General features: G+C 41.8%; 1 protein-coding gene and 1 pseudogene across 4 annotated transcripts; one reads left to right on the forward strand and one right to left on the reverse strand.

Moving 5' to 3' along the window:
* Window positions 1-5,939: 5,939 nt before the first annotated feature.
* ZNF595 (zinc finger protein 595) lies at window positions 5,940-53,943 on the forward strand. Of its 4 annotated transcripts, XM_033213350.1 has the most exons (6): window positions 5,940-6,140; window positions 12,005-12,131; window positions 12,619-12,714; window positions 39,539-41,397; window positions 53,396-53,443; window positions 53,584-53,942. In XM_033213350.1, the coding sequence occupies exons 1-6, from the start codon at window positions 6,138-6,140 to the stop codon at window positions 53,779-53,781; spliced, it is 2,331 nt and encodes a 776-aa protein (XP_033069241.1). In that variant the 5' UTR covers window positions 5,940-6,137; the 3' UTR covers window positions 53,782-53,942. The 4 variants fall into 4 exon arrangements, with proteins under 4 accessions (XP_033069241.1, XP_033069242.1, XP_033069244.1 ...); XM_033213351.1 differs by lacking the exons at window positions 53,396-53,443; window positions 53,584-53,942 and adding an exon at window positions 43,660-44,365; XM_033213352.1 differs by lacking the exon at window positions 12,005-12,131 and having other exon boundaries at window positions 5,945-6,140; window positions 12,614-12,714.
* A 6,595-nt stretch (window positions 53,944-60,538) lies between these two features.
* LOC117086260 overlaps window positions 60,539-72,089 on the reverse strand; it is an 18,742-nt pseudogene continuing 7,191 nt past the window's right edge.

The raw sequence follows: 72,089 nt of genomic DNA on the forward strand, positions 1-72,089 counted from the left end.
TAAGTACCGCCCTCAGCAATCCCATCACAGTGCCTTCTCTTCTAATTTCTTGCCAAAAACCTACACAAGTGCCCATGGGTATCCTAGTTTAGTTCTACCCTCAGACACTGAATCTGCAACAGCAACCTGTTCTCTCCACCACCTGTTAATAATCTCAACTGCCTGCATGGACACAGGAATAATTCTGAGTATAGCCCCTCCTAGACCATTATCTTTAACACAAATCAGTCCTTCCACCTACCTTTTACTCTCCCCCACTCATGGATTTTTGGTGGCTCCTTTCTCTTTTCTACATTTTTCCCCACAGCCTCTCTTTTATGTGTACACAGTGTGTCCAGGAACACCCATTAGATACCTAAATCCAGCGTATACTGAAACTCAGATGTCTGGAAGTTCAAGATCATGTCCATAATCCGGCTGTTGCTTTTCTTTAAAAAGCATTTAGCCTACATGTACATTTTTCTTTGCTTCTTTTGAAATATACATATATACAAATTATTTTAACAGCTAAATAAACCTTAACTTTTTTTTTTTTTGACTCAGGATGCTCTTTATCTAGGACCTAAGAACCATTACTTTGTTTTTACTTTTGATTTGGCAAAGGTTTTGGTTTTTTTGTTTTTTGTTTTTTGTTTTTGTTTTTTTTCCATTTTCAGCCTTTTTTTTTTTTTATACTTTAAGTTCTAGGGTACATGTGTATAACGTGCAGGTTTGTTTCAGCCTTTTAAAGAAGACACAGATTTGTTTAGAATAATAAAGCTCATTTTAAGGTCACACAAAAGTTGAGCACAAAGAATAGGATTCAATTCAGCAATACAGAGTAATGAAGAGTACAAGACACTAAGTTTCTCCAACAGAAAACTAATCATCCAAGGCGATTATATTAAAGGTGATAATATCTGGAGCCTAAAATATTTATTATTATTATTATTTTTTTATTATACTTAAGTTCTAGGGTACATGTGCATGACGTTTATATCATGTATAACTCCCCAATGCAATCCCTCCCTCCTCCCCCTCCCATGATAGGCCCCAGTGTGTGATGTTCCCCTTCCCGAGTCCAGTGATCTCATTGTTCAGTTCCCACCTATGAGTGAGAACATGAGGTGTTTGGTTTTCTCTTCTTGTGATAGTTTGCTAAGAATGATGGTTTCCAGCTGCATCCATGTCCCTACAAAGGACGCAAACTCATCCTTTTTTATGGCTGCATAGTATTCCATGGTGTATAGTGCCACATTTCTTAATCCAGTCTGTCACAGATGGACATTTGGGTTGATTCCAAGTCTTTGCTATTGTGAATAGTGCCGCAATAAACAAACGTGTGCATGTGTCTTGTAGTAGAGTAATTTATAATCCTTGGGTATATACCCAGTAGTGGGATGGCTGGGTCATATGGTACATCTAGTTCTAGATCCTTGAGGAATCGCCATACTGTTTTCCATAATGGTTGAACTAGTTTACAATCCCACCAACAGTGTAAAAGTGTTCCTATTTCTCCACATCCTCTCTGGAGCCTAAAATATTTAACGCTGCAAAAACAAGAACAGTTTAGGGTATAAACTGAGCAGTGGAATTTTAGCTATGCCTTGGTTTCTACTTATTACTTAAGAAAGATTAGCATAGTTTTGTGTAGTCTTTAGTAGACAACATGCATCCATGTAAATTAAACAGTATTTTCTACAATTGTGTGACTATAAGGCCACAATATTTATTTTTAATAAACCCCTTAAATAGTAATTTTAATATTAATATTATTAATTTGTTTGAAATATAAAGCATTATAGCTGTATTTATTATAAGTATTAATTTGTTTGAATTAAGTTTATATAACTTTAATATAAGTATTAATTGTTTGAAATATAAAGTATTATAAAATATTGTAATTAAGCTTACAGGTAATTTTAAAAATATATACATTATGACTAGTATATTAAAATTATTTATATGTAGACATTTATATTTAATACCCAAAGAAAGTTTACTACCACATTGCTATAGTAGATATTAACCTGACATGCTTATTAATTGATCCTATAGGTATAATTATAGGTCAACATAATTTTACAGCGTATTCTTTTATTTTACTAAATTAGGAATGCCACTATTCCAGGACAAATAAATGCAGGTGATGTGGCCACCCAAGAATCATAGTACCTCTTTAGTTAGCTATCTTGCAGTCTCTGATATAACTCTACTATGTGAATAGAGTGAATTCCAATTCTTCATCAAAAAATGCTGGTGGAGGTTGTCAGGTGTGTTACAGTATAGATTCCCAATCCAATGGCCAGCAGTTGGGAGAGCAGGAGAGGTGGAAATTCTGCTCAAAATAAGCTCTCTTTCTTCATAATACTTGTGTGTCTCATGCTGAGAGTAGTACTGCACTTCAGGTGTTTAGAGAAGAACTTCCTTGGGGGAATATTTTCTGGTCAATTTGACCAATGTTATATGTAATCTGAATTTGTCTTTAAGATTCTTTCAACCTCTTTTCTTCTCTCAGTACAGTTTTACTCAGACTGAGAGCTGTCTTTCTCTTCAATGCTTTGGGTATCTGTGTCTAAGCCCTATTAGTATCACATGGTGTCTGTGAGTGAGAGGGCTGTCACCGTGAGAACTCCTGGAGCTCCTCTATCTAGATCCATGCTGTGTATCCAGCAATATTCTTTTTGTGTCACTATTATAAAGAGAAACTGAGGCTGAAAAATTGCTCCTGTTCCCCCTATCGCAAAAGTGCAATTCTACCCAGGAGCCCTGCAGGCTCTCCTCCCGCAGCTCAGGGACCCCGCTCTGTAACGCAGCATTGCAGTGCATCTGTGGCAGTTGTGTTCCATGTAAAATGTGAGCTGCCAGCTGTGGGCTGTGCCTCAGTGGTAGATGGCAGGGTTTGGGAGAGGACACAGGCCACCTGGAGAGGGCAAGCAGAATTGCTGCAGCCCAGGGCTTAGGGAGTAGGGATCCATTGCTTTGAAATATAAATAGCCAGCCGGGCACTGTGGCTCACGCCTGTAATCCCAGCATTTTGGGAGGCTGAGGCGGGCGGATCACAAGGTCAGGAGATCGAGACCATCCTGGCTAACATGGAGAAACCCCATCTCTACTAAAAATACAAAAAAATTAGCCAGGTGTGATGGTGGGCACCTGTGGTCCCAGCTACTCGGGAGGCTGAGGCAGGAGAATGGTGTGAACCTGGGAGGAGGAGCTTGTAGTGAGCCGAGATCGCACCACTGCACTCCAGCCTGGGCAACAGAGCAAGACTCTGTCTCAAAAAAAAAAAAAAAAAAAAAATATATATATATATATATATATATAGCCAAGATGATAGTACCCTATCTCACTGTTTCTGTAAGAGATTGAGAGTGACTTAGAGCCACTTAGAGCTGAAGGTAAGGTAGGCTTACCTGCAACAGGCACCTGGCTCTAAGTTGCAAAACTGCCTCGTATCATGATGTTGGAAGTTTATTGTTTCTTTGCATATAACCAACCAGCACACACAGAAGACCTCCCCAATTACCAGGTGAGTTTAGGATGAACTATGTGTGACCAATGGTTTGTACAGAAGGGAGGCAGGAGAATGGGGTCTGGAGGCAGAGAACTTAAGGCCAATTTGTGCTGACTTCCTAAAAGAAAAAAACACCAAGGTCTGGAGGCAGGGACCCTAAGGCCAATTAAGGCAAAATTCCAACAGCTAAACCAAAAGAAAAAATCCCATCTCCCCACACATGAGTAGCAAAGGCTGAAAGACTACTCTCCCTACAACCCTCCCCCTTCCACCACTTCTCAGATGGAAAGGGAAGGTGCCTTGGAGTGGCTGCAGGCCAAGCACCAGCCATCCCTTTATCTGCATAGGGTGCCAATTCACCTAAGCCTTTAATTAGCCATGGACCAAATCCTTCATCCAGATCAGTGGTAGCTGATAGGGACCTCAAAAGGAATAGTTAAAACCCAGAAAACTTCATAACCAGGACCTTGAATCATTTGCTCAAGCCCACACCCACCCTATTCCTTACCTTAATAAATTTCTGCTTTTGATGCTTCCTTCCTGTGTTTTGTTCCTTTGTTACTTTGTGCATTTTGTTCAATTCTTTGTTCAAGTTGCCAAGGACCTCGACAACTCACCGTCTTCCTTCTGGGAACAGAAGTGCAGGTAGATGTGGATGCATGTGATTGGTGCTTAAACTCACACAGTGCCCCCCACCACAGGAGAAAAACACACAGTTACAGCCTGTGTGTCCAAATTAGGTCCAGATTAGGTCCAAAGACAAATAGCAAAACAAGAAGATTGCCTTTAATCTTTTCCCTCCACTTCTAAACTCTGGAGGACAAGGCTGTGAAGAGATCTGAAGACATCGTGCTCTCTCCTCCTGTGGCCCCAACATTCTTTGTTTACTGTCTGGTATTTGAAAGGAAGAGGAAACTTTGATAGAGAAGGCGGTCGGAGGCTGGTTAGGCAGGTAGAAAGAGAGGGTCTGGGGAGAGGAAAAACGCCTTGTAGGACCGCACCTGCACCACCTCTGTAGCTAGCGGGAAGAAATGTGGTTAAGAACTTCCTCTTATGCCAGGATGTTGCTCCAAAGGGACTGTCCCAACTTAGGCACAGGCGCAATAAATCAACCTAAATGTCTTTAACTTGACCCAGCTCATTATAAGGTCATTAACATGACACTAGCATTGTGGTTTTAGCTCCCCCCTCCCGTAAGTTTCACTTAGGCACTCATGGGGAACAACCAAAATGGAGTCACTATGGCCAATCTCAAGCATGCGCAGATGCAACACCCTTAGTGGGGAACTTTACCCATCCCATTTGGGCAGAACCCACAGAAGACATACTTGTTCTTGCCACATAAAAGACCCAGACCTCAGCCTCATTTCTGGCAACCTGCTTTCAGGTCCCCTCTTGCTTCTGAGAGCTTTCCTTTTGCTTAATAAATCCTACTTTGCCTTACTCACTCTCTGGCACCCGTCTGCTTCATTCTTTTTGGTCGTGGCGCAAGAGTCCCGACCTGGCTCAATCAAGGAGACCACCACATCTCCACCAAACAGTAACTGGGAAACCGTGGTCTTCACGTGGATACTCTCAGCTTGCAGCCCCTGGTCTCTCTAGGGGCACTGTCCCACCCACCCTTGAGCCTGAGAAAAGTTGGTAGAGAGGCTCGTCCCTTACTTCCAGCAGAAAAGAAGTGTTCAGGCCCTCACTTCCCTGAAAGAAGAGAGCCCTCATGGCTGCGCTCAATGTGGCAGCCACCTGCCATATGTAGCTACTGGGCACCTGGAATGTGACTGGTTTGAAGCAAAATGTGCTGCAAACATAAAATACACCGTGAGTTTAGAAGAATTAGATCAGAAATATACTTTATTTCTAATTGTATATTGATCACATATTAAAACAATATTTTGGATACAATAGGTTAAAAATTATTACCAACAATTTCACTCTAAAAATTATTTTTGACGTGGCTAATAATGGAAAATTCACAAATAGCTAAGATTTTATATTTTAGAGGATTGCTTCCCTCTTAAAATCTCAGGTGTCCTACTCAAAAGACTAGCGGTCAGAAGGGTTATGAAATCTAAAATATTAAAATAATTGTCATTATATTGCTTCTTTGTGAAAAAGTGTGTGCCTGTGCATGCATGTGTGTGTGTGCGTCCGTATCTACGTGTGCGCGCGTGTGTGTACGTCTGTGTGTCCGTGCGTGCGTGTATTTTATAAGTGGACATAACCTTACAACAAGGTTAAAAAGAGACCCCTGGGCTGCTTCAGGTCAAGCCCGGAGAGAAAGCCCTGCCTGAAAGTGCCTGGAGGCCCCAGCTTGTCACTCTTGCCTCATCAGGGGAGTGTGTGGTCGTGAATTCTGTTACTCAAGGCCCGAGGGCGGGGATTGGAGCCATATCCAATCAGAGTGTCGGAGTGAGAACTGCCCAATCAGGCGCGCAGCCAGAGAGGAGGCGGTGGCTTCCGGGATGTGGCGCGGCCTTTCTCTCTGGCTCCTGCCAGGGCTTGGGTTAGGGCTTCAGCGGTCTGCGTCCTCGGCTCCGGGAGGCCTCGGGGATTGAGCCGCAGCCTCAGCCTCCGTCGCTCTGTGACCTGCGGGTATTGGATGATTTGTAGCTAAAACTCCTGGATCCCCTGAAGTGGGGAAATGGTGAGTGTGCGGGGCGGGGCGTCCTGAGGCTGGGGGAGCCTCATCGGCACCGGCGGGAAATGGCGGCGGCGGGACCGAGTCTGCGAACGGAGTCCCCGCTGCCGCCGCTCAGCCCTCGGTCCTCAGTCCCCTCCGGTGAGGGACCCGCGCTCCTGTCGGTCCCCGCACGGCGGCTCTGCCCAGCCTGCAGCCCTCCTCGTGCAGCTCTGCGCCCGCAGCCCCGCGCCTTCCCCGGGCTGTGGGGTGAGGAGCTCACCGGGAAGACGCCGGCGCGGCGTGCGCGTTGCCCGCGTGGGCGGAGCTGTGGTCCGGGGTCCAGTTTCTTCTTTACCCTTTTCGGAATGAGATGGAGGCTCCGTCAAAACACAGAGTTCATGTGAGCAAACGGGGACTCAGTAATGGGACAGCGCCCCCGTGGCTCGTGGTTTGGGGGCTGCCAGCGGGTCTTGAAGGAAAGGCTTGTGTGAGGTGTGTGAGGAAGGGAAGCAGATCACCCGCCCGCCCCAACTTTCCCACCGGTCCCCTTGCCCTGAGCGCCGCCTCCGCGTGGCTGTTCCTGCGTGGCCTCTTTTAGAATAGGCTGGTGTTGTGTGCACAGCGCTTCACTGAGTTCTGTGAGTGGTTCTGCCACATTATGGAACTTGAGGAGGGTGTGGGCGCCCCTGGTTTGCTGGAGACGTTCAGAAATGAAGACGGGTGTCCAGAGGCAGGGACTGGCGTCTGCAGGGGGGGCAGTTGCGGGAAGAGCGCTGAGCTTGTCGGTCTGCGCTGACTCTGGGTGGGGTCGTTAGTGAGTTGCTGGACAGCCCGTGGGGGTTGGAGCATTGACGGGTGTTGAGGAAACTCCGCAGGTTTTCTGTCAGAAGAAAGACAAGGCTGAGCCTGGGCTGGAGGGAGACGCTGGTGTCTGCGGGAGGCGCGGCCGGGTTTTGCACATGCGCGGTCCTGCTGGGCACTGGCCTGTTCTTCCAGGTCTTCTGGGGAGAGGGGACTGAGAACTAGGAGGAAAGGAGTTCTGAGAAACGTCCCTTCCCTGCACCCTGCTGCCAGCCCCCACCCAATGCTAACCCACTCTTGAACACGCCCACCGGGTATTCGCATGGCCCCACTCCTCCCAGTACAGGGTTCCACCCTCAGGAATTGTGCCCATGGCAGCTTTGCGCCTAGCGTTTTCTGCGAAACACGCAGTGCCCAGAAGTCTCCTGGCTCATCTCAGCCGCAGACACTGGATCTGTAGCAGGAACTTGCTTCTTTCATCCACCCAGCCTTCTGGACCGCCTGATCCTAATCTCTTCTTTCTTTTCTTTTCTTTTCTTTTTTTTTTTTTTTTTTTTTTTGAGACGAAGTCTTGCTCTGTCACCCGGGCTGGAGTGCAGTGGCTGGATCTCAGCTCACTGCCAGCTCCGCCTCCCGGGTTTACGCCATTCTCCTGCCTCAGCCTCCCGTGTAGCTGGGACTACAGGCGCCCGCCACCTCGCCTAGCTAGTTTTTTGTATTTTTTTAGTAGAGATGGGATTTCACCGTGTTAGCCAGGATGGTCTCGATCTTCTGACCTCGTGATCTGCCCGTCTCGGCCTCCCAAAGTGCTGGGATTACAGGCTTGAGCCACCGCGCCCAGCCTCTTCTGTCTGTATAGATACAGGAATCAAAGCGTAGCCCTGCCTCAGCCTGTACCTGTAGTATAAACCAGTGCTTTAGTCAGTCCTGCCCTGCTCTCACCCATGGCTCTTGATAGCTTCTTTCTAGCTTCTGCTTTTTCCTTCCCCACAAATTCTCTACGGTGTGCCCAAGTCCATCCCTCAGGTGCCTATGAGAATTCAGACGTTAGTGAGTTCTAGACCAGGCCTTTAGGCCTGGATATTGTAGAAGCAAACACAAATTAGAAGAGGCTTAATGCTTTCTCTTTAGAATGAGGGAAGAATTTTTGCTCTTCTCCCTTTTCTTAAAGCATTTAGTTTGAGAACTTTTATTTTTAAATATTGTCTCTGCTTCTTTAAAATATATGTAAGTCATTTTTTATCAGTTAAATAGGTCATTTGTCTTTTTTGGCTCCAAATTGTCTTCATCTGGGACCTGGGAACTATTGCTTTGAAATGTAAATAGCAAGAATATACACCCTGTTTCACAGTTTCTGTAGGAGACTAGGAGGCTGCCTTCAGCAGGTACCTAGCCACATTGCAAATCTACATCCTGTCATGAAGATGTGGATGTTTATTTTTTTCTTTAATTATTAGAAAAAATTAGAAAACCCAGATGACCTCTCAAATTACAAGGTGAAATTATAATAAATTGTGTATAACAAATGGTGCTTTCAAGGCTTCTACTTGAGATCTAATTATGGTGACTTTCTGTGTTTGCATTCTCTTAGATTGCTTGTGATGCACATCACATTTTGCTTTAATTATACAACAAAACGTTTTCTTGCGTTTTGATTATTGTGGAGACGTGTTTAGGATTGCAGATGTTTTAGCTTTTAGTTGTATTTTCCACACACTGTCCAGAATTACCAGATGTTGTACACAAAACGTCCAGCAGTCTTCACTTGAGAAAACATTCTTTCTTAAGATTCCAGTCACAACCTAAAATTGTGCGGCAAAGTGTTTCCCAAATCTGCAAACAGAATGGTCTCTGTCTTGGGATCTACAGTCCTTTCTAGAGCAGTTAGACTAAATTTCTACAAAAATTACTTGTCAGGACAGTAATCAGTTATTTCATCTCCTTCAGTGCTCCTGGCATCTTCCATTCTGACTCTGATTTCAGAGATTTGGGGCCCATAAACCCAACCAGAATCACACATACGCATCGATTAAACCTGAGATATTCTACTCCCTCCCACCTCCCCTTGCCCAAATACCCACAAATGTGCATAGCTCACCAGCCCTCCAAGACCTAAATGTGCAGTTCTAGATTCTGAATTTATGTCCTGGGATTTGATAAAAGAACTTTTATCTGAGAAATATAAGTTTTTAAATTCATCAGACCCAGAGATGTGTTAAAATGAGACCACACTCACATACTGTTCCCCTCCTTGAACTATTTGTCTTTTGAAATTGCTTGCTATTGCCGCTAGTGTCTGTAAATTAACCTAATAATGCCATGCTGGACACTATAACCCATACCCTATAGCTTAACTATATATATGACCAGTCACTAACCAATGTTACTTCTATAAACCAATAAGAATTTCTGACACCTTTCTATCAGTCTGCTCTCTGGCTTCCTTTTTGCCTTTAAAAATATGCTTGTAACTGCTTCTAATTGGAGTGTATATTCAGGGCAACTTTATACTCCAGGATTGCAGTCTTCAGCTTTGGCTCCAATAAACTCTGTACTTATGTTTACCCCAATTTTTTCTTTTAGCTCAAAATATTCTTTAGAATGTGTTGAAGGAGGCTTCATGAGAAGGTCTTTCCTCTGATTTTACTCTGCTTCCTGTAACTCAAGAATGCAGCGCACGTTGATCTCACCTAGAATCTGCACATAAAAGCTGGCCTCTGCCTAAGATTCACAAGACAGGGCCAGACTGTGGGTTGAAGACATACAGAAAAGTCACAGAAGGTGTTTTCTGCATCATGAGAGGTCAACTTAGACATCTTAAGCTCCACTTTCAGAGTGGAGCCCTTTGAGTTTTCTGGATCTTGTCCGGTGACCTGCTACAGCTGTATAAGAGGCTTCTGGTGTGAACACAATGCTATGGCAGAATCTGTAAATGTAAACAAGCACCTTAGCAGTGGGAAGTCAAGGCCACTAAATATCCAGAGCCATAATCCCAACTATGCCTCCCTATGTTACTGGAGTAGAGTACTTTTGTCCTTCTCCTGCCTGAGTTAGCTGATCAGGGACAGGGGATATCACATCAGGATCCAGGATCTGCAGCTCCATCAGGGCAGTTCCGTTTTCTGTCAGTCAGCCTGAGTCTCTCCTGCCTGGATCACTATGGGGGCATCAGCCCAGGGTCACTGGGGACACTCTCAGCAGCGTCAGTGAGTATTTGAGACATTTGAGGATGTCCTGTGGAGACTGGGGTCAGTGTTCCATATGGTTATTAGAAAAAGAGATGAAATAGTCATGGTCCCTACCATCAAAGAACTTGCATTCTAGAGTGAATAAATGATTAAATTCAGCATCATGTATTCAGTACAAAGATGAAAACTGTACAGGAGACTTAAGCTTCATTTGGGTTACTTCCCTTTTATATGGTGAGTTTTGATGCCACCACCTGCAGGACTGTTTATGGACAAAAGAGAAGTCATTATTTGTATTGTGTTTGCCTTGCTAAGAATAAATATTTACCTTCAAATATAATTGCTCTGGAAAAACAAAAGGGTTTTGGTTAAATTCCTTGTTATTGTATGTTACAGATGGGGAAGTGGCAAAGTAGATAAAAATTACACAAACTCTGGGAATCAAATTTCTCTTGGACAGGCTTAGAAAAGACAAAACTGAAACTACTTAGTGGCCTAGAGAGCAGAAGCCTAGGGCCCATTTTCTGTCCCAACTCTGCCCAGATCCACCATCTACTGAACCTTGTCCAGGTCTGACCCCACACTGCAATGCCTCACAGAACTGCTTAGAGGAGATGAGAGTTTGGGGTAGCTATTCGTACTGCCTCTCCAGAGCTGGTGCTCCCAACTTCCTGAAACCCAAAAGCAGATAAATGAGGAAAAGCAATGTACTTTGGGGCCTTAAATTATTTTATAAAAAATTAAAACCAGTATTTCTAGAGACATCCCATCCAGCAACCTGCTCTCCATCTTTGCAGTTTCAGTGGATTTTTCACAAGTCTCATAGTAACTACAAACACAAAATAAAAAATTCCTGAATTGTACTTAAAACTTTCTTCTGTGTCTGTCCCATTTATCTACATGGAGCTATTATTCTATGTATATTTTAAACATCACCGATAGGAAAACAGAAGAAAAAAACAAAATGTTGGGACACTGCATTTAAATCCTGGGAAGTATGACACACTTTGTACCCACCTCGCAGGATGCTATGAGAATTAGCACATATAATATGAGCTTCCCAGCACAGTGCCCTGTGACATACTCCTGAGCACATAGTACATGCTCCATAAATATTGCATTAATGCATGTGGATGTGCTGTTTTTCAAATGCAGGCTTACTCAGACATTGCAACCATCTCCAGCCTCTGTCACCTTTAAAGGGCTTGCAGAGAATGCCATCTTTCAGGATGATGATTGCTGGTCTTGTCTTCAGATGAAAAGTATTTGTGTTGTGATAAGGGTGTTAGGGTAAGGGACTCTGCTGTGTCTGCTTTCTCTAGCTGAGTGGTACTGTAATGGGTCTAGGGGGAGACTTGCTGTAAAAAGCTAATTTGTGGACCCATTTCAAACCTGCAGAATTGTGTTACTTACAGTGAGGCCTAGAATACCAAATCTATATGCACATTGAAGCTTGAGAGGCAATGTTTAACTAAGTGACCCTCAGCCCAGTCTTCCAGTAGAATCACATGGCAGTTTGAAGAGAAACAGTCACCTGTTCCCTCCCCACAGATCCTGTTGTCTTGTGTGACATTAACAGCGAGGCCAGGGTCAAGCGTGAGGGCTTCCCGATACTTTAATGAGACGTGAGTTCACCTTTTGTTCCAGGAGGTCATAGGACCTGCTTTGCTTGGTTTTGGTAGGGACAGGTGAGTGTAACCTATATTTCCACTGCAGCAACAAAAATTGCTGGCATGCCCTCCTTTTTCTTCAGAGTTATAGAATACTTTAGATAACATTACTGTGTTAAAAGTCATTTTATCAGATAATTCCAGTCAGTCCCGTAAGTCACAACAAGTTCTCTTATTTCACTTATGGTCAAATTAAGAACTCTGTCACATGATAAATATGTGTTTTCAGGAACTCTTAACATTCAGGGATGTGGCCATAGAATTCTCCCCTGAAGAGTGGAAATGCCTGGATCCTGCCCAGCAGAATTTGTATAGAGATGTGATGTTGGAGAACTACAGAAACCTGGTCTCCCTGGGTGAGGATAACTTTTAATACGTAATTCCTAATACTTTCTCAGAGTTTCATTTTCTTTCTTTGTAGAATGTCTCTTGGGAGCTTCTGCTTTGCATTATTTAATTTTCAGTTCCTTTCTACAAGAAAAAAATTGGGAATTTGCTGGTGTAAAAAAAAAATCTTTAGGATGTTTCATCATTGCATAAACCTTCTCTTTTCTTGAGCTGATTTGTGTTCTTCACTCTAGGATAGTAGTAATTCTAGAAATTCAGTGATGTAAAATACTGTTTTCCACATCTTAAAATCCAATTTGCACCACTTATCTTTGATGCAGTAGTACTGGGTAGTGGAACTTAGAACCCACAAATTTAAAATATTTAAGTATTCTAAAGATTCTGTCAGGAAACAATTTTTGGATTAAATTTCTTTATTCTACCTAGCATAGTAATAGATTGGTCATTGGAGTATCCCCAGCAATAGTCATGTTAATTTTTTTTTTAATAAAACAGGTTTTGTGATCTCCAACCCAGACCTGGTCACCTGTCTGGAGCAAATAAAAGAGCCCTACAATTTGAAGATACATGAGACAGCAGCCAAACCCCCAGGTAGGTGAGAGTGAATGAAGGAGAGGACACAGGCAAGGAGGCCAAAGGTCAGGAAGGAAGCCAGGCCTTCAAATGTAGTTTGGGAAACTCTGTGCCAATGAAAATAATTTCTGAGAAGGCTACCTTTTTTCTCTTATTCACAAGTAGAGTCATCTTCTGTCCCATGCTCTTAAACCTTCTAAGAATTTCCTTTTTTTCTTCAGTGATCTCCATTCAAGTTTACGGGGAGAGCCAGTGTCCACTTTATCGCTTATAAGGGGCTGCATGATCTGACTGCTGTTCCATTGCTTTTAGAGATATAGGAGTATTTGTATTATTGAGGACCTCTATGTTAAAGTATTTTTTCAAGTATTATTTTTGCATCAGGCCTAAAATATGTAAGGTGAGTAGTGGACATAATGGGATTTGATTTAGAAATCCCAGGAACACGAAGGACAGATGTTGCATCTTTTCCGCTTAGTGATTTTTAATCCTGTAGAAGTTGCAAATGTAATTCTACTAAAACTCTTACTCAGAAGTTTATCAGAACAATAAGCATTTTTCCAAACATGAAAAAAATGTTATTTTACTTCAAAATATTATTTAGTATAAACTGAAATTTGTGACTTAAACTCTATATATTCAAATTTTCAAATTATAATACAGTTTAAAGCACAGGTTTTCAAACTCTTGGCTTCCCTGGGCCACTTTGAAAGAAGATTTGTTTTGGGCCACACTTAAAATTATAAAATACACAAACGATAATGATAGCTGATGAGCTAAGAAACAAGAAATAGGTTTGTGAATATTTTTTGTGATACCGCAAAAAGTCCTCAACTCAAAGGATTGGATACCATTGGTTTAAAGTATCTACTCACCTTCTAGATTTCTTTCTTTTTTTTTTTTTAAGACGGAGTCTTGCTCTGTCACCAAGGCTGGAGTGCAGTGACATGACCTCAGCTCAGTGCAACCTCTGCCGCCCTGCAACCTCCACCTCCTGGGTTCAAACGATTCTTTTGCCTCAGTCTCCTGAGTAACTGGGATTACGGGTGCCTGCCAAGGGGTTTCACCATGTTGGCCAGGCTGGTTTTGAACTCCTGACCTCAAGTGATCCACCCACCTTGGCCTTCCAAAGTGCTAGAATTACAGGCGTGAGCCACCACGCCTGGCCCAACTTCTAGATTTCTTAAATGCACTATGTCATCAACCAGCTTAGAACATTCCTAAGTGTATGTTAAGCTCTCATTTGTTACCTCATTTCTTAATAAACTATTATCTTATAATTTTGTGTTATTTAGTAGGAAGCCTCCTGGGATTCTGTCATTGAACTATAATCCATCTATGTGTAGAACTATGTGTCACACACATACACATACCTATGTAAGTCATATATGTGTATAGGAAATTCTCACTTAACATTGTTGATAGGTTCTTGGAAACTAAGTGAAGCAACATATTGTTTAAGAAAACTAATTTTACCAGAGTTTAAGTGATAAAAACAAGTTATGTTTAAATGGCATATAGCAACATTGTTTCATTTAAAGATGCAGTTTTCAAGAACCTATTTTGAACACTAAATGAGGACTTAGATACATCTGGGTTTGTGTGATACGGATTTTTCTGATAAAATTGTATAACTGTATTTAATTTGTACAATGTAATGATTCGATATGCATATACATTTTGAAACAAAATATTGTCAAGTTGATGAACACATCTATTACCTCACATAGATAACCATTTTTTTGGTCATAAGAATACTTAAGGTCTACTGTTGTAGCAAATTATAAGCATACATTACAGTATTACTGTAAAGACAATGGTGTTTTGCTAATCTAATGCTAATATACATAATATACATTAGATTTCTTAGAGTTACTCAACTTATAACTAAAAATTTGTACTCTTTGAACAGCATCTCCTCATATTCGCACCCTCAGGCACTAACAACCACCACTCTATTCTCTGTTCCTGTGAGTTTACATGTTTAGATTCCCCCCCATCTAACTGAGAACATGCGGTTTCCTTGTGTTTGGCTTATTTCACTTAGCATAATGTCTTCAAGGTCTATCAATGTTGTAAATGGCTAGATTTCGTTCTCTTTTATGGCTGAATAGTATTCTACTGTGTGTGTATATATAAATGTTTTTGACTATTTTAAACAAAACTAAAATGAACATGGGGCTGAAGATATTTCTTTGAGGTACTAATTTTATTTCCTTTGGTAGTATCCCCAGAGGTGTGTGTATTCATACTTCCATTTTTATTTTTTACTGATATTTATGATGACTTTATCAATTTGTATCTCACTAACAGCATACAGGATTTCCCTTGTATGTATGTCTTCTTTGTGGGAAAAATAAAACAACTAACCTTTTGCCTATTTTTGAATAGGTTATCATCATTATTGTTTTGCTTTGAATTGCAGACGTTTCTTACACATTTTGGGTATTAACTATCAGATATATGGCTTGCAAATGTTTTTCTATTTTGTAGGATTTTTTAAAATGTCATTTTTTTCCTTTACTGTACAGAAGCTGTTCACTTTGATGCAGTCCCACTCTTTTGTATTTTCTTCTGTTGCTGTGCTTTTGATGACATACCAAATTACCAAGACCAGTATCAACAAGGTTTTTCCATATGTTTTATTCAGGAGTTTTAAGCTTTTATGTCTTGCATTTAAGTCTTTTATTTTGAGTTAATATTGGGGTGTGGTATAAGAAAATGTTATTTATGGTATAATCTAATTTTATTCTTTTGCTTGTGGATATCTAATTTTTTCGGTACCGTGTATTGACAAGACTATACTTTCTGCATTGTATCTTTTTGGTGGCCTTGTCAAAGGTTAGCGGACCTTGTATGCATGGATGTGTTTCTGGGCTCCCTGTTGTGTTGCACTGGTGTTTGTATCTGTTTCTATGCACATGCCATACTCTTTTGATTACTGTGACCTTTAAGTAAAGTTTGAAATTAGAAAGTATGATGCCGCCAGCTTTGTTCTTTCTCAAGATTGCTCAGGGTATTTTAAGTTATTTAAGATTACTCTTACATTTTACAGTTGTGTTTTCTATTACTGTGAAAAATGCCGCTAAAATTTTGATAGGGATCACATTGAATCTACAGGTCACTTCCTTGACAATATTAGTTATCCTAATGGAATATGTTTTCATTTATTTGTACCTACTTCAATTTCTGTCATCAATATCTTAACTGTATTAGTGTATACATTTTTGTCTCATCCTTTACTTTTTTAATTTATTTTATGTATGTACTTATTTTTTGAGACGGAGTCTCACTGTGTCACCCAGGCTGGAGTGCAGTGGCATTAGCTCACTGCAACCCCTGCCTCTCAGGTTCAAGGGATTCTCCTGCCTCAGCCTCTCGAGTAGCTGGGATTACAGGCACGCGCCATCATGCCTGGCTAATTTTTTTGTATTTTTAGTGGAGATAGGGTTTTGCCATGCTGGCCAGGCAGGTCTAGAACTCCTGGTCTCAAGTGTTCTCCCCACCTCGGCATCCCAGTGTGCTGGGATTACAGGTGTGAGCCACTGTGCTCAGCCCCTTTGCATTTATTTTGATTTAAGTTCCTTATTTTTATACTATTGCAATTGGAAACTTTTTCCTTTTTTTTGGAAAGTTTGTTGTTACTATATGGAAATGCGACAGATATTTGTTTGTAGGGTCAGGTGCAGTGCTTCATTTCTGTAATCCCTGCACACTTTCAGAGGTTAGAGGCCAAGGAAGGTGGATCACTTGAGCACAGGAGTTTGAGATAAGCCCGGGCAACAGAGTGAGACCCTATCTCAAACAAACAAAAAAAACCCCACAAGTATTTTTATGTTGATTATGTATCCTGATACCTTAATGAATGCATTTATTAGTTCGGTTTTTGTTGTTTTACTCTAGGGTTTTGTATATATGCATGATCATATTATCTACAAACAGTAACATTTTTACTTTTGTTCCAAGCTGGAAAGCTTTGTTATTTTCCTTGTCTAATTGTTCTGATACAAACTTTCAGTAATATATTAAGGTACAAGCTGTGGCCCTGGAGGCATGCTTGCAGATCTTGGCCTCAGCTTTGGTCCCTGAAACAGCCCCATGTCTGTACATTTGAAGGATCTAACAACTCTTACAGTTTCTATAAACTATCTTTGGCAAGTAAAGATCTCCTTTTATTGGGTCCCCAGGCTGATGAGATGACCTCTGGGGTTGCTAAGAAGAAAGGTCGTAGCTGGGTCACAAGGGTGCTGCTGAGTCTCTTGTTTGAATGGCATATAGCAGCATTGTTTCATTTAAAGATGCAGTTTTCAAGAACCTACTTTGAACATTAAGTGAGGACCTACCATGCATCTGTTTTGAGTGATATGGGGTCTGCCTTTGATGGTTGTGTTACCAGAGATTTGGACAGTCATGGATTCTTTCTGGGCCATGGAAAGATTAAATATCCTTGAGGACATTAATCTATATGGCAGGCAGTAGGGTAGGGTGTGAAGTTTGTCTGCATGTGATGGGCGAAATGCCATGTGTGTGAATGGGATTGGCTTCTACTAACTCCCTGGGAGCAGTTTTCACAAGTCTCTGTGTGGGTCTGAGTGTGTACAACTGGCCATGGACTGTGGCTGTGAGCGCTAGAACTGAGTCACAGGGCTGCTCCAGGGACCACAGCTGAGGCCAAGATCTGCAGGCCTGCCTCCAGGGCCATGGCTGGGTGTGTTTCCCTGCAGGTCTCTTGACAGGAAGGACCACTTTTGGATTATAACTGAAGGAGTTTGAAAGAGGTTGCAGAACTGCTTCATAATCTTCAGTAAGACCAAGCTCGGTGCCCCATTTCCTTGTCTGTAGCCATGTCTGTGGGCCCTTGAGTTGGCCACCTGGGTGAGGGCCTGCTTTTCCCAAATAACCCTTTTTGATCTTTGGCACCACTGAGGTTTCACAACCCTAACCATAGGCAAGCACCTTTCTACTTCCGTTTTCCAGGAGTTTACTATTTAAAATATCTTGTATATGTGGAATCATACACTGTCACTTTGTTGGTGTCTTATTTCACTTAAAATAATGGCTTTAAGATTTATCCTTATTGTAGCATCTGACGAGATATTTTCATTTGAGGCTAAAGAATATTTCATTGTATGTATAAGCCACATCTTTTTAAATCATTCATCTATTGAAGGCGTTTGAGTTTTTCACTTTTTGGCTTTTGTAAATGATACGGTTTGGATCTGTGTCCCTATTCAAATCTCATGTCAAATTGCATTCCCTAGTGTTGGAGGTGGGCCTGGAGGGAGGTGATTGGATCATAGGGTGGGCTTCTCATGAATGGTTTAGCACCAGCCCCTTTGGTACTGTCTTTGCCATAGTGAGTGACTTCTTCTGAGATCTCGTTTTTCAAAAGCATGTGGCATCTTCCCTCTTGTGCTCTCTTGCTCCTGCTCCCACCATGTGAGATGACTCACTGTCCCTTTTCTTTCTGCCATGATTGGAAGCTTTTCAAGGCCTCTCCTAAAGCAGAAGCTGCTATGCTTGCTGTACAGCCTGCACAACCGTAAGCCAATTAAACCTCTTTTTAAAAATAAATTACTAAGTCTCAGGAATTTTTTTATAGCAGTGCAAGAATAAAATAGTGAATATTACTGCAGTAGACATGAATGTGCAAATACTTCTTTCAGGTATACATTGCATACTTTAAATAGATGCTGAGAAGTGGAATTACTGGGTCATACAATAACTTGCTTTTTAATTTTTGGAGGAACCTCTATACATTTTTCATGTGGCTGCATCATGTTTTTGCCACCAACAGTGTACAAGGGTTTCAATTTCTCTACATTGTTGACAATATATATAATTTTTTGTTTGCTTGATATTGGCCATCCTAATTAATGCACAGTAATACCTCATTGTGGTTTTTCTTTACATTTTTCTAAAGATTAGAACCTTTTTCAATAATTGTTTGTGTATTTCCTCTTTGGAGAAACATTTTCATCTCCTTTCTATTAGTTATGTAACTTCTTGTTTTTTGTTTTTTGGAGTTGTTCTGGATGTTATCTTCTGTCAAATATATATATATATATATATATTGGTTTTTCTGCTGCGTAGGTGGGGACTCTTACTACATATTTAATGTGGAGAGATAAATTTAATGTAGTCCCACTTTTCTGTGCTTTTAAATTTTTTGCTCATGTATTTGATGTTACATGCAAGAAAACATTGCTGAGATCAATGTCATAATCTTTCTTCCTATATTTAACTCATTCAAGACAGTTTTTGTATATGGTTCAGGGGAAGGATCCAACCTCAGTATTTTCATATGGATATAGAGTTTTCCAACACGATTTATTGAAGAGATTGTCTTTTTCTTATTGTGTGGTTATTGCGACCTTGTTGAAGATCATTTGAACATGTACACAATGGTTTGTTTTTGAGTTCTGGCCTCTGTTCCATCATCTGTTTGTCTTCTTGCAAGCACCACACTGTTTTTATTTATTTAGCTTTGTTATCTGTTCTAAAAATAGGAAACATTGTGCCTGTAACTTTGTTCTTGTTTTCTAAGAATGTTTGGGCTATCAGTGGTCCTTTGAAATACCATGTAAAAGTAAGAATTGTAAAAAATACTTCTTCACAAAGTATCATTTTTATTTTCATTAGGATTACATTGAATTTGAGTATCACTGTGTAGTATGGTCATTTAACAACATTAAATCAACTGACATAAATAAAAATATGTTGAAGAGTGTATTAAGTTTCACATATTTTTGAATTTGGCAATTTTGCTTCTGCTTTTGATTTCTAGTTTTATTACAGCTGGTATGAAAGGATGTGTTGTATAATTCAGTGTTGTATAATGAGAACGAGGCTCAATACTCTGATGACCAAACAATCTATCTGTACAACAAACCTCCATGACAGAAGTTTACCTGTATAAGAAACCTGGACATCATATACTCTGATCTTAAAGTTAAAAAGAAAAAAAGTTGTTTTGCATTCTAACAAGCTGTCCATGAAACAACAACTACTCATTTTCTTCTCCACTTAACTCCAACACGCTTTAGTCTTCTTTCTGTTTCTATGAGTTTAACTACTTTAGGTATCTTACATAAATGGAATTATATTGTTACTGTCCTTTTGTGCCTGGGCTTCTTCCACATAAATAAAGCCTTAAAAATGTATCCTTATTGTGGATTTAGCAAAATTTTCTGCTTTAAAGAAGCTGAATAATATTTAATTATTTATATATTTATTTATATATTTGAAATTGTCTTTATTCATTTATTTAAGAAAAGTTGGTTCTTTTCACTTACTTGCTTTTGTAGATAATGCTACCATGAATATGGATGTGTAAATTACTCTTCATTTGATAATATATGCAAGGGATTATTTGTGTGCTCTGTTCTGTTTCACTGGTATTTTAAAATTGAGTTATAAGGTATTTCAATTACTATACTTTATAATAGGTTTTTAAAATCAGGATGTATGGTGCTTCTGATGTTGTTTCTCTTTTTGACAGTTGTTCAGCACTTCTGGTCTCTTTAGTTCTGATATGATTTTAGGATTGCTTCTTTTTTTTTTTTTTTTTTTTTTTTTTTTTGAGATGGAGTCTCACTCTGTGGCCCAGGCTGGAGTGCCGTGGCACAATCTCACAATCTCAGCTCATTACAAGCTCCGCCTCCCGGGTTCATGCCATTCTCCTGCCTCAGCCTCCTGAGTAGCTGGGACTACAGGTACCCGCCACTGCACCCTGCTAGTTTTTTGTATTTTTAGTAGAGACAGGGTTTCACAGTGTTAGCCAGGATGGTCTCAATCTCCTGACCTCATGATCTGCCCGACTCGGCCTCCCAGAGTGCTGAGATTACAGGCGTGAGCCACTGCGACCGACCAGGATTGCTTCTTATGTTAATGCAAAATATGCATAGCTGTCATCCGAAGTATACCACCATTTCCTTCAGCACTCTACATCAGGGGAAACAAAATTCCTCTTTGGACAGTCCCTCAAAAGACAGGAATGTAGACATACATTCCACATTTCTCTTTCTCTCCTGAGGAAGAAGCGTAGAGTTGGCAGTTTCTCCTGGGTTACACCATGCTGTATTGGGAGGAGGTCAGGCTGTGCTGGGCATATGTAATAAAATTTTTCTTCTCTTCTACATGTTTTTGGCATTGTGCTCAACTGAAGTAGTACAAATTCTTAACTATGTTCAGGAATTCTCACAAAGGCAATGTGATCAGCGTGGTGTTAAGTTCATGTATCTATGAAGAAACGAGGACCAGTGGTGTTTGTTTTTACGCTTTTCATTTTAAATTTATATTTTATTTATTATTATAATTTTTGTGAGTACATAGTACCTATATGTATCTATGGGTTACGTGAGTTATTTTGATGAAGGCGTGAAATGCATAAAACTCATATCAGCATAAATGGTTATTCATTGCCTCAAGTATTCTTTGTTTTACGAACAATGTAATAACATTCTTTTAGTTACTTAAAAATGTACAATTTAATTGCTTTTGACTATAGTCACTCTGTTGTACTAGCAACTATTAAATCTTACCCTTTCTAATTATTTTTGTATCCATTAACCTTCCCCACTTCCCCCCAACCCCTCACTATACTTTCCAGCGTCTGGTAACAATCCTTCTGCTCTCTATCTCCGAGAATTAAATCAATTTAGTTTTTAGCTCCAGCAAATGTGTGAGAACATGCAGAGTTTGCCATCATGTGCCTGGCTTATTTCTCTTAACATAATGACCTCTAGTTCTATCCATGTTGTTGCAAATGACAGTATCTTACTCTTTTTTATGATTGAAAAGTACTCCGTTGTGTATTTGTAGCATATTTGCTTTGTCCATTCATCTGTTGATAGACACTTAAACTGCTTCTAAATCTTGGCTAATGTGAACACTGCTGCAGTAAAATGGAGGTGCAAATATCTCTTTGATGTCCTGATTTATGTACATACCTAGGAATGGGATTATTGGATAATATAGTAGCTCTACTTTTCGTTTTTTGAGGAACCTCTAAGCTGTCCTGCATAGTAGTTGGACTAATTTACATTCACATCAAGAGAATAGTAGAGTTTTTTTCTCCACATCCTCACTGGCATTTGTTATTGCCTGACTTTTGGATAAGAGCCATTGTAAGTGGGGCGAGATAATATCTCATTGTCGTTTTGATTTGCATTTTCTGATGATAATGATGTTGAGCACCTCGTCATATACCTTTTTGTTATTTGTATGCTCTCTTTTGAGAAATGTCTATAAACATTCTTTGTACATTCATAATCAGATTATTTGATCTTATCCTATAGAGCTGTTCTGGTTATTCCTTTTTTGATGGGCAGTTTGCAAATATTTTCTCTCATTTTGTGCGTCCTCTCTTTGTTTATTGTTTCATTTGCTGTTTAGAAGCTCTTTATGGTGATTGTTTTGTTTGCTGTTTAGAAGCTCTTTAACTTCTATTTGTTCCATTTGTTCAGTTTTGCATTGGCTCCCTGTGCTTGTGGGGGTATTATTCAAGACATTTTTGCCCAGTTTAATTTCCTGGAGAGTTTCACCAATGTTTTCTTGTAGTGGTTTCATAGTTTGATGCGGGGACCTGCCCACAGACCCTGACCCAAACGACGGATGAATAAAGTACACTGATACACAGATACTCTGTTTTGCCAGTCCAGCTGATGTCCGGGCCGCTTACAGACTCCCCAGAGAGTTCTGTAAACAGTTTTGACTGTGGCCCTGACCAGCTAGTGAGACTCACATTTGTTTAGTAAAGATTAATTGACAAAGGCTTGAGTCAACACTACTAGAGAGTAATTATCGTCGTGGACTTCCCAAGTAGAAAGCAATTAAGCACCCGTGGTAGAAAACTATCTTTAATATTTTTCCCACCAGCTTGATTGAATCCCTACAGTTCAAGGTCTTAGATTTAAGTCTCTAATCCATTTTGATTTAATTTTTTATATGGCCAGAGATAGGGGTCTAGTTTCGTTCTTCTGAATATGAATATTGAGTTTTTATAGCACTTTCCCTGATAAACACCTTTTTTTCTTTTTTTTTTTTTTAAAGACAGAAACTTGCTCTATCACCTAGGCTGGAGTTCAGTGGCACAGTCATGGCTCACTGTAAACTCTGCCTCCCGGGTTCAAGCAATTCTCCCACCTTAGCCTCTGGAGTAGCTGGGACTACAGGCGTGCGCCCCCACATCCGACTAATTTTTGTATTTTTAGTAGAGACGGTTTCATCATGTTGGCCACTCTGGTCTCAAACTCCTGATTCAGGAGTTTGAGAAAGTGATCCACCTGTCTCAGCCATTCAGAGTTCTGGGATTAGGCATGAGTCAGCATGCTAAGCCCCCAATAAATATTCTTGACACCTTTATCAAAAATAAGTTTGCTGTAGAGGTATGGATTTATATCTGTGTTCTGTCTACTGTTTTACTGATCAGCCCCATGCTGTTCTAATTACTGTAGCTCTGTAGTATCATTTATAGTTAAATAGTATGATTCCTCCAGTTTATTTCTCTTACAGAGACTTTGGCTATTCTGAGTCTTTTGTGGTTCTGTCTACATTGTAGAATTGTTTTTCCTATTTCTGTGAAGAATGTCATTGATCTTTTGATAGGGATTGCATTAAATCTGTAGATTGCTTCAGGAAGTATTGATATTTAGAAAGTATTGATTCTTTTTATTCATGAACATAAATATCTTTCCTTTTTCTGTCTTTTTAAATTTCTTGTATTAGTATTTCATAGTATTCATTGTAGAGACCTTTCACTTCTTTGCTTAATTCCTAGATATTTGATTTTAATTTGTAGCTATTGTAAATGGGATTACTCTCTTGATTTCTGTTTCACATCGTTCGCTGTTGGCATGTGGAAACACTACTAATTTTTAAATCCTATATTTTCACTAAATTTATTAGTTCTAATAGTGTTCTAGTTAGGTTTTTTTCAAATATAAAACTACATCATCTGCAAACAAAGATATAATTTGACTTCTTTCTTTCAATTTGGATGCCCTTTTTTTTGTTGTTCTCTTGTCAAATTGCTCTGCCTGGCACTTCCAGTACGATGTTGAATAACAGTGGTGAAAAACATGCATCTTTTTTCAGGTGCAGACACCTTATCGGAATGTGCTTGGGTTTAGGTTCCCAACTTTAGAAGGTAATTCGTCCTCATCCATCCTATTGTCTTTTCCTGGTCCTAGGTTTCAGAACTGTCTGGAAAGACCACAGATGCCTACGGTGGCCATGTCTCTTGGAATGTCTAGGGAATACCAGCTACTGCATCGTCTCCTCATGGTGGACAGCCTGAGGTTTAGGGTAGAGCCTCAGGGGAGCAGCTGAGTGCCCTGATGCTAAGAGCACGCATCTTGTTTACTTTTCATCCAAAAAACCAAATCCTTGTGGCATTAAGATTTTATTTCTCCAAATCCAGTTTCCATGTTTTAGAGACACATTGCCGGTCAGCCAATGGAATGCTGATATTGATGGGAAAGGCAGAAATAATTCCTACCATCTGGATTTTTTCAGGATAGTGAAGGGAGAAAAAGTATCCCCAACAACATTGAATGTTCATTCTAGCAAGGTGATACAAGGACCTGCAAAACAAAAAATGTACTGCAGGCACACAGGCACACCGTGCAGAGGCCCTTGGGAGGGTGGTCATTGAGTATTTCAATGAGCCGGATGGGGGTGGGAGGATCTATATCATAGGATGGCCTAACTTGCCACTTGAGTCAGACATACCATTCCAGCCAGTACTGCCACTCCCTGGGTTTGTCATCTTGAAAAGATTATTTACTTATTTCAGCTTTCATTTTTATTAACTGCACACTGCATTCTATTGGTAGAGCTTGAAAAATAGGAAAATATTGTCAAAGAGGCATAAAAATACGAATTTTAAAAAAATATAGTGATGTATTTTATTTATCAAAAATTCTTACTTTCATTTTTTTTCCCTGACCATGGATAGTAAGTTTCTGAAATCTGTACATTTTGGGAGTTATTTCACACAGAATCTCAGGGCTTAGTTATAAAAATATTACTGGGTGAAAAGAAGTAGGAAAAATTTCTCTTCTTTTATGGCTGCAGAAAAGTGAATACATTTCCACAAGAAATTGTGGTAGATAAATTGGTGATTTATATAGAGATTTGCCAAAACATCAGTTTCTTTTTTCTGCATGGTGGAGAATTTGTGACAGTGGATAAGTCTACTCTGTATCCTGTTACCTGCATGTTTGAGTTTAATGTTAAATTCTATGGACTAGGACTTGACATTCCTGGACATGCTCATAAATGATTGCTTAATTATTTGTTACTATGGAAATAATACCTAAATGACATGTTTACTGTCTGAAATTGATATTTTGCCTTTTCTTGTTGAAGTATGAAATGTAAGTGCCTTCCAATTTCCATTCTGTGAACATCAGCATTGAGTTTGAGGAATTCTGCTGGATTCTTCAAATACTGAGTTCCTTTTGTAGAAAACGAAGGGGATAACCTTGACTGGGAATCAGACCTAAGCCCATTAACTGCAGGGTAAGGCCAATCTTGACACTGTCAAAGGAGGTAATCAATAGCCCAGTTGTTACTTACTGGGGAACATTTCCTGCAGGTGTCCCAGCCTGGCTCAAATTAGACGTGGAAGGAGCCTTTATACTGAGAAGCTGCAGAACCCTGGAAAGCTGAGGATCCACAGGCAGATGCAGTGAGAGTTGGGATGGGAGGTTGTTTGTGATGTCCTCTGAGAGGGTGTAATTGTTATTGTCTTGGGGCTCTTCCTAGATATTGTCAAATAAATTTCAATGAGGTAAGAAGTGACTTTATTCTAAGGAATATTGCATTGGGGAGAGCACCAAGCAAAGACGTGCAAGCATCTCCAAAATGAGGCAGAAAAGGGCTATTTGTCATGTGGAGGAGCAAACAAGATTAGAGAGAAGTGTGAGGGAGAGGGCAGAATGGAGAATGGCAAAATCAGATTCAGGGTGGGAGAATGTTTCACCCTGACATCAACCTGTTCTTGGGAGGGACATGAAGAGGGGTTGTATGCTACCTCAGACTGAAAGTGGAGCAGAGTCCAGGGGCCTGGGTAAAGGAGAGAAACTTAAGTAAAGTTTGGTTAACAAGTATTCTGTTGCGAACACTGAAGACAAAATTATTTGTTTATGAGGGAAAAATGAGAATTTAGAGTCTGTGAATTTGAGATTCCTAAAGAGGGAGCATCATCAAAATCAATGAAAACGTTATTTATTAGCAGTAAGCTTTTTTTCATAGGGCACAAAGGATTGGAGAGACCATAGTTAAAACTACCAAGATTCACTAACCCACCTCCTCTTTTCCCTCACTTTCTTTTGTCCTGTGTATTTTTTCCCTTTGTCTTTTACTGGATTGCATCCAACATGAATAATCTGGTAAAAATAGGTAAAGTGTTTTTGTTAAGTTCTGTGAGTGGTTTTATCAAATCATTTAATTGAGGGAGGGAGTTACGGAAGCCCAGGATTTATAGGCAGTTGCTCTGAAGTATAGATGTGTCCCTGGGGCTTGTGACTGGCATGTGGAGTGGAAGCAGTATTGTGGGACTGAGCCATGAGCCGGTGGGGTCTATACTGACCCTGGTGTTGTCAGAATTGAGTTGTTGGACACCCATTTGGTGAGGGAGGATTGGTTGGTGTTCAGCAAACTCCATATATTTGGTGTTAGAATATCAGATCGGGTACAGTAATTCATGCCTGTAGTCCTAACACTTTGGGAGGCTACAGAGGGCAGATCGCTTGAGCTCAGGGGTTCAACACCAGCCTGGGCAATATGGTGAAATCTTATGTCTACCAAAAATTTTTTTAAAAATTAGCTTGGCAAGGTGGTGCACACCTGTAGTCCCAGCTGGGGCTGAGGCAGGAGGATCACTTGAAGACTGGAATGTTGAGGCTCGCCAGATTTATGATGTATCCTGGAGAATGTTCCATGTGTGTTTGAGAAGAACATAAGTTATACTGTTGGGTGAAATGTTATCTATATATGTCTTTTAGGTGTAGATCTTTAGTGCTATGCAAGTGAATTATTTTCTTTCTGTCTGAATGATGTGTTGTATTAAGTAGGGCAATAAAGTCCCCTAGTATTATCATATTTGTCTGTTTTTCTACATCTGTTAATATATGTTCATATTTTTGAAACAGGTCTCAGTTAATTTAGAAAGTTTATTTTGCCAAGGTCAACGACATGCACACCTGTGACAGGAAGTCCTGGAGACATGTGCCCCAGGTGGTTGGGGAACAACTTAATTTTATACATTTTAAGGAGACATAAGACAGCAGACAATATGTGTAAGAAGTACATTGATCCAGTCTGGAAAGGTGGAACAACTTGAAGCAAAGGTGGGAAGACTGGAAGTGAGGGGGGGCTTCCAGGTTATAGGTAGATAAGAGACAAATGATTGTAGTCTTTTGAGTTTCTGATTAGCCTCTCCAAAGGAGGCAGTCAGATACACATCTGTGTCAGTGGCAGAGAGGTGACTGAATAGAATGGGAGGTAGGTTGGCACTAAGCAGTTCCCAGCTTGACTTTTCCCTTTAGCTTAGTGATTTGGAGGCCCCAAAATTTATTTTCCTTTTACAATATATTTATGTGTTCCTATATTGGGTATGTGTATATTTTTAATTGTTATATTATTTTGGCAAATTAGCCTTTTATTACCGTATAGTAAAGTTCTTTTTGTAGTGACAGATTTTTTTTTTTTCTAAAAATCTCTTTTGTCTGATATGGCCACTCCTACACTCTTTTAGTTATTATTGACATGGAATATTCTTTTTCATCCTTGAACCATTAACGTATGTGTGTCCTTAACTCTAAGTCTCTTGTGTGCAGCATATTGTTGATTTTATGAATCTATTGAGACATTTTGTGAATGCTTTATTTTTTGCTTCAATAACAATATCCTAGAGTTGGTAATTTATAAAGAATAAAAGTTTGCTTAGCGCACAATCCTGGATGCCAAGAAGTCCAAGAGCGTGCCATTCCCATCTGATGAGAATCATACTTCCACATCACAACATGACTAAAGGCTTGAGGATGACAGAAGGTGTGCACCAGAGCTCACTTTGGTAATAGACCCACTCGCATGATGACTAACCCACTGTGGAAATACTGATACCAATCCTTTCATGAGAGTGGAGCGCTCATGACCTAATCACTTCTTAAGGGCCTCATTCTCACAATGGCAGTTAAAGTTTAACGTGAATTTTGGAGAGGACTCTCAAACCATAGCAATGTGTTTTCATTGGATAATTAAATCTTTATATATTTAAAATAATTACTGATTGGTAAGAACTTATTACTGCCATTTTGTTCATTGTTTTCTGACCATTTAGTAGTTTCTGGTTTGTGATTCTTACATGCTGTCTTCCCTTGTGTTTTCTTGAGTTATGTTTTCGTTGTTGGATGCTTTCTTTTTCTTTTGTATGTATGTACTACAGTGTTGTTTTTTGTTTTTTAATTTCCAAGAGACTTACATAAAACATCTCATAGTTATAAAGTCTAATTTAAGATAACAATTTAACTTTCTGTTTTATACAGATAGGGTCTTGCTTTATCCCAGGCTGTAGTGCAATGGTGCATTCACAGCTCAGTGCAGCCTTCACCTCCCCAGGCTCAAGCAATTCTCCCATCACAGCCTCCTGAGTAGCTAGGATTACAAGTACGTGCCCCCATGTCCGGCTAATTTGTCAGTATTTTTTGTAGAGACAGGATTTTGCCATGTTGCTCAGGCTGGTCTTGAACTTCTAGGCTCAAACAATTCACCTGCTTTGGCCTCCCAAAGTGCTGGGATTACCAGCATGAGCCATCAGACCTAGCCACTTGTTTTAAGTAAATAGCTTTCTGAAATCTGTATTTTGTTTTATGTATTTATTTTAGAGACAGGGTCCTGCTATATTGAGCCAGGCTGGTTTTGACCTCCTGGCTGCAAGCAAGAGTTAATTTCTGTGTGTAGAAAAACCAAACAGTTATACTCCCTACAACACATTATTTATGTCATGCTTTACAATTTTTTTATATTGTATACCCATTAACAAATTATCGAGGTTATGTATTTTAATACTTTTTTTGTAACTTTGTACCAGAGTTAAAAGTGACTTATGTACCATAATTACAGTTCTACAGCCGTCTACATTTGACTATATGTATATATATTTTCCAGTAAGATTTATACTTTTATATGTTTTCTTGTTGTAAATTAGGAGTCCATTACAATTTGAAAAATTCTTATTAGCATTTCCTGTAAGGTCAAATGATTACACATTTCCTCAACTTACTTGTTTAATCTGAGAATATCTTGATTGCTATTTCATTTCTAAAGAACAGTTTTGTCAGGTATAGTCTTCTTCGTTGTCAAAGTTTTTTTCTTTTCCTCTCTCCATCTTCACTTTAAATATATGATCTCACTCCTGTCTGGCTTGCATGGTTTCTGCTGAGCAATCTGCTGATAACCTTATAGGGTTCCCTTGTTTGAGAAAAATTTATTTTCTTTTAGGAATTTCTCTTTGTCTTTGAATTTTGGCAGTTTAATTATGTGTTCTGGGCAATTTTTATTAGTTCCTTTTGCTATCGACATTTTAAGCTTCGTAAAACTGAAGGTATTCCTTCTAAGATTGGAAAAACTTAAGACATATATTTAAACAGATTTTTAAGATTTTTCTCTCTTTACCCTGAACATGCTAAAATATGTACATTTTTACAGTTTATTATGCAGTATGTAGCCCAAATGCTTTATTCACTCTTTCATTCTTTTTTTTTTTTAATTAGGAACTTTCAAATGACTTAATTTTAACTTTGCTGATGTTTTTTTTTTCTGTATAACTGTCTGTCTCCCATTAAAAACTTTTTATTATGTTTTGCGTTCTTCAGCTCCAGCATATCCATTTGGTTCTCTTTCTTTGCTATAATTGTAATTTTGTTCATGCATTCTTTAAAAAAAAAAAATTAGTGTTTTTTTTTTCCATCTCATTGAGATTCTTTAAGATAATTATTTTGAATTCTTAGCCATTGTTTAGATCTATGTTTTGTTGTAAGTGGTTACTGGAAAATTTTCAGTTTCCTTTGGTAGTGTTATGTTTACCTGATCCTTTATTATCCATGAAGCCTTGTTTTGAAGTCCTTGCATCTGAAGGAGCGAATACCTCTTTCAGTCATTATAGACTTGTTGGGAGGTAAATACTTCTGTTTGATCTCTGGGCTGATGATATTTCCACTGAGATTGCAATTAAATCCTTTGGAGCCAGGCACATAACTACTACTGTGTCTGCAGTGAAGTTCATGTTTGGCAGACCTGTTATCAGGCCATCAGATTCTATTTTCTGGGAAGACTAGATTTTCTTCAGGAACTTTATCAATATGGCCGGCACTGAGAAAAAAAAAAATCTCCAGTTATATATGCAGATGGGGGTGCTGATACAATAAACGTGAGCAGGTGTGGCTCCTGATGTGTGGTTCTTGCTGGATGTTTCAAAATGCTCTAACCTGGTCATTGGACAGGTTCCTAGATGAGTAGTACTGACCCTTGAACATAGCTGAGAGGGTGTGAAACTCATTCTTAGGGCTGCTTCAGGATACACAGCTGAAACCAAAGTCCTGGGGTTTGTTTCTGGGTTCATGGCATTTCTCCCTCTAGATTCCTGGGTGGGCAGTACTTCTCCCAGACTCTAGGTGACAGAGACTGGAGCTGGGTTATAGAGCTGTTTCCCGATTCACAGTGGGAATAAAGCTAACCAGCATGTCTACAGTGGCACATACAGGTGTGTTTTTTGGCAGGTCCCACGTTAGGAAAAACTGCTCCTGGACTTTGGTTGCATGGACTTGGAGCCAGGTTATGGTGCCACGTCAGGATCCATCATCAGATAAATACTGGCAAACCTACATCCAAGGGCCCAAATGGAAGTTTCTCTCTGTGGGTCCCTGTGTGTTTGGGATTTCTTCCACACCATGACTGACTTGTGCAGCGGGGAGGATTTAGGCTAATTCAGAGATCACAGACAGTACCAACAGACTTTTCAGCTGAGACACAGGACATTATGAATTCTTCTAGGTGTCTTGGCAGATGGTGCTAGTGGCAGAAACAAAACCAAATGTTCTACAGCTAATTCTACAATGAGAATTGGACATATTTTTTGTTCTGTAGCTGGGACTATGATGGGCAAGCATACCCATGCCACTCAAGGGCGTGCCCTCTCAATACAACCTTCCTCAGTCTTGGGTTCTTCTGATTTTATGATACATCTATATTACATTCAATATTTTATAGGTAAAAATTTTCTATTTTTTTAACTCCATTTTACTGGGGAATTTTTTTCATGTAGGTTCTCCTCAATTGTTTTATTTATTTATTTGTTTGTTTGTTTGTTTATTTTTGAGGCGGAGTCTCCCTCTGTTGCCCAGGCTGGAGTGCAGTGGCGCCATCTCACTGCACTCTCTGCCTCCCGAGTTCATGCCATTCTCCTGCCTCAGCCCCCCGAGTAGCTGGGACCACAGGCGACCTCAGATGATCCACTTGCCTCGGCCTCCCAAAGTGCTGGGATTACAGGCATGAGCCACCGCCCCCGGCCAACACTTTCAAGTACACGGTCTAGTGGTGTTAAGTACATTTACTTTATTTTGCAATGGATCTCTATGAATTTTACCTTACAGAAGTAAAATTTAATACCCTATAAACAATAAGCTGCCCTTTTTTTCTCTCTTCAGCTCCTGAAGAACACCATTTTACTTACTCTCTATAATTTTATAATTCTGGGTGTAATTACATAATGTCTGTTTCTGTTTTACTCTCTTATTTTATTTAAGGTAATGTTCTAAGCTTTTGTTTTGTAAGATGTGTCAGAATATCCTTCTGTTTTAAAATGAAATAATATTTAATTGTATGTATATGTCACATTTTAAAAATCTGATACTGATCTCTAAAGGGACATTTGTGTTGTTTCCAGGAATTGTCTTTTGTAAATAACAATGAATGAACATGCACGTGTAAATATCTATTTAAAGTCCTGCTTTATCATGTGGATAACTAATATTTCTAGTACCATTTATTGAAAAGACTGTCTTTTTCCAGCTGTGTGTTCTGGGCATCTTTGTTAAAAATCACTGGGCTGTAGGTTCATGAATTTGTCACTGGGCTCACTGAATACTTTGATCTCTCTGTTTTTATGCCAATATTTTGCTGTCTTGCTTATTATAGCTTTATAGTATATTTTAGAGTCAGGTAGTGCAATATCTCCAGCTTTGGTTTTTTTTTTGTTGTTTGTTTGTTTGTTTTGCTCAGGGTTACTTTGGCTATTTGGGGGTCTTTGGTTGTTCCCTATAAATTTTAAGCTAGTTTTTTTTTTTTCATTTCTTTGAAAAAAGTCATTGGTATTTTGATAGAGATTTTATTGATCCTGTAGGTCACCTTGGGTAGTATAGCCACATTTTTAGTATTATTTCAATTCACGAGCAAAAAAATATTTTTTCAAATTTTTGTGTCTTTTTCAGTTTCTTACTAATGTTTTATAATTTTCAGTTTAGAGTGTTCACCTTTTTAATTAAGTTTACTGCTAGACATCTTTATTTTTTAGTGCGGATGGTGTGGATACAGAAGCAGCATTGGGCAAAATTGAATGTGTCTTTTTTTTTTTTTTTTTTTTGAGACAGAGTTTCACTCTTGTTGCCCAGGCTGGAGTGCAATGGCTTGATCTCAGCTCACTGCAACCACTGCGTCCCAGGTTCAAGCAGTTCTCCTGCCTCCTCAGCCTCCGGAATAGCTGGGCTTACAGGCATGCACCACCCAGCTAATTTTGTATTTTTAGTAGAGATGGGGTTTCTCCATGTTTAGGCTGGTCTCGAACTCCTGACCCCAGGTGATCCGCCCGCCTCGGCCTCCCAAAGTGCTGGGATTACAGGCGTGAGCCACTGCACCCAGCCTGAACATGTCTTTGTGACTTAAAAAACTCAATAAATTAGATATAGATGGTATATACCTCAACACAATAAAGGCTGTATGTGACAAGTCAATGGCTGATACCATACTGGACAGGAAAGGGAAAACTTTATTTTTCATTTTGTTATTTTTGTCATGCGCATCCGTGTAAAGAGACCACCAAAGGGCTTTGTGTGAGCAATAAAGCTTTTTTTTTTTTTTTTTTTTTTTGAGGCGGAGTCTCGCTCTGTCGCCCGGACTGGAGTGCAGTGCCTGGATCTCAGCTCACTGCAAGCTCCGCCTCCCGGGTTTTTACGCCATTCTCCTGCCTCAGCCTCCCGAGTAGCTGGGACTACAGGCGCCCGCCACCTCGCCCGGCTAGTTTTTGTATTTTTTAGTAGAGACGGGGTTTCACTGTGTTAGCCAGGATGGTCTCGATCTCCTGACCTCGTGATCCGCCCGTCTCGGCCTCCCAAAGTGCTGGGATTACAGGCTTGAGCCACCGCGCCCGGCCGCAATAAAGCTTTTTAATCACCTGGGTGCAGGCGGGCTGAGTCCGAAAAGAGAGTCAGCAAAGGGAGATAGGGGTGGAGCAGTTTTACAGGTTTGAGTAGGTAATGGAAAATTACAGTCAAAGGGGTTGTTTTCTGGTGGGTAGGGGCGGGGTCACAAGGTGCTCTGTAGGGGAGCTTCTGAGCCAGGAGAAGGAATTTCTCCAGGTAGTGTCATCAGTTAAGGCAGGAACCAGCCATTTTTACTTCTTTTGTGGTTTCTTCAGTTGCCTCAGGCCATCTGGATGTATATCTGCAGGCTTGGGCTCAGAGGCCTGACAATTTTCCTTTTAAGTTCTGAGATACATGTGCAGAACGTGCAGGTTTGTTACGTAAGTATACATTTGCCATGGTGGTTTGCTGCACCTATCAACCCATCATCTAGGTTTTAAGCCCTGCACTTATTAGGTATTTGTCCTAATGCTCTCCCTCCTGTTGCCCCCCACCCCTCGACAGGCCCCTGTGTGTGATGTTCCCTCCCTGTGTCCATGTGTTCTCATTGTTCAACTCCCACTTATGAATGAGAACATGTGTTTGATTTTCTGTTCCTGTGTTTGTTTGCTGAGAATGATGGTTTCCAGCTTCATGCATGTCCCTGCAAAGGACGTGAACTCATTCTTTTTTATGGCTGCAAGAGCAGAAAACTTAGGATGTTTTCATTTTATATTATAATTGTGTATGACAGTATTTCACTGTGTACACTAAGTGTGGAGCACAAATCAAATATAGGTCAGTGATGTGTCTGTTTCCACTATAAGAGTCTCTGTTTATCTGTATGCATATTGTTCCTTATTATGAGTTGTATATTTGTTCTGTTTGTATACAATGGTGATTTTACCCTGCCTAGGTGAGTAGTCATTGAAATTCTTCTACTTTCACCTTCCATTTATTTATAAATCTATGTTTTTCTGTGTGTCAGAGAAACACTTTTGTGATTTGAAGATAATTTCAAAAACCGTCTTACCACTGTATCTGTTTTAGATATTATTTTTGATTGTCAACACATAAACTTTACAATCTTAAATATTTTTTAATATTCAGCTTAGTCATATTAATTATATTGATACTGTTACTATATCTTTAGCATATGTTTATCTTGCAAAGCTAACACTTAGTACTCATTAAACAACTAACTACCTTTTCTGTCTTCTGGCCCTTTACAAAAATAATTCTGTCTTAATTTAATTTAATGTAACTTAATTTAGGAGAGCTAAGTAATTAAACATGAGGCCAAAGTACATAGGAAAGCGGCAGCCCTTTATTGCAAATATGCACACACTCTTGGGCAAGGTTCTCTGGTCCTCAGGTGTGGGGGTCCAGGGAAGTTGCCCCGGCTCTCTGGGGTGAGGTTCCCCGGTCCACGAATGCCGGCTGAAGAAGTCACACCGGCTCCTGCCAGCAGCGGACTTTTAGACATTGGTACTGGAAGTGGGAGGGCAGTGGGCGGGAAGGGCATGATAGGGGCGTCTCCATAGGCGTGGCCGGGTAAGTTTCGATCTCTTTGGATTGACGTCACCTGGCGCATGCTCTGTTGATCTGCATCTTCCCAGGCGCGGGCTGCATTTTCCTGCGTGGGGGAAAGTTGGTGAGGAAGAACCCGGAAGCTACAGGGGCGGTGCCTTCTTGTTTACCTTCCTCTGACTTGTCCCTTCTCCCTCATCCAAACAAATTCTGTTTTCTGTTTTAGAGTCAGATTGCTTTAGATATCTCATGTGAGCTGATTCATACAATTTCTCTTCATGGTTGACTTCATGTTGCACAATGTCATCAAGATTTACCTTTATTATACTTGTTGTTGTAGCAGGACCAGCCACAGACAAAACCTCTCAGATATAGAGTTGTAGAAGGAAGGGCTTTATTCAGCTGGAAGCATCGGCAAGCTACTGCCTTAAAATCCGAGCTCCCCGAGTGCACAATTTCTGTCCCTTTTAAGGGCTCACAACACTAAAGATTTTAGGGTCGTGATTGATTTGAGTAAGCAGGGGATATGTGACAGGGGCTGCATGCACCAGTGGTCAGAGAGAAACAGCAGGGCAAGGTATTTCACAATATTCTTCTATACAATGTCTGAAATCTATGAAGAACATCGGTTTCTAAGTTATGAGTTGATTTTTAACTACTGGGTTTAGGCCAGGCAGGCCCAGGCCTGATTTTGGATCTGGCACCAGGCTGTCTGTCTTTGGTTTTACTTCCTTGTTTTTTCTTAAAACATATACTGAGTATAAAACAATATAAGAGGGTCTCTCTCTTTCCTCATTATGATACTTTTTGCTTTTTACAAGCTGAAGTAATATTTTAATATTTTTTATTTATTTGGTGAGATAAATTTACATTGCTTTCATTTATTTGCTTTCGGTAACAATGTTACAATAATTATGAGGGTAGAAATTACTCTTCATATGACCATATGTGTGTGAGTGTGTATTTTTGCTGGATTTTTTATTTTATTGATCTAGCTGTTCACCTGTATACCCATACCAGATTTTTTTAGTTCTTTAACTTTGTATATGTTTTGATATCATGAACTGTGGTGCATTTGTTTCTCTTTTTGAAGATTGTGGGGTGCTTCATTGTCCCTTGAAATTCCCTATAATTTGGGGGTTGCTATTTCTGTTTCTGCAAAAATTTAATTAAAAATTTGACAGATTGCATTTAATCTGTAGATTACATCAAACAGTCTAGATATCTCATATTATTTGAAACTTTGAACAAGAGCATGCTAAACTTTATGTTGTTTAATTTCTATAAATGTCCTTTTGTGTATGTGTATGTGTGTGTGATGGAGTTTCATTCTTGTTGCCCAGGCTGGAGTGCAATGGTGTGATCTCAGTGTGATCTTCAGCTCACCGCAACCTCTGCCTCCCAGGTTCAAGTAATTCTCCTGCCTCAGCCTCCCAGGTAGCTGGGCTTACAGGCTTGCACCACCACACCTGGCTAATTTTGTATTCTTAGTAGAGACGGGGTTTCTCCATGTTGGTCTGGCTAGTCTCAAACTCCTGACCTAAAGTGGTCCACTTGCCTTGGCCTCCCAAAGTGCTTGGATTATAGGCATGAGCCACCACACCCAGCCAGTTTTCTTTTCTTTTTTTTTTTTTTTTTTTGAGAGGGAGTCTCGCTCTGCCGCCCAGGCTGGAGTGCAGTGGTCGGATCTCGGCTCACTGCAAGCTCCGCCTCCTGGGTTTACGCCATTCTCCTGCCTCAGCCTCCCAAGTAGCTGGGACTACAGGCGCCCGCCACCTCGCCCGGCTAGTTTTTTGTATTTTTTAGTAGAGACGGGGGTTTCACCGTGTTAGCCAGGATGGTCTCGATCTCCTGACCTCGTGATCCACCAGTCTCGGCCTCCCAAAGTGCTGGGATTACAGGCTTGAGCCACCGCGCCCGGCCCAGTTTTCTTTTTTTAATTAGTTTCTACTCTCATTCCAGTTTGATCATTAAAAGTAAGCTATAAAGTTTCTATTTTAAAAAATTTGTTAAGACTTTTTGGTAGCCTAACGTGGTCTATCAAGGAGAATATTTTATGAGCTATTCAGAAGGGTATGTATTCTGCTTTTGTTTAACAGTGTTCTCTACAATTCTATTAGACATAATTGTTTTATACTGCTTTGAAGCCTTCTATTTCCTTATGAGTATTCTTTTCTGATTATTCATTACAGAAGCTGAGGTATTGGAATATCCTGCTATAACTATATTGCTCTCTGTGTCTTGCTTTACTTCTGTCAGTATTTGCTTTATGTATTTGGAACCCTAATGTAAGACACACACACACACATACACACAAATATATGTATATACACACATTTTTCAGGGGTTCCTAGTAAATGAACATTTCTAATATAATGTTCTTCTTTGTCTCTTATGAGCTTTTAGTTAAAATAAGTTTTATGAAATAGGACAGTTTTTTACTTTAGATGTACTTTGGGTAATATAATTTTGACCTCTTCAATTTGGTTCTTTGCATAAAGTTTTTTCTTTCCTCTTGCCTTTTTCAGCCTCCTTTAATCATTAGATCTCAAGTGACTCTTGTAGAAAAGCAAGTTGTGGCCAGGCGCGGTGGCTCACACCTGTAATCCCAGCACATTGGGAGGCCGAGGCAGGCGGATCACGAGGTCAGGAGATCAAGACCATCCTGGCTCATCCTAGTGAAACTCCGTCTCTACTAAAAATACAAAAATAAAATTAGCTGGGCGTGGTGACAGGTGCCTGTAGTCCCAGCTACTCGGGAGGCAGAGGCGGGAGAATGGCATAAACCAGGCAGGGGGAGCTTGCAGTGAGCCGAGTTCATGCCACTACACTCCAGCCTGGTTGACGGAGTGAGACTCTGTCTCAAAACAAAAAAAGAGAGAGAAAGAAAGAGAGAGAGAGAGAGAGCGAGAGGGAGGGAGGGAGGGAGGAAGGACAAGTTGTATCTTGTTTTTTGATTTCTTAAATAAATTTATTTGGTGCATGTATTTCCAATGGAAAGGTTACTTCATAAATATTGAAATAATTTACTGAAATGGAAAGGCTTATTCATGTTATTTTATTGTTTTGATTATTGTATTTGTGTCCCTTATTTCCTTTTTCTGTCTTTGCATCCTTTTGACTTTTGTATTGTTAGATTTTTACTTCTTTTTTTTTTTATGTATCTGTACAGGTACTTTGTGGTATCTTGGAAATTACATAAAATTTCTTAAAGTTAAAATAATACATTTTAAACTGGTAATTTCAGTTGCTTTTGAAAATTTTTCCTCATTATATCTGCCCTCGACTTTGTTATTAATGTCACTAATTATATTTTTATGTTGTATATTTATTAACAGATTATGATGAAAAGTTTATGATCATTTTTATGGTCTTTAAAATTTTAGAGAATAATTAAAATGTTTTCTGCACTATCATGATAATGGTACAGAACCTTACATTTGTGTATGTTCATGTCTTTCCCAAAAAGTTATTTATTTTCATATGTTTTGTTTTCTTGCATCATATTATTTTTAGTGGAAGATGCTTTCTTCAGCATTTTTGTAAGGCAGGTGTTGTGCTAATATACTTTTTGACATTTGATTATCTTGAAAGAGCGCTACTTTTTCTTCATTTTTAGGACAGTTTTGTATTTTATATTATTCCTTTTTTATATTATATTTTGTATTTTATATTATATTATAAAGCTATCTTTCTTTCAGCATTTTAACTATATCACAATTCCCTCTTGTCTAAAAAAATTTTGTTGACAGATTCACTGGTTATCAAAGACCACACTTAAAAATGACACATCACTTTTATCTTGCAGCTCCTAAGATTCTCTGTCTTTGACTTCTGAAACTTTGCTTATATATGTGCCTTTTTATAAATCTCTGTGTATGTATCCTAGTTGAAGTTCATTGAGCTTCTTCATTTTTTACATCCTTCTTTTACTTTTGGAAATTTCTCATTACTTTTGTATTTTTCACCTCCGTAATTTTTTTTTATATTTTAACATTTTCATCAATATTCTCATTTGTCTTATTATATTTTAGTTGTATGTGTTCCCCTTTAGCTCATTGAGGATTATTCAGGTTAATTTTTTTAAATTTCTACATCTTCGTTTTTTTATGGTGGTTTTGTGAAAAGTTTTAAATTTTTTAATTGGGGCATGTTGCCGTGATATTTTGTGTATATTGTAACGTTTGTTTGTTATTTGAACATTAACAAAAATGTATTTGTCACAATCATTTCAGTGTTCCTTTGTCCTGACATAGTCTGAAACCAATTGTCTTTGACAGAGATAATGGGGGAGCCTCTCATACATGTTCTAAGGATGTGTCTTGTCTGGAATTTTGTGTTTGTTGTTCAGTTAAAAAGGATTGTTCATGTTTCTTCTTATGGTCTCTAATCACTCTTCTACCTATTCCCTGTATTTAACACTACAGCCTGCTCCTGAAACATTTGCATTTGGTCTTAGCTGACCCATAGCACCATTTCTCTCAGCTCTCTGTGTTGTTGGAGACAGAAACCAGATTTTGTAAAGACCCCAAAAATCCAGAAGCAAGGATATGTGTATCAGTATTTTTCTTCTAAGTAAGAAGCCAGGAGTTGACAGTTTACTCCTATAGGCACAATGCTATATTGGGGAGTAGGAAAGCTGTGGTGAGTAAAAGTAACAAACTTCCCTTCCTGTTCCATGTGGTTCTTAGTATTGTGCTTACTTGTGGCATTGCATACAATTAACTCATTTACAGATTTTGCACAAAGGCATTTTGGTCAGTATATTTTTGTTACATGTCTGTGAAGAAATTATGGCCTGTGATATTTTGTTATGCTATCTTACTAATGTAGTTTGTATACATTTTCTATATTGTAAAGTATATTCATATGAATCTAGTAGGATAATTTGTTATTTTTATTTCTTTCAGCTATGTGTTCTCCTTTCATCCAAGACCTTTCACCAGTGCAGGGGATAGAAGATTCATTCCAAAAACTTGTACTGAGAAGATACGAGAAGTGTGGATATAAGAATTTACAATTAAGAAAGGGCTGTAAACATGTGAATGAGTGTAAGGTGCAGAAAGGAGTTAATAGTGGAGTTTACCAATGCTTGTCAACTACCCAGAGCAAAATATTTCAATGTAATACATGTGTTAAAGTGTTTAGTAAACTTTCAAATTCAAACAAACATAAGACAAGACATACTGGAGAGAAACCCTTTAAATGTACAGATTGTGGCAGATCATTTTACATGTCACACCTAATTCAACATACAGGAATTCATGCTGGAGATAAACCCTACAAATGTGAAAAATGCAGCAAAGCCTTTAATAGGTCGACATCACTTACTAAACATAAGAGAATTCATACTGGAGAGAAACCCTACACATGTGAAGAATGTGGGAAAGCCTTTAGACGGTCCACAGTTCTGAATGAACATAAGAAAATTCATACTGGAGAAAAACCCTACAAATGTGAAGAATGTGGCAAAGCCTTTACAAGGTCCACAACGCTGAATGAACACAAGAAAATTCATACTGGAGAGAAACCCTACAAATGCAAAGAATGTGGCAAAACCTTTAGATGGTCCACAAGCCTGAACGAACATAAGAATATCCATACTGGAGAGAAACCCTATAAATGTGAAGAATGTGGCAAAGCCTTTAGACAGTCCAGGAGTCTGAATGAACATAAAAATATTCATACCGGAGAAAAACCCTACACATGTGAAAAATGTGGCAAAGCGTTTAACCAGTCCTCAAGTCTTATCATACACAGGAGCATTCATTCTGAACAAAAACTTTACAAATGCGAAGAATGTGGCAAAGCCTTTACTTGGTCCTCATCCCTTAATAAACATAAGAGAATTCATACTGGAGAGAAACCCTACACATGTGAAGAATGTGGCAAAGCCTTTTATAGGTCCTCACACCTTGCTAAACATAAGAGAATTCATACTGGAGAGAAACCCTACCCATGTGAAGAATGTGGCAAAGCTTTCAACCAATCCTCAACCCTTGTATTACACAAGAGAATTCATTCTGGGCAAAAACCTTACAAATGTGAAGAATGTGGCAAAGCCTTTACACGGTCCACAACACTGAATGAACATAAGAAAATTCATACTGGTGAGAAACCCTACAAATGTGAAGAATGTGGCAAAGCTTTCATATGGTCCGCAAGCCTGAATGAACATAAGAATATTCATACTGGAGAGAAACCCTACAAATGTAAAGAATGTGGCAAAGCTTTTAACCAGTCCTCAGGCCTTGTATTACACAAGAGAATTCATTCTGGGCAAAAACCTTACAAATGTGAAGAATGTGGCAAAGCCTTTACACGGTCCACAACACTGAATGAACATAAGAAAATTCATACTGGTGAGAAACCCTACAAATGTGAAGAATGTGGCAAAGCTTTCATATGGTCCGCAAGCCTGAATGAACATAAGAATATTCATACTGGAGAGAAACCCTACAAATGTAAAGAATGTGGCAAAGCTTTTAACCAGTCCTCAGGCCTTATTATACACAGGAGCATTCATTCTGAACAAAAGCTTTACAAATGTGAAGAATGCGGCAAAGCCTTTACTCGGTCCACAGCCCTGAATGAACACAAGAAAATTCATTCGGGAGAGAAACCCTACAAATGTAAAGAATGTGGCAAAGCCTATAACTTATCCTCAACCCTTACTAAACATAGGAGAATTCATACCGGAGAGAAACCCTTCACATGTGAAGAATGTGGCAAAGCCTTCAATTGGTCCTCATCCCTTACTAAACATAAGGTAATTCATACTGGAGAGAAATTCTACAAATGTGAACAACGTGGCAAAGCTTTTCATCGGCCCTCAACCCTTACTGTACACAAGCGAATTCATACTGGCGAGGAACATAGTTGAATGACATTTCTAGTACTCTCTTCTAGTGTCTTTAAACAGCAAATAAATTGAAGAATATTGTTCCCATATACACTTTTATTATTTGTCTTATTTTAAATTTTTAAAAATTTCTGGGCCGGGCGCGGTGGCTCAAGCCTGTAATCCCAGCACTTTGGGAGGCTGAGGCGGGCGGATCATGAGGTCAGGAGATCGAGACCATCCTGGCTAACACTGTGAAACCCCGTCTCTACTAAAAAAATACAAAAAACTAGCCGGGTGAGGTGGCGGGCGCCTGTAGTCCCAGCTACTCGGGAGGCTGAGGCAGGAGAATGGCGTAAACCCAGGAGGCAGAGCTTGCAGTGAGCTGAGATCAGGCCACAGCACTCCAGCCTGGGCAACAGAGCGAGACTCCATCTCAAAAAAAAAAAAAAATTTCTGTAGATACATAGTGTGTGTATATATTTATGGCTTATTTGGGTTATTTTGATACAGGCATATGACATGTAATTATATCAGAGTAAATGAGTTGTTCATCACAAGCATTTATTCTTTGTATTACAGTCCAGTTATACACTTTTTAATTTAATTTAATTTTATTTTATATATATATTTTTTTAATTTTATTTTATTTTATGAGACAGAGTCTTGCTCTGTCACGCAGGCTGGAGTGCAATGGTGCAATCTTGGCTCACTGCAACCTCCATCTGCCAGGTTCAAGGAATTCTCCTGCCTCAGCCTCATGAGTAGCTGTGACTACAGGCACGTGCCACCATGCCTAGCTAATTTTTGTATTTTTAGTAGAGATGAGGTTTCATAATGCTGGCCAAGATGTTCTCAAACTCCTGACCTCATGATCTGCCCACCTTGGCCTCCCAAAGTGCTGGGATTACAGGCGTGAGCCATCGTACCCAGCCACTTTAATTATTTTTAAATGTACAATTTTTTTTTTTAACTACAGGTCGTTTTATGATTGTAATAAGTATATAAGTATAATTATAATTCACACATTTATAAGTCATTAATGCTTTTTAAAAAGTTCCATATTTATCTTTGAACATGCAGCATCTCTTTCTGCAAATAAATATAGACTTTGGTTTTGATTGACATGTAGTTAAATATGTAAATGTACTGCTCTAAAGATAAAATTTAGGTGTAAGAAAATTATAGGACAAGCAGTTGTGTTTGTGTGAGAGTTTGTATCTATTTTCCAAAGAAAATTGCAATATTGGAACAAAGGTTATTTTAATAAGGTGGATAATTTACTAGGAATCTAGAAACCTAAAACTTTCTGAAATCAGATCTATATTGTATTACTGTAAAATTTAATGGACCATTGTTGAGACTGTCCCCATGAAAATTCTGTTATTTGTCTGTTACTCGTGCTAGAGCTATAATTGACTTGTTTCTTATATATTTTTTTATTTTTGTGAAGTATTTATTATGTGAGCTGGTCAGAAATTACAGTTTTATAAAATTTAGTAGTGCACACAAAATTTTTAGATGCAAGTTCACAATTTATGTATTAAGTTATATTTTAGTTAGAACATTTCATTTTATTGCTTTAATTGGATAACCCTATATGAGCTGTTTAATTATTCCTTTCACTATTTATAATTGACATAAATGAGTTTATTGTGCCAATTTGTTCAGGTAAGTACTGGGAAAACTTTATAATTCATGGGATGTTTTGATAAATATAGTAAACATAAGAAAGTACTAGGTATGTAATAAATGCTCCATAATTAGCCATAAATAATAATCTTTCTGAAGTGAGTTTGTAGCTCCAAGTAAGAGAAAGAAAATGTATACGGTGAAGAAATGGCAGTCTGCATTTGGAGAGAACATCTGTTCCCAGGCTGCAAAACTGACTCATTCTGAATTTAAAGAGTATCTCTGATTTTATTTTCTAATTATCTTCAGTTTTGGGATACCTTTATGTGTTTATTCCCAGCTGTTGTATGCCTCACAGCCCTTCTTTGTGTTATGGCTACAGTCTTCTCACTGTTCTCTTTTTGCTATGTAATTTCATAGACTTTCTACGTTCTGATTAGAAGTTTGAAATTTTTTAATGTGGTAAATTGTTTTTAACTGGAGTGTTTGAGGTTACTTATAGCTTATCAATGCAATGTTTAGGTCACTTCATTGAGATAAGTCCTTTGCTGTCCGCAGGGGCATTGGTGGAACATGAAGTGAAACACCAGGACCTGGTTCTGGAATTATGGAGGGCAACTCCAGTCCCCAGTGTGGGCCCCAGCCTCTGGCACACTGGTGCATGCCAAATGTACTCCTCAGACCACCACTACTCTGATCAGGGCCCTTGCTGCTGTCACTGTTGTTATCTGTGCTTGCAGTCCTCTGGTACCTGGAAGTTCTGTTCTCCAGGTAGCAGATGACTTTGCTCCAAGCATTCACATCTTTTTATTCCATCTGTGCAGGAGTACTTCATAATGCTGAATGTCTTCTAAAAATCATTTTACTTAAGATAGCTCATATAAATGGGATTGTATACTCTTTGTCACTATGTTTCTGGTATATTTCACTGAATGTGATGTCTTAAAGTTTTATGCTTATTGTAGCATATGCGTAATTTGCTATTTGAAGGTACAGCCATATTCCATTGCCTACTTATGCCATATGTTATCCATTTATCGAGAAACTTAAGTAGCTATCACCTTCTTGTGGGGCGAGGGTTGGAAAATGCTCTTAAAAACGTGTGCAAATGCCTATTCCAGGTCCTGCTTTGCATACATAGATTCCCAGAAGTATACCTGGATGGTATAATTTCTCTTCTTTTTCTTTTTCTTTTTTTTTTTTTTTTTTTTTTTTTTGTTGAGATTGGGTTTCACTTTGTCACCCAGGCTAGAGTGCAGTGGTGCAATAATGGCTCACTGCAGCCTTGACATCCCAGGCTCAAATGATCCTTCCACCTCAGTCACCCAAGTAGCTGGAACTACAGGCACATGCCAGCATACCTGGTTAATTTTTGTATTTTTTCGAGAGATAGGGTCTCACTGTGTTGCCCAGGCCGAACTCAAAATTCTGAGCCTAAGTAATTCTCCCACTTTAGCCTCCTAAAGTGTTGAAATTACAAGCATGAGCCACAGTTCATTTTTAATATTTTGGAAAACCTGCATCCTACTTTTATTGAGGGCTGCATTATTCTTTTCCACAAGCAGCGCATAGAGGTTCCAAATCCTACATAGTTGACAACACTGATTACTTTTTATTTGTTGAATAGTGGCCATGCTAATGGGTGAGACTTCAAGATTTTACTTTGCATTCTTCTCATAAGTGATTTTGATTGTCTTTTCAAATTCCTCTTGGTCATTTGCATAACTTCTTACAGGAAATGTCTTTGAAGACACTGGTCCCTTAAAAAAAAGTTATTCACCCTTGGTAGTGGTTATGTTTCAGAAGTCAAATGGTGAATGGCATTTGTACTCCACTTAGTGTTTCCCTTGATGTGTGGATGTGCAGAAGGTTTTGAAAGTTTGATATAGTACCTTTTCTAATTCTCTTATTGCTTCTACTTTTAATGTGATACTCCAAAAGCCGTCGAAAACCAATGTTACTAAACTTCTCCCTATATTTTCTTCTAATTGTTCAAGAGTTATATGTCTTTTAAGTTTTATGTTTAGTGTATGTAAAATGTTTTGTTTGCATTGAAGAGAAAGGTCCAAGTTCATTATCTTTCTTTTTTTTTTTTCATTCATTTAGTCGTTGAGTTTTCTCACACCATTGGTTGGCGAGTCTGACCTTTTCTTCATTGTTTGGTCATAGTAACCTAGTAAAAGATTATTTGATAATATTTGCACAGGCTTATTTCTGGGTTCTTTGTTCTTTCATGTGTTTGTTTTTTTCTTTATGCCATTACCACATTGGTTTTATTTTTGTAGCTCTGTTTTGACATCATGAGATGTGGTACTTTTTTTTTTTTTTTTTTTGAGATGGAGTCTTGCTCTGTCACCCAGACTGGAGTGCAGTGGCCGGATCTCAGCTCACTGCAAGCTCCGCCTCCCGGGTTTATGCCATTCTTCTGCCTCAGCCTCCCGAGTAGCTGGGACTACAGGCGCCTGCCACCTCGCCCAGCTAGTTTTTTATTTTTTTTTTTTTAGTAGAGACAGGGTTTCACCGGGTTAGCCAGTATGGTCTCGATCTCCTGACCTCGTACTTCTTTGTTCTTTTCCAAAGCTGTTGGCTATTCATGTTCCCTTGAGATTACACATGAATTTTAGAATTATATAAAATATCTCTGCCAAATAAGTAACATTGGAATTTTAATAAGGATGATACTGAGTTTGTGCAATACTCAGAAGTATTGACAGCTTAACAATATTACATCTCCTGACTGAGAAACATGCATTTGTGTCTGTTTGTGGTGTGTTTGTGAGTGTGGGGATTGGCATCAGAGATAGTGCTGAGATGCAAGAGAAAGAGTTCAAAGTGTTTCCTTGGCCTTTCTCTGGTCTGCACAACTCGTATCCACTGGTTAGCCTACCTTCAACTAGTTTGTCTTATTAGGTGTATCATTGTCAAGTTGGTAGGACAATAAAAATTCCTTTCACAAGTTGAAGACATTTGTCCACTTTTGGCCCAATCTCACACCCAAAGACCCAGGAAGTTGGAAGTTAAGGAAGATAAATTCTCCGTGGTAGATTTGTAGGTTAATTTGTTTTATTGAATTGTGTTTTTATTTTCTAATTTTTTGGCATTGTGTCATTTAATCAGAACAAGACACCATGTATGTTTTATCCTTGCCTGTATTTTCATGTCCATATAAAATGGAAAGAGAACAAAAGAAAGAGACATAAAGAACAAAGGAAATAATGTAAAATAAGAAGAGAGGATAAAGGAAGCAAAAAAGAGAAAAATGCAATTTTAAAAGTGCTAAGAAAGCATCTGGGCTGTGTAATCACCATTTTGTTGTACAAGGGCCAAACCAACAAGTCCTCCTGAAACAGAGATATCAGACTGCAAATAACTCCTGAACATTTTCTATTTTTATGTATTTTATTCTTTCCTTAAGTTACCTCACTTTGTTTTGTCAGCTGAAACTAAACCCAGATATATTCATTTGTATTTACACTGCTATGAAGAAATACCTGAGAATGGGTAATTTATAAAGGAAAGAGATGGCTGGGCGTGGTATTTCACGCCTGTAATCCCAACATTTTCAGAGGCCGAGTTGGGCAGGTCACAAGGTCAGGAGTTTGAGACCAGCTTGGCCAACGTGGTGAAACCCCATTTCTACTAAAAATACAGAAATTAGCCAGGTATGGTGGCTGGCGCTGTAATCCCAGCTAGTCAGGAGGCTGAGGCAGGAAAATCACTTGGATCCGGGAGGCGGAGGTTGAGTGAGCTAAGATCATGCCAGAACAGCATAGGGGAACCGCCCCACAATCTAATAAGCACCCATGAGTTCCCTCCCCAAATGTGGGGATTACAGTTCAGATTACAATTCAAGATCAAATTTGGGTGGATACACAAAGCCAGACCCTATTATTCCACCTTTGGTCACTCCCAAATCACATGTTTCTCACATTCTAAAACCCAATTATGCCTTCCTAACAGATCCCCAAAGTCTTAACTCATTTCAGCATTAACCCAAAAAGTCTAAGTCCATAGTCTCATCTGAGACAAGGCAAGTCCCTTCCTATGAGCCTGTGAAATCAAAAGCAAGTTAGCTACTTCCAAGATATAATGAGGGTACAGGCATTGGGTAAATATACCCATTTCAAATGGAGAAATTGGCCAAAATAAAGGGGCTGCAGGCCCCACCCAAGTCCAAAATTCTGTAGGGCAGTCATTAAACCTTAAAGTGATCTTGTTTGACTCCATGTCTCACATTTAATTCACACTGATGCAAGAGGTGAGCTTTCACAGCCTTGGGCAGCTTCACCTCTGTGGCTTTGCAGGGTAGTCTCCCTGCTGCTTCACAGTCTGGTGTTGAGTGTCTGTGACTTTTCTGGCACACAATGCAAGCTGAGGATGGGTCTGCCATTCTTGGGTCTGGAGGACTTTGCCCTCTTCTCACAGCTTCAGTAGGCAGTGCCCCAGTGGGGACTCTGTGTAGGCCTCAACTTGACATTTTTTTCTGCACTGCCCTAGCAGAGATTCTCCATGAGGGCTCAGCCCCTGCAGCAAACTTCTGCCTGGACATCCAGGCATTTCCACACATTGTCTGAAATCTAAACTGAGGCTTCTAAACTTCAGTTCTTCTGTGTGCCTACAGGACCAACACATGAGGAAGATGCCAAGGCTTGGAGCTTACATCTTTGAAGCAATGGCTCAAGCTGTACCTTGGCTCCTTTTAGCCTTGGCTGCAGTGACTGGAATCCAGGGAACTAAGTCTTGAGACCACATAGCAGGGTTTCCTGGGCCCAGCCAATGAAATTTTTTTTGTCTCCTAGGCCTCCGGGCCTGTGATAGGAGGGGATGCCACAAAGGTCTCAAACATGCCCTGAAGGCATTTTCCCTATTGTCTTGGTGATGAACATTTTCTCCTCACTTCTGCAGCCAGCTTCACTTTCTTCTGAGAAAATGGGTCTTTCTTTTCTACCACATCATTAAGCTGTGAATTGTCTAAACTTTAATGCTCTGTCAACTTTTGGATGTTTTGCTGTTTAATTTCTTTTGCCATATACCATAAATTATCTCTCAAGTTCAACCTTCCACAGATCTCTAGGACAGGAGCAAAATGCCACCAGTCTCTTTGCTAAAGCATAGCAAGGGTCACCTTTATTCCAGTTCCCAACAAGTTCCTCACCTCCACCTGAGACCATCTCAGCCTGGACTTCATTGTCCATCACTACCGGCTTTTTGGTCAAAGCGATTCAACAAGTCTCTAGGAAGTCCAAACTTTGCCACATCTTTCCTTCTTATGAGTCCTCCAAAATTCCAGCCTCTGCCTGTTACTCAGTTCCAAAGTCACTTCCACATTGTTGGGTATCCTTATAGCAGTTCCCCACTGCTTCAATACCAATTTACTGATCAGTTTATTTTCATGCTGCTGTGAAGAAATACTTGAGACTAATTTGGAAGAAAAGAGGTTGCATTGACTTAGCGTTTTGCATAACTGCTAAGACCTCAGGAATCTTACAGTCATGGTGGAAGGGGAACCACACATCCTACTTTACATGGTGGCAGGAGAGAGAAGTGTTGTGTAAAGGGAAGAAAAGCTTACAAAACCATCAGATCTCGTGGGAACTCACTATCATGAGAACAGCATAAGGGAATTACCCACCTGATCTAATCACTTATGATAGCTCTCCCTGAAAATGTGGGGATTACAATTTGAATTAAAATTGAAAATGAGGTTTGGCTGGGGACACAAAGCCAGACCATATCATCAGATCTCTAACAATATTTTACTTTGTTACTATAATCCAGGTCCAAATAATAAAAATAAAAATGTTTTCTAGTCATGGTTGCTTTGTTTAAAGTAGCCTGGGCAGATTGATCAATTGTTATATGAAGTTGGGACAGAAATCATTTATTAGCATTCTGAACTGGGATCCTGGCCAAGAAGAGAAATTCTCTAGAAAGGAGCCGGGGGTACATATATAAGAAAAACTCTTGGCCAGGTTCAGTGAAAATCACAAGCAATTTTACTCTCGTCAGACAGAATTCTGGCTGGCTGTGTGGACAAAAAGCCCAACTTGGGGGAATTCAATCCAGGACCTATCTACCTTCAATCTTTTGCTGACCTTTGGATGGGGTTGTGGGTTTTTTGTTTTGTTTTGTTTTTGTTTTTACAATGTGGCCACTATTTTGTAGGGTGACTCTGGTTTGCCGGGGCTCCACTCCAGACCCTAGTCACCTTGGATTTTCCAGTACCTGGAAGTATCATCAGGAAAGGCTGAAAACCAGCAAAGATAGCAGCCTGCCCCTTCCTCTGGGATCTCCATCCTAGGGGGATACTGACCTGTTCCCTGCCTGAATGCATCTGTAGGAGGTGGCTGGAGGCCATGGTTTGGAAGAAAAAGTGGCTGTGTTTTGGTAGAGCATCTGTGCTGTTGATAGATGCAGGAGGCAGATAAGGGAACCTGCCCAGGTCTTGTCTGCACAAGCCCACAATAAACTGGAGACCCACCAGTGCACTGAGAGAATGGGATGGAGCCAATGGAAAGTTCACGCTTTGTGCAGAGGGAGAGGAACCTGGCCTCTTTAGTTCCTATGTGATGGCCTGGTGTTCAAGATTCCCTCTCACTTTGCTCTTTGCTGAGAGGTTGGGATTTTTTGTTTGTTTGATCGATTGATTGTTTTCTTTTCCTTTTTACCCAATAAATTCTGCTTCTCATCCTTTAGGGTGACTGGGAGCTTAATCTTTCCTTAGTATGATAAGAACTCAGTTTTAGCTGAGCTAAGGAGAAAATTCTAAAAAATTTTGGTGCCCAGACATGGGCCTTGAGGAAGGGCAAGATGCAAACCCAGAATCTTTTTCCCTTTTGCTTCTAAGCCTTTTCATCCTTGTACTTCTGAGAATAGAGGAAACAGCACACCAACCCACCCCAACAGTCGCAGGTGCACATGAGATGGACCAGTGAATGGTTACTCCCCTGCACCCTCTAGGTTGGGGCCAGAGTGCATGGCTTGGGCAGTGAGTTCTCTGCCACTTATCCGCTGTTTCTCCCCGTCCTCTGACCAAGGACTCCAGCTCTGTTCGAGCCCTGGAGAAAATAATCCATTTGCATGAGAAGCTTCTTCCCTGTCCTACCCTTAAACCTTTTTTATTCATTTTCTCCACCCCATCAGCAGTTAACTTTTAAGTGAGAGGGTTTTCCCCCCATTTTAGAGAACATTTTACTAGGCCAGTACACCAAGTATCACTGTGTATATTCTCTGTAAAGTTTTAATTATTTTTAAAAAATGGTGAAGTTGGTCTTAAGCTGTATACAATCTGGTGCCCTTTGCATGTCTTCCTGTTTGGTCAGTAGGGATCTTTGCTGCAGGCCTCCATTTTGTTTTATGTCCTTGGGAGCATGATCTGTAACCACATGGCAATATTTTGCTTTAGCCTCTGCAGTCTGGGTTCAGTCCTGGGTAAAGGAATGAGCACTTTTGAGTTGGTATCTGTGTGACTTTTGCCATTTGGTGATTATCTTCTCTTCATGAACAACTCTTGAGTTTTATCTTAAACCTTCCTTTTTCTGGGTTGCTGTTAAAGGTTTTAGATTTTGTGGCCAGGCGCAATGGTTCACGTCTGTAATTCTAGCACTTTGGGAGGCAGAGGCAGCTGGATCACGAGGTCAGGAGTTCGAGACCAGCCTGGCCAAGATGGTGAAACCCCATCTCTACTAAAAATACAAAAATTAGCTGGGTGTGGTGGTGGGCACCTGTAATCCCAGTTACTCAGAGGCTGAGACAGGAGAATTGCTTGAACTCAGGAGGCAGAGGTTACAGTGAGCCAAGATTGCTGCACTCTAACCTGGGCAACAGAGCAAGACTCCATCTCAAAAAAAAAAATAATAAAATAGATTTTGTGGCCGGGCGCGGTGGCTCACGCCTGTAATCCCAGCACTTTGGGAGGCCGAGACGGGCGGACCACGAGGTCAGGAGATCGAGACCATCCTGGCTAACACTGTGAAACCCCGTCTCTACTAAAAAATACAAAAAACTAGCCAGGCGAGGTGGCGGGCGCCTGTAGTCCCAGGTACTCGGGAGGCTGAGGCAGGAGAATGGCGTGAACCCGGGAGGCGGAGCTTGCAGTGAGCTGAGATCCGGCCACTGCACTCCAGCCCGGGCGACAGAGCAAGACTCCATCTCAAAAAAAAAAAAATAGATTTTGTAAGAACTGCTAACCCCTTTGAAACTCACAGTTAAATCATAACCTTAATTGGTGCTTGTTGGTTTCACCTGTACAGTTACTTTTAGGAAAGTCTGAAAGCCAGAAATATTGGCTGCCTGGCACAGCTAAAGCAGGTAATGGGGAATTTAAAAGAATTTTCTTAAAGTATATTCAGCTTAATTAAAAGTACATATCCAAATTTCATATATATATATATATATACACACACATATATATATATACACACACACACATATATATTTTGTTTGTTTGTTTATTTTTTTTGAGACTGATCTCACTCTGTAGCCAAGCTGGAGTGCAGGGGTGTGATCTCGGCTCACTGCAACCTCCGCTTCCTGGGTCCAAGTGATTCTCCTGCCTCAGCCTCGCGAGTAGCTGGTACTACAGATGCACACCACCACACCCAGCTAATTTTTGTATTTTTAGTAGAGACAGGGTTTCACCATGTTGGCCAGGATGATCTCAATCTCTTGACCTTGTGTTCCACCTGCCTCAGCCTCCCAAAGTGCTGGGATGACAGGCATGAGCCACTGTGCCTGGCCCAAGTTATAGGTATATTTAAAGGCTTTTTTTTTTTTTATTGGACCTTGTTTTGCTGAATAAAAGAATTCTTCTCAGTTGACTGAGAGTTCTCAGTTTTCTCCATTTTCTCCATTTTGTTTTTCCACTCTTAATACATGCATGAGAGGCCAATAATCTAATCAGGAGATTGGGAAACAAAGCATCTTATAGCTACTGGATTCTTTTTTGCCTATCTGTGTAGTTACATATGTGCTATATCTATGTAATGTCTATTTTTACAAAGCTGTAATTGAGCTAGAGAAAAACAAGTTCTTGGATCAAATATTTTTTGAAGGGAAGGTAAAAGCTGTGGTACATTGAAGTTCACAAGACTTTAATCATTGAGAAATAAAAACAGACTTAGCAATTATTGGTAAAAAGCAGATGTCATCAAAATACACATTTTTGTTTAGGGTTAAAGGATTGTTCTGATTTAGATAAGATAAAGCTAAAAGTTTAAACAAGTTATAAAAAGTTTCTATAAAATTCATCTTGCCAAAGAAATTTTGTCTATGAACACTAAATTACAAAGGGTATTATATGTTTTTTTGTTAAATTAAGCATTTAAATAATAGCACAACAAGGTACTCTTAAGGCACTAATCTGCTCTTTAGCAAAATTTGTGAAGTGTTATAAAAGGGCTTTACTTTTGTAAATTTTTTTAAATAATTGTGACAAAATAAACATGGTAATCTGGAATTATTTCATAACATCAGGTGTTTTAAACCTCTAACATTTCTTCCCAAAATCAAGCTTCAGTTTCAAAATTGTCTTTTCTCGTGCCTGACTTTTGAATGCTACAGAGGGCCCCTGAGGTATCCAAAAGAGATAAACCGGATTATTTGACATATTTAGTTACATGGGATTGCCAAAATGGTGTTCAGTTTTCTTTAGGTTATATTTTGATAAATGATACTAATCTAATATGTGTTCCAAAATTGTATGGGATTTCTAATATTCTAATATCTTGAGTATATGCTGTCAAAAATAAGGTTTTTATGTTAAGTTATTGTAAACCAGAGAGATTATCAAACCTCTTTGTCAATTGTGTTTCTGACTATAACTACCCTGGACATTTTGTTATTCAAAGATAATTGTTGTCTTGTTTAGATCCTTTTCAAGAGATGGTTTATAAGAAGCTACAGAACTGTTACAGGTGCTCTCAAATGCAGGTTTCCAAATAACTTTGGAGATCATGACAATGAAATAAAGTTCACAAATATCAAGCAGAACAAGAGTTAGCTAAATGGACTGAACTAATAGAAAACTGAAATTATTATTACTATTTTTACTTATGCTTGGACCATTGCTAATTCTTATTTTGTTTTTTGGAGTCAAGGAAACTTATTTTGAGCTATTTATAACCTTTAATAATTGAGTAAGGTATACTCCTATGAACAAAATTTGGAGCACATTTATCTTTTTCTCTCCGCCTGGCTTCTCTAGAACTTCAAAACTAGTTGTGAGTATTCTTAACTTATGACAATATAGTTGTTTGCATCAGTGCAATAAGAATTCATTTTTCTTTTTCAACAGGATGCAACTGGAGAAACTGCTTGTTTCACCAAGGCTTTAACTGGAAGGGTACATTTCCCTTTAAGGAGTTAAGCTTGACTTGTAGAGCTGATAAAAGCCTCTTGGAAAAACGGGCCTTATACTTTGTTACACAGTCCCCATACAAGGTTCCTAACCTGCAGTGAGTAAAGAATGTCACTTTCCAACAGGCCCAGGAACCACATGCTCTTGGGACCTCAAGAAGAGAGGAGTTTACCCAACTCACAGGTATTTGCAAATATAAACCCATGGTTGGACTTAGCTTTGGAAAGTCCTATCTGAGATTCTTTGTGGTACAGAGTTCCATCAAAGCCAATCTAAAAGGCCTGTATAGAAATAATTATTCTTGCTGTACTTTATGCAAATAATCAGGCCAAGTATGTGACTGAAGACTATTTTGCAAACAACACTGTCCTATCATGGTTTTTTTGTTTGCTTTTTGTTTTAGATGGAGTCTCATTCTGTCACCCAGGCTGGATGGCAGTGGCACGATCTCGGCTCACTACAACCTCCACCTGCCAGGTTCAAGTGATTCTCCTGACTCAGCCTCCCGAGTAGTTGGGATTACAGGCACACATTACCATGCCCAGCTAGTTTTTCTATTTTTTTTAATAGAGATGGCATTTCACCATGTTGGTCAGGCTGGTCTCAAGCTCCTGACCTCATGATTCACCTGCCTCAGCCTCCCAAAGTGCTGGGATTACAGTTGTGAGCCACCGCACCCAGCCCGTGATTTTGTAATACAAATGAGAGAAAAATTCTTTTTTTTCTTTTTTTTTTCTGAGACAGAGTCTTGCTCTTTCACCCAGGCTAGAGAGCAGTGGCATGATCTTGGCTCACTGCATGCTTCACCTCCCAGGTTCATGCCATTATCCTGCCTCAGCCTCCCAAGTAGCTAATTTGGTGGTGCCCGCCACTACACCCAGCTAATTTTTTGTATTTTTAGTAGAGACGGGGTTTCACAGTGTTAGCCAGGATGGTCTGGATCTCCTGACTTCATGATCTGCCCGCCTTGGCCTCCCGAGAGAGAGAAATTCAGTTTCAATACTTATCATCATTAAATTCTAGACTCATTGATTGTCTTTAAAGTTTTTGCCTACATTTTAGATTAAACCTGCTTATTCCTGTAAACCAACCATCAATCTCTGGCTACAGCTCAGAAGGAACAAAAGGGATGGGAAATGTAAAAACCTGGATCAACATTCTAGTTCTGGGCAATTATTATGCAAATCCTGTCAGGTGGTAGGAATAAATAGGGTGCCCACCCAAATCTTAGCAAGCATAACTATAGCCACTAGTTATCTGGGTATGTCATAAGACATCCTTTTCTCTCCCTTGTTAAAGGAGGACTCAATTCCACAGTTTCACCTTAGCATTTAGCTTATGACAGTCTATGCAACCACTCGGAGACACATTTTTGTCCCAGTCTCAATTCCAATCTTCGGGTCAACGCCCTAGGAAAGAAAATTGGATCTACGGGATTAGGAGGCAGATGATAATGGAGATTAGAAGGCACAGTGTAGGTGAGCACGACTAATTCCTGCTGATTAAGACAAACTTCCAGTTTCATAGATAAAGGTAATCTCTCGTACCCATGGCATAAATGAGGTTTAGGGAACTCCAAACTCCTGACAGCATAGCATATAGGGTGTATGGGGGTAAGAGTGGATATTCCACCCCCTAGGCCTCCCTGTTAACATGGGTAAAAGCCACATTGACACCCATGGGCAGCACCCTGTTGCAGTCACCAAGACTTAGGGATACAAGGATGGAAGAGGTAATGAAGATGCTCTTCCTTCTCTCCCTCACATACCCTGAGTGTTTTCTAGGAAGAGAAGAGAACCAGGGATGCCTGCTCCCCTCTTTCTAGATGAGGAGCCATTCATCTAGAGTCTGAACCTATTTTGATTGCATTCTGAATCCCTGGAACTCCTTTGAGAAAAAAAAATGCCTTTTTTCCTTTCTCCTCCTCAGTCCTCTTCACTGACAGGTAATTGTGTCTCTGTAATATGGGACACTCACTTTGGATGCATCCTCCAAACTAGGAAAAGTTAATTTTCATTACCTTAAACTGGTTGGCTTAGGACTGGGCTCCCAAAAGGGTTTTCCAGAAGACTGACATGCTGGCAAAAGCATGCAAGTTGTTTTGCCAGCTGGGCTTTTGGCCTCCCTCTCCCTGTACAAACTGGTAAAAGGCTTTGGGATTTTTAAGCTGTCCTTACTCCCACCACTGCTTTGTTTTCATATATGTTTTCTAATAACCTGGTTTGTCTCTTCACCTTGAGGCCATCAAAGTCCAAAACATCATGCAACCAGACTGGAGCCTCAAACAATAACCTTTTCTTGCCAGGAACCCTTGGATAGGCCCCTGAGGGAGATCAGACTGCTGTTTTCTGAAAACAGTACCCCCTGTCAGCAGGAAGCAGTTAAGATTGGTCTTCATCCTTATCTTTATTCTAACGGCAGTTAGATGTACTTCTTTAGGGTGGAAGATGATAGATGCAGGAGGCAGTTGAGGGAACCTGCCCAAGGTGTTGTATGTGTGTGCCTGCAATGGACTAGTTACCCATCTGCACACTGGAAGAGTGGGGTGAAGCCACTGGAACGTTTACACCTTTTGCAGAAGGGAGGAGCATGGCATCTTCGGTTCCTGTGTGGTTGCGTGATGTTCAAGATTCCCTCTTGGTTTACTGAGAGTTTTTTCCTTTTTCCTTCCCACCCAATAAATTCTGCGGCTTATCCATCAGTGTGTCCATGAGCCTAATCTTTCCTGGTCATGTGACAAGAACCCAGTTTTAGCTGAGCTAAGGAGAAAATTCTGAAACACTGTGTTGGGGATTCCTTCATCCCCTGATTGGTTTGGGCACTCCAAGTCCCACAGGCTTCATTGGTTGAGATGCACAAACAGCAAAAGTGATAGCCCACCATGCCCTCCTGGACATTCCATCTCAAAGAAATTAGAACTCTGATGGACTTAGAACATAAACAGGGGTGGTACGAATCTCTGGTTGGGAGGACACTCCCAGTAAGGAGGAATGAATTGGGGTCCCATTTAAAGAAAAAGTCAACCCATGCCTAAGAAAACAGCAATGCCAATGGTGAGGCACCACCTCTACCCTGGTCAGCTTGGACTCTCCAAAGCCTGCTGGCTGGAATGACTGAGTCACCCAAACGACAAAGTTGGCAGCCTGGCCCCTCTCCCTGGGCATTCCATCCCAGACAAAAATCAGAATTCTGACATAGAATATGGGTGGGGGTGCCTGGAGGCCCCTGCTGGGAGGAGTCACCCAGTGAGCGGAATGAATTGGAGTCCCATTTAAAGAAGTTGGCCACATGTTGGTAAAGCAGCTGTGCTGTGCTATGGGGTTTCTTCCTCATTTGGATCATTTGGACTCTTCAAAGCCCACAGGCTGCAATGGCTGCATTATCCAAAGAGCAAAAATGGTGGCTCACCTCTCCTGTCAGGGAGTCTCACCCATCTCAAGCAGGTGCTACTCTGTTGCCAGTGGCTGTCTGGAATTCTGAGCCAGTGGGTTTTATCTTATGAGGTGCCATGGAAGTGAGACCAACAGGAATTTCTTAAGCATGTACTTCAAGAAAAAATTTTTGTGTCTGAGGTTAAAAATGAAAGAGGAAGAAACTTGATTTGAGAGCTGACATGTCCTTTCCTCAGGGTTGTCAGTCCCTGGCAGGCTTTCACTCACAACACTCTAGAGTTCACAAAATGTTCCTATATCCCATCTCCTCTCTGATCTTTATACCCTGAGGCTGTGTAAAATAGGGGCTTGAGTCCCATTTTGCAGATGAAAAAGCTGAGGCTCAGAAAAAGATAATACACAAAGTTTGAGGCAGAGCTGGAACTAGAACACAAGATTCTGAAACCAATGATTTTCCCATCATTAAATCATTTCTAGGGCTAGGAATCCACTAAGACTCCAAAAGAGAGCACTATTCAATGCATCCCGTCAACATTAAACCTTACCCACCCCAGAAAACTAAGCAGCTCTGGGACCCTGAGGTGGAGAACTCAAAAAGAGAATGATGCCTACATTTGCACATCTGATCTCCAATCCAAACTGCCACTGAGCTACAGAACCTCACTTTCTCAGCCTCAGCCTTTTCTGCTGTAAAATGGAACTACAGAAGGCATCAAAAACCTAAGGATAAGGGCAGAACTCTACTCTGAATGCAGGAGTGACCGTAAGGTGGATAGCACTCCTTGACTTTTGGTTTAAACACATGGATAATATGTTGTGTTTCTTTGTGTCACCTCCGTTGTGTCTGGTTCATGGATCCAGATCCTGGGGGCTTCTAACCAACCCTTTGCTAACTGATGGATAGATAGATGAATGGGTGAGTAGATGAAATGATAGATATAGAAAGATGGATGGATGTGTGGATCCTCAAGGGAAGCAGAAAGAAGTAAACAGGAAGTCAAAGAATGAGGTGATGATTGATGGATGGAGAGTCTATGCATGAAATAGAGGCATAGTCTCCAGACCTCCTAACTCCACCCAGACCCAGCACAACCTACCTTGGGGTAGCAGTGACATGCTTCAAATGATGCCCTCAGTCACCATGACAGCTTCAGAAGGTGCCATAGATTTGGAGCCAATCATAGCTCATAAGAAAGGCGCAGACAGCCAGCAGAAAAAAACCAGCATGGTAAAGTGCATTTTGAAGTTCTCATCTGTCATGGCTTCTTGGTCAGGCCATAGTCTATTCACTGCTAGCCGAGGGGGTGCATGTCATCCAGGATAAACACCGAGCCAGGCTCACAGCAGGGGACAAAGCTCTGGGATAAGCAAATTGAGGCTTAAAGTTAAAGGGAGAGTAAGACCCCTTCAGGTCCAGACACAGTCCCTGGACCCACAAGTTCAGCACAGCAAGAGGCAGCACAATTGAGTGGACAAGCGCACCCACTCACCTTCTCTCCTCACCCTCCTGCCTTTTCTGCAGGCTAACCAATCCTGCAGGGCATCTATGAATATGAGTGAGAGAGTATGCATGAAAGAGAGAAGGGAAGGTTACCAGGGCTGGGCCCAGCCAAGGCTTTGACATCACCTTGTTTGCCTACTATAGGGATGAACTAGGTGGATACGTGGCCATATTATTACACTATATTAATACAAATACACCTTCCAGCCCTGGGAAGCAGCACACAATTCTGCAGCCAAGAGATGTTAGAATGCTGCTAGAGGATTCCAGGATCTCACAGGCTGGATTTCAGAGTTCTGAATTTTAGACTTTTCAAGGACATGTGCCCATCTGGGGTTCAGGCATAATAGACTATATTTACTGATGGTGACTGTGTGCATGCCACCATAACATGTTACACTATTAACTCACTTAAGGGACTCCATGAGACAGTTACTGCTATCTTGACTTTACAGAGGACACTGAGCACAGGCAAGTAACTTCTCCATGGTCACACAGCTGGAAGTAGCAGAGCAGTTGGAATGTGAACCCAGAGTCTGTGTGCTTAACCACAGTGCAATCCTGCATAACTGCACAACAAGCTTATATGTGTGAGCTCTGATGACAAGGCAAGCTGGCTGGGTTTAGATCCTGGCTCCTCGACTCTGGGCAGCATGGTCTTGACCTGCCTGTGCTTCAGTTTCCTCCTCTGTAAAATGAGCATAATAACAGTGCCTTCTAGGTTTGGAGCTGTCCCCAGGTTTAGCCTCTCTGTGTTTTTCTGTCCGCTTCACACTCTGGCCACCATCCAGTCCTGCTTATAATAAGCTCCTCCCATTCCACACCAAGGCTCTGGTAAATTAATGTCTGTGCAGGGTGTGAATGACTGACAGCAACTAACTCAATTTCCTAGCAGCCTAATCCAGAAGGATGCCTTACTAAAAATAATATTCTAATTTGGGATACATTTTAACTGTAATTAATTCCTGGGGACAGGCTGGTGAAAAATTTCCTGGGGACAGTGTGATGTGAAAAATCCATTTCCTTTACAAGATTACAAGAAAATAAGAACTATCACTATCGCTAAAAGACAATGTTCACTTGCAGTGTTTATGAGGTTAAATGGCTGATGCAGGATAAAAGACTTTCATTTGGCTCCTTGACTTTCTAGGTTTTTGGATTTTCCTGTTTTTGGTCATCATTTTCTCTCTCCTCCTCAGCATGACTGTGCTTGTTCCCTAACCCCACGCCTGTGCTCACACCAGGCCTTCTGCCTGGTAGTCCAACCCACAGACCCTTTTTCATTTTTTTTCTAGACAATTAAGTTGAGCTCAGGGTGACTTTTAATATGCCAGTCAATATTAATAAAACACAAGTCAAAGACAAATGCAAACATTTTACATCAAAATCAGTGAGAAAAAAATGGACAAATTTTTTTTTTCAAAATACATTAGCCAGTATTAGTAGTCAAATGGCTAATCACAGAAAAAAAAAAAATCTATTTTGTAAAAAACTTGGAATGTCAGAAATAATTCTGGCATTACAAACAGCTGTGTAGAGGATCACCAAGATGAGTTTATATACACATACACGTGAGAGAAACCAGGCAAAACATTGAACAACAGACTAACAATATGATCAAATACAAAACTGGGAAGGAGGGAAGGGGTATTTTTCTACGAGTCAGGGAAGTATATTACCAGAACAAAATTAGAAAACTCAGTAATTATTGTACTGGATTAATACAAAATTCCAAAGCTTTAAAGTTCAAAGAAAAAGAAAGGCCAATAGCTGCTTTTCATCAAGACCAGCTGTACACTTTACATATTTGTTTCAAAAAGAAGCCTATTAACAACAGTGATTGTTTAATGCTGCAAGTTTACAGCAAAGACAAAACTGAAATAGCAAATTAATAAGGCTTTAGAATTATCCCATGTCTCATGCAATGCCTACAAACTGCTCCCAGTTGGATATACAAGTATAATTCACTTTATATATATATATATGAGTGTGTGTTTGTGTGTGTATAGAGAGGGAAAGAGAAATTTCATACACAGATACATTGAAGGCTGAGTAGTAATGAGTGGTTTTAGCATTTGCCTTATTGAGAGAATATGTTTGTCATCATTCCCTTGAGTCCTTTCTTCAGGTCACCAAGGGAAAAGATACCTTCATCACAGCACAACAGCACACTGAGAGCAACACGCCACCACAGCAGTTAATTTTGGAAAGGCTGCGTTAACATCCACCAGTGACTGACATTTTACAGAAGACAGACTGGTAAGACTATAGAAAAGCCTGAAAAAGTTATGGTCAAAATACGGTTTTCAACTGTAATTCACAAATAAAAGTCCTAATCAGTAAAACCACTGACACCAATAGAAAGAGTAACTGCAAATTGGATTCTATCAGTGATTTCGACCTAGCTTGCTTTTCTCATAGTGTTTTTTGCAGGGTGAGTAGGTGGGAAATGAGTAATTTAGTATACTGGAAGGCTGACAGAGCACTTTGTTTTCTTTCTGATAAGATGTTCTATTCCTCTGCGTGGTGGACCTAGTGGCCTCTGATCAGTGAAGAATGCTCCTTCCTCAGCTGCAGCTTTTACCATCTATGCTCTCATGAGTTCTTTTTGTAAAAGTGTATTTTTGAACGTTTCTACATTCAATCCTATACATAGTGGTTCTCTACTCTTCCTAGAAGCGGACAGCAGCAGTGTATGCTTTATGACTGCCATTGCTGAAGGTCTTCTCTCTGAATCTGGATGAATCATAACTTTGAACAACTCTGTAAATTCTTGGGAAAGCACTTGTGGTATCCGAGGTAATCTATTCTCTCTGATTCCATGGCACTGGTCTCCATTCCTGGGAAGAGCACAGACCAGCAGCACAGACAACTGTGAGGGCAACTGCAAGATATCTGCCTTTGGTAGATGCTATAATTCACTTGTAAAACTTCATTTGCAAAAAAAACAAAAAAAAAAGACCATCAGTCTCTTCAACTTGTGGGTTAGGGATCGTTGCTACATGCCCACAATCACGAATTATGCCCAGTCGTCCTGATCTCCTTCAGAGGCAGCACTGGGGATTGAGGTTTGAGACATGGAAATATTACAAGGTTCCTTAGCCATGTGAATCAAAGACATTGAATGAATATACCTCGAGCCCCGGCCAACATGCAGAAGGAGATCCTTCAACTCTGCTTCCTTAAAGTAACTCATGATTCGGTAATTTTCACTTATAGCATCAACTAACCTTCCACCATCACGATATCCATTCTGTGGAAGCATACGAGCATCTGCCCAAGCAGACGAGTATCAAACTACCCGAATGCGCGCACTGCGTGAGCTCTTCTCTCACTTCTCTCAAAGGGTTCTGCTCATCAACAGAGCCGGTCAGTGACTTTTCTGGTCGCTTAATGGCATAAATCCGGCCTCTCCACGCTGTTAAAACACAGAATCAAATTCTGCAGAGCCCATTTTCTCTGGCTCATGAAATTCTGCCGTAGGCCGAGAGTTCACATTGCTTTCAGTAACTGTAATTCTCTAAGCAGGTGTTTCGTCTTCAAGCTCATCACCACTGGCTTCCATGTCTTCACCACAGGAGTCAATCCCAGCACCTGCTCGCTCTACCACGACGCTGTCCCAGCAATGACGCGACACAGAATCCGGAGAGAAAAGGTGAGAATTCACTGGAGGAATGTGTCGTGGATCAAACCCCTTTTCCTGATATTTCTGTGTCTCTCAAGAAGGAACTAAGCAGAGCTGAACAGACTCTCCGGGTGTGTGGCGCTTGCGGGAGGCCTGCGCGGGGCACCGGGGGTCCCACAGGGACCAGCAGACACCCCCTCCGTGCCCAGCACGCCCCGCAGCCCCGCACGAGGCGTTCCCAGGGCCTCAGCGCCCCGGCTGGGAAGAGCCGCCCAGGAAGCAGGCGGCCGCCGGGACCTGCGACGAGGAGCCGACCCGCCCTGTCCCGTGAGTCGCCCCGGGCCCTCCGCCCGCCCCTCGGCGCTGAGCAGGGCCCCAGCCGCTTGTCCTCCTCCAGCTCCTGGGCTCCGCGGGGCTCCACGCGGGTGGCAGCGGCCATCGGTCCCCTGCAGGGCGGAGCCCTCCCTTCCCTCCTCCTGCTCCTCCTCCGCGCGGTCACCGAGGGCGAGACCAACTTGTGCCGCAAGGTGCAGGCGGCCCGGGCGGCGGCTGCGGCTCAGGAAACGCATGGCCCCGGGTTCGGGGCGAGGACAGGAGAGCCCGGCTGCGAGGTCGGGACCCTGAGGCCCAGGGGCGGTTCGCGGCGTGCAGGTCCCTGGCGGTTCCTCTGCGCTGCGCTGCGCTCCGGGCGCGCGGGATGCGGGCAGCGGCGGGACGGGCCACACAAGCAGGGCGGCCGGGTTCTGCCTCCTGTTCCAAGGGCGAGGTCTCCTTCACTCACAGCCGCCATCGCCAGCCCTCAGCTCAGTCCCGGCTGCACTTGAGAGTTCAGGGGATTAATGGGAAAACGTGTGTAAAGTGCATTGGAAATGACGGACCGTCGGCAGGTTCCCTCTTGTTCCGTCTGCCCAGCTCTTTCGTCTCCCTCCAGCGCAAAGCAGGGGACAGGCGAGAAGAGCCTGTCGTCTCCCAGCACAGGACGTGCTAACCAGGGTTTTCAGGATCCTTGGAGTGGGACCATCCCCACAGGACCCTGGCGAGGGAAGGGGAAAGCGCACACCGATTTGACAGATGCAGAAACAGAGGCCCATGGAGGCAAGGTGAGCGGCCCAAGGTGGCCGAACCTGTAAAGAAGAGAGCTAGAGTCCAGCCAGGTCCCCTGTCAGTCTCTCTCTGAGCCCTACTGTGTGCGGACACTCTGAGAAACACAGCCATCAGCGATGGATGGCACGCTGTCCTGACTCCTGGGGCACCTTCTGGGGCACAATATGGTCAAGGCTGTGTAGCGTGCATGAGGCCCAGTATGTGCATGGAGCAAAGAGAGGGATAGAGGGGATGAGGGCGGACAGGACAGATTCACAGAGGTACACTTGAGAAGGCAGTTAAAGCTCTTCTTCCAGGGAAGGGAAAGATTTCCAGGCACAGAGGCCAACGTGTGCAAAGGCACAGGGGCAAGTACACGGCTGGAGAGAAAGCTCTAAATGCTGTGTACAGGCTGCCCACATTGCATCCTCCTCCCCAGACCTGCTCCTCCCCAAACCCCATCCTTCCAGTTAGTGATCCAGGCCACTGTCCTCACCTCCTCTCTCACACCCACCTCCTGTGGGCCCCACCTTCAAGACATAAGAATCCAATTGCTTCTCATTCCCCATGACTACTCATTGCCTGGTGTGAGTCCCCTTCATCCCTCTCCCCCTAACTGTTCTCCACTTCCATTGTTGACCCCTGAAGTCCCTTTGCCACCCAACACTGGGTGAAATCATATCAGTGCTCTGCACAGACCCATGGACTGGCTTCCTGTCTCATCAGAGTAAAAGCCAAAGGCTTTAAGATGACCCACAAGGTCCTGGAGAATTGGCCCATGCTGTCCGAGCATCACCCCTCTGAGTTTGCCTCCCCCCGCACCTCCCCTCACTTGCTTCCCTCTGGCCACCCTGACCCTGTGCTGTTCCTGGAACATAGGGGCTCCCCCAGGCCCCCTGCACCTGCTGTTTTTTCTGCTTGGACTGCCCTTCCTCCAGAGAGCGGCATAGCTGCCTCTAAAATTGCAGAACCTCCTCTCCCAGGGGTTCCCTATCTTCCTTTCCCAATCTCTTTTACTCCATAGTCCTCATCACCATCTGTCACACTATATACATTATTTATTCATTTTGTCTGTTATCTGTCTCCCCCAACTGGAACTCAAGCTCCCACAGGGTGGGGACATTGTTTGGTTCACTGCTATATCCCCAAGGACTACAACATGGTAGGCTCTGGACATATATGTGAATGGAAAGACGGAGTCTAAGTGCCTGGGAGAAGGAGGTGGGAAAGGAAATACAGGCAGAAAACTTTCTGGGGTTAAGGCATCCAACATTTTTCACGGAGGTTATGCAAGGGAGAAAGAGAGGAATCAGACGTTAATTTTCAGTTAGGTAGAGAAAGACTCAACGGAGAAATAATTAGCAACTGGGTGAGTGGCAGGGGAGACTGCTGACTGAGAGGGGCTGGGTTAATGTAAAGACCTCCATGGGAATGGTTCGCCAGCCCACTCAGAGGCTAACAGAAGCCCAGGGGGGCCAAGGAAACACAGAAGAGGCCTGAGTTGTGAGGGTCCCTGACAGCCAAGCCTCTAGTGGCCAGGACAAGATGGGGTCTGAACAGTGGGTGAGGAAACTGGACAGTTGGACCCAAGAGGAAAAAGACCAGGAAGCAAAATGGAGCCTACTGGAGGCTAGAGTGACAGAGCTGGCACTCATGTGGCTCCTTGGTTAGGCACCCTGCCTTTGGGCACAAGGAGCCCGATTCAGTGAGGCCACTGCCACTTGGAAGCAGATACTGGCTCACACTGGTCAGGAGACTGTCTCCCTCTGTGGCCCTGGCTCAGTGTTCTCCAAAGTGCTGGTGACCTTGAGCAAGTCATCCTCCCTGTGTGGGCTTTCAGTTAGGACACAGATCAGTGGATGTGAAAGAGAGAGAGAGAGAGTGGTGTTTCTGTGCTTCCTGCCCCTTCAGTGCCTGCCTGATACAGTGGTGCCTCTTGGTCACACCTGCTACTCATTAAGTCACCTTTCCTGGGGGAAATTCCTCACCTTGGGGATAGGAGGTTCCATTATTAACCCTTTAGGAATTGCGGAGGGTCTAATAAATCTGTGTGTGGCTATTTCAGGATCCCTTCAAGCCTACACCTCCAGACCCCTAGATCACCCTGGGTTAATACTGGGACAGGAGGGAGAAGCAATGACAGGAGAGAAAGAGAGGAAGGGAGGAGGCACAAAAGGGGATCGAACTGCAGTTTGGTGATGGGAGAGGGAGAGGGTCACAAAAGATCCTGGAGGTGAGGAGTTAGCCCAGGGAAGAGATTCTGGAGAGAGGGAAGGCAGTGCAGGGGTCCCAGGGACACTGGCCAGAGCAGAGGGCATGGGGGAAGGAGTGGAAGATGTGAGAAAGTTAGAAAGGAAAGGAAGGCCCAGATCAAACCTCAAGTCCCCCTTCTCCACAGACCAGTGTGAAGGTTGTCACTATTCAGAGTCCCAGAGGGCTGTGATACTGGTTTCCAATAGCTCAATTTGGCCAGAGGGCTGTGATACTGGTTTCCAACAGCTCAATTTGGCCAGAGGGCTGTGATACTGGTTTCCAACAGCTCAATTTGGCCCAGTATCTGAGCTGAGAATAGACTGCAGGGTCCTCGGGCAGAAGCAGGGAGACCGATTCTGGCCCCTCACACTGGGTGCCAGGGCTACTGTGACAGTGATGGAGGCCTAGGTGGGAGGACCCACACTGACGCTGGCTTTGTTCCCTGGATTTTCACATCTCCAAGGCAGTTTTCTCACCCATCAAATGAGGACACCACCACCTGTTGCAGAGCATCTTTGAGGAAGACCCAGTGGCAGAGGACCTGGCCCAATCAAGGAAAATATCTTGGGCCCCAAAGTCACTAGGCTAAAGGGAAAATTCAAGCTGGCAACTGCTTAGGGCAAACCTGCCTTCCATTCAATTCAAAGTCATCCCTCTGCTCACTGAGATATATGCATATCTTATTTCTCCTTTAAAAAAGCTAATCAGAAACTCAAAAGAAGGCAATGGCTTGTCTCTCACCTACCTATGACCTGGAAACCCCCTCCCACTTCCAGCTGTCTCACTTTTGCTTGGAGTTGTCCCACCTTTCTGGACCGATCCAATGTTCGTCTTACATATGTTGACTGATGTCTTATGCCCCCCAAAATGTATGAAACCCAGCTGTGCTCTGACCACCTTGGGCACAGGTTAGGACCTCCTAAGGCTGTGTTACAGACATGCATCCACAACCTTGGCAAAATAAAGTTTTTAATTAACTGTCTCAAATGTGGGGGGTTCGGAGGGAACAGAACAAAGGCAATGGGGGAGTGAAACATTGCCCCATGACATGCAGTGCCACTGTGTGTGGGGCATGTGTGGGTACCTGGGGGCACGTAAACAATCCTACAATTGGGAAAATGCACAACACTTTGGTAAATCTCCAGGCCCAGGAGTCTCAGGATGAAAGGCTTCTGGGAGGCAGAGGTGGGCCTGGAGATTGGGAAATGGGGAAAATATTTAGGGGAAGGTGTGTCAGGTGGATGGACTTGTGTGAGCAAAGAACAGGAAGGTTAGAAGTGTGGGGCAGGAGGGGGAGATGGTTGGAAAGCCAATTTGGAGTTAGGCTGGTGAGAGCCCTTGATGCCACGTTCCAGTCTGGAGTTTATTTTGTAGCAGCAAAGTACTTCTGATGGGTTTAGAATAGAGGACTAAAGAGAGAAGGTAGAATCCAGCCTGGAACCCCAAGGGAGGAGCCTCATGGCCTCTGGTGAGGAGGGCTCACTCCTCAACAGAGGCCATTGCTCCATCTCCCAGTCCCTCTGACACTCTCTTATCCCTGCACCCACAAAGTTTGGGATCCTGCTATGGCTCACAGTGGAGCCTCCTCCACATCCAGGGCTGGCCTGGGCAGTTTCTTGGCTCCCTCTGCCCTTCCTTCTGTTTCTTTTACTGGCATCAGGTTTCAGAAAGCTTCTGTTTCCTGCTGCCACCCTCCCACAGGTGTGGCAGCCTCAGTATTCTGTGAGCACCACGCAGGGTCCGGTAGCAAGGGCCTGAAGATGGATACTGAGAGCCACCCTTAAGAGGGATGAGAATTCAGATCTGGTAAAAGAATGCAGCACCTGGAAGTGCTTTGTCCTGGTGCCCTGGATTCTGCTGGTCAGGGTCACAACTCCAGAGTCCTGCCTACCCCCGCTCCCCACCTGCACCTGTAGCAGGACGAGCCGCAGACAAAACCCCTCAGACACCGAGTTAAAGAAGGAAGGGCGCTGGGCACGGTGGCTCAAGCCTGTAATCCCAGCACTTTGGGGGGCCGAGATGGGCGGATCATGAGGTCAGGAGATCGAGACCATCCTGGCTAACACGGAGAAACCCCGTCTCTACTAAAAAATACAAAAAAACTAGCCAGGCAAGGTGGCAGGCGCCTGTAGTCCCAGCTACTCGGGAGGCTGAGGCAGGAGAATGGCGTAAACCTGGGAGGCGGAGCTTGCAGTGAGCTGAGATCCGGCCACTGCACTCCAGCCTGGGTGACAGAGCGAGACTCCGTCTCAAAAAAAAAAAAAAAAAAGAAGGAAGGGCTTTATTCAGCCAGGAGTGTTGGAAAGAGTCATGTCTCAAAACCCGAGCTTCCCAAGTGAGCAACTCCTGTCCCTTTTAAGGGCTCACAACTCTAAGGGGGTCCACAGGAGAGGGTCATGCTGGATTGAGCAAGCAGGGGGTACATGACTGGGGGCTGCATGCACCAGTCATCAGAATGGAACAGAACAGGACAGGGATTTTCACAATGCTTTTCCATACAATGTCTGAAATCTATAGATAACACAAGCAGTTAGGCCAGGGATGGATTTTTAACTACCAGGCCCAGGTGCAGTGCCGGGCTGTCTGCCTGCCAGGTGCAGTGCCGGGCTGTCTGCCTGCCAGGTGCGGTGCCGGGCTGTCTGCCTGCCAGGTGCGGTGCCGGGCTGTCTGCCTGCCAGGTGCGGTGCCGGGCTGTCTGCCTGCCAGGTGCGGTGCCGGGCTGTCTGCCTGTGGATTCCGTTTCTGCCTTTTAGTTTTTGCTTCTTTCTTTGGGGCAGAAATTGAGCAAAAGACAATATGAAGGGTGGTCTCCTCCCTTACACCCTCTTTCTCAGCTCTTTTTACAAGTTCAGATTCTCCATTTACCTGCTTGTCTTCCCCAACAGACTGCCAGCTCCTGGAAGACAGGGATTATCTGACTCACGCATGGGCCATAGGGCCTGGGTCCAAGCAGCCTAGTGAGGACGTTCTAACCTCAACTTAACTGTGGGGTTCACTGTGGGCAGGAAGTAGGGGGGCAGCTACACTAGCTGCTGCCCTGGACCTGCCATGAGCCATTGATATCCATTATATCCAATCCTCACAGCCACCCTGACAGAGCTTAGGGGGGACCCTTTGATTGTCTGCATTGCCACGGAAACTCAGGAACGGGAAATCACAGGCAAAGATGAGAGATAGAAATCCTACTTATCCTTTTCTGATAAAGAAGTGTGCTGGTAAGAAAACAGGCTACAAGATCGGACACAGTGACTCATGCCTGTAATCCTAGCACTTTGGGAGGCCAAGGCGGGTGGATTGCCTGAGCTCAGGAGCTTGAGACCAGTATGAACAACATGTGAAATCCTGTCTCTACTAAAATATGAAAAATTAGCTTGGTGTAGTGATGCAAGCCTGTAGCCTAGCTACTTGGGAGGCTGAGGCAAGAGAATTACTTGAACCCAGGAGGCAGAGGTTGCAGTGAGCCAAGATCATGCCACTGCACTCCAGCCTGGGTGGCAGAGCGAGACTCCATCTCCATTCCACTCAAAAAAAAAAAAAAAAAAAGAAGGAAGGGCTTTATTTGGCCAGGAGTGTTGGAAAGAGTCATGTCTCAAAACCCGAGCTTCCCAAGTGAGCAACTCCTGTCCCTTTTAAGGGCTCACAACTCTAAGGGGGTCCACAGGAGAGGGTCATGCTGGATTGAGCAAGCAGGGGGTACATGACTGGGGGCTGCATGCACCAGTCATCAGAATGGAACAGAACAGGACAGGGATTTTCACAATGCTTTTCCATACAATGTCTGAAATCTATAGATAACACAAGCAGTTAGGCCAGGGATGGATTTTTAACTACCAGGCCCAGGTGCAGTGCCGGCTGTCTGCCTGCCAGGTGCAGTGCCGGGCTGTCTGCTGCAGGTGCGGTGCCGGCTGTCTGCCTGCCAGGTGCGGTGCCGGGCTGTCTGCCTGCAGGTGCGGTGCCGGGCTGTCTGCCTGCCAGGTGCGGTGCGGGCTGTCTGCCTGCCAGGTGCAGTGCCGGGCTGTCTGCCTGCCAGGTGCGGTGCGGGCTGTCTGCCTGCCAGGTGCGGTGCCGGGCTGTCTGCCTGTGGATTCCGTTTCTGCCTTTTAGTTTTTGCTTCTTTCTTTGGGGCAGAAATTGAGCAAAAGACAATATGAAGGGTGGTCTCCTCCCTTACACCCTCTTTCTCAGCTCTTTTTACAAGTTCAGATTCTCCATTTACCTGCTTGTCTTCCCCAACAGACTGCCAGCTCCTGGAAGACAGGGATTATCTGACTCACGCATGGGCCATAGGGCCTGGGTCCAAGCAGCCTAGTGAGGACGTTCTAACCTCAACTTAACTGTGGGGTTCACTGTGGGCAGGAAGTAGGGGGGCAGCTACACTAGCTGCTGCCCTGGACCTGCCATGAGCCATTGATATCCATTATATCCAATCCTCACAGCCACCCTGACAGAGCTTAGGGGGGACCCTTTGATTGTCTGCATTGCCACGGAAACTCAGGAACGGGAAATCACAGGCAAAGATGAGAGATAGAAATCCTACTTATCCTTTTCTGATAAAGAAGTGTGCTGGTAAGAAAACAGGCTACAAGATCGGACACAGTGACTCATGCCTGTAATCCTAGCACTTTGGGAGGCCAAGGCGGGTGGATTGCCTGAGCTCAGGAGCTTGAGACCAGTATGAACAACATGTGAAATCCTGTCTCTACTAAAATATGAAAAATTAGCTTGGTGTAGTGATGCAAGCCTGTAGCCTAGCTACTTGGAGGCTGAGGCAAGAGAATTACTTGAACCCAGGAGGCAGAGGTTGCAGTGAGCCAAGATCATGCCACTGCACTCCAGCCTGGGTGGCAGAGCGAGACTCCATCTCCATTCCACTCAAAAAAAAGAAAATGGGTAACAAAGGTGGCTGGAAGGTGTGGGTCTTGTTGCAAGCTTCCTGTAGACCCACTGACTTAATAGCCTTACAAATGTGCATATTATTTCATCCACCTAGCCATTCTACTTGAAATCTGGCAAAAAAAAAAAAAAAAAAAAGAGGTCATCTTCAATACAATTAAAGATACAGAACAAAGCAAAAGGTTGTATCACTGTTTTCTTTCTTCTTTCTTTTTATCTTTCTTTTTCTTTTTTTTTTTCTTTCTCTCTTCTGTTTTTGAGAGAGGGTATCACTCTGTCACACAGCCTGGAGAGCAGTGTTGCACTTCACTTGATTTTCAGGCAGCTAAGGCAGGATATTGCTTAAGCCCTGGAGTTCGAAGCTGTGATGAGGTATGATCCCGACACTCCACTCCAGCCTGGATGACAAAACAAGACCCTGTATCAGAAAAATAAAGCATGAAGTTTAATAAGTTCCAAAATACATGTGCACCCATAAAGCCATTACCACAATAATAACAATGAATATGCCCATCCCACCCCCAAATTTCCTGTGTTCCTTGGTAATCTCTTCCTCAACCCCTCCCTGCCCCCTCCCTTCACATCGTTAGGCAAGCAATGATCTTTTTTCTGTCATATCAGTGTCAGTTTGTTTCTAGAGTTTTATATAAATGGAATCAAAACACTCTCTCTTTGGCTTCTTTCACTCAGTGTAATTATTTTGAGATTCATCCATGTTGAAGTATGTGTCAATAGCATATTCTGTTTCACTGCTGAGTCATATTCCATTGTATGGATACGTCACAGTTTGCTTATTCATTCAGCTGATGATGGACATTTTCACTGGTTCCAGTTTGGAGTTATTACAAAGAAAATGAAATATTTGTGGCCGGGCGCGGTGGCTCAAGCCTGTAATCCCAGCACTTTGGGAGGCCGAGATGGGCGGATCACGAGGTCAGGAGATCGAGACCATCCTGGCTAACACGGTGAAACCCCGTCTCTACTAAAAATACAAAAACTAGCCGGGCGAGGTGGCGGGCGCCTGTAGTCCCAGCTACTCGGGAGGCTGAGGCAGGAGAATGGCGTAAACCCGGGAGGCGGAGCTTGCAGTGAGCTGAGATCTGGCCAATGCACTCCAGTCCGGGCGACAGAGCGAGACTCCGCCTCAAAAAAAAAAAAAAAAAAAAAAAAAAGAAAATGAAATATTTGTAAGCAATCTTTGTGTGGACATATGCTTTCCTTTCTCCCTTTCTCTTGGGTAAATATTGGTAGTGGAATGGCTAGATTATTCGGTAGGTGAATGTTTACCTGTTTAGAAACTCCCAATTTTTTTCTCAAAGTAGTTTTACTATTTTACATTCCCACCAACAGTGTGAGTGTTCCAGTTGTTCCGCATGATAATATAAACTTGGTATGTTTAGCCGTCTTCATTTTAGCTATTTTAATAGGTGGATATTAATTTCTCATTTTTGTTTTAGTTTGCATTTTCCTTATTTTTGTTACTTCTAAATACAGACTACTGTTTACGTTGGGCATCTTTTTATGTGCATATTTGTCATTTGTATATCTTCTTGTGTCAAAGACATTTGAACAAGAGCAACTCCATCTTGAATAGGGGCTGGGTAGATTGAGGCTGAAACCTACTGAGCTGCATTTCCAGGAGGTGAGGCATTCTTACTCACAGGATCAGACAGGAGGTCAGCACAAGATGCAGGTCATGAAGACCTTTCTGATAAGACACCATGCAGTAAAGAAGCCGGCCAAAACCCACCAGAAACAAGATGGTGATGAAAGTGGCCTCTGGTCATCCTCACTGCTTATTATATGCTAATTATAATACATTAGCATGCTAAAAGACACTCCCACCAGCACCATGACAATTTGCAAATGCCAAGGCAACGTCAG

The sequence above is a fragment of the Trachypithecus francoisi genome, unplaced genomic scaffold, assembly GCF_009764315.1.
Source record: "Trachypithecus francoisi isolate TF-2019V2 unplaced genomic scaffold, Tfra_2.0 Lachesis_group1, whole genome shotgun sequence".
In the NCBI taxonomy this organism is placed as follows: Eukaryota; Metazoa; Chordata; class Mammalia; order Primates; family Cercopithecidae; genus Trachypithecus; species Trachypithecus francoisi.

Excerpts from the sequence above, each read along its gene's own strand:
- ZNF595 (XM_033213350.1), top strand. Across the intron at positions 41,398-53,395 it reads CATCCCTTACTAAACATAAG|GATGCAACTGGAGAAACTGC; the intron begins GTAATTCATACT and ends CTTTTTCAACAG. Across the intron at positions 53,444-53,583 it reads CCAAGGCTTTAACTGGAAGG|GCCCAGGAACCACATGCTCT; the intron begins GTACATTTCCCT and ends ACTTTCCAACAG.